This window comes from Phymastichus coffea, unplaced genomic scaffold, assembly GCF_024137745.1.
Source record: "Phymastichus coffea isolate CEN01 unplaced genomic scaffold, Cenicafe_Pcof_1.1 PCOF00016, whole genome shotgun sequence".
In the NCBI taxonomy this organism is placed as follows: domain Eukaryota; kingdom Metazoa; phylum Arthropoda; class Insecta; order Hymenoptera; family Eulophidae; genus Phymastichus; species Phymastichus coffea.
Window position 1 is genome coordinate 987,202 of NW_026706827.1, and position 72,089 is coordinate 1,059,290.

Genomic DNA, 72,089 nt, shown 5'->3' on the forward strand with positions numbered 1-72,089 from the left:
TTCACCGGTTGGAACCACGCCGGAGCCCTCACAAAAGAGGCCACCGACGATCGAACCGACCAAGGACTGGCAGACGGTAACACGAAAACGATCAGACAAGACAAAAAAGAAAACAGACGTAAAGAATCGTAAGAACGTAAAGAGGGGGACCGGCCCACCGGAAAAGGGTTCTAGCTGTCCTGATCAGGCCGGGCACGGACACGACGTACTCTGACATAGTACGGAAAATACGGACGACGATCTACCCGAAGGAGAGCCACGTGCAGGTGACAAGCCTGAGGAAGACGAAGAACGGCTTATGTCTTCTGAAGCTACAGGTAGACGCAGACAAGCCGGACGGACGTGAGATGTTTGGACGACAGATCCAAGACACGATCGGGGAAGCGGGCAGTGTCAGGGCCATGACCTCCAAGGTCCAATTGGAGATCATGGATCTGGACTGCGTTGCGACTCCGAAAGACGTGACGGACGCGCTTAGACGAGAGACGGGACGAGACACGGACTTTCGAGTCCATATTTTCGGTCCAAACCGCGCTGAGCAGTATATGGCGGTCTGCGAATTAGACTCGCGGGAAGCCGATGCATTGCTTCGGCATGGTCGGATCGGAATTGGCTGGGTGCAATATCGCGTTCGGAAACGACTGACGGTGACAAAATGTTACAGATGCCTGGGCTTCGGCCATGTAAAAGTTGATTGCACAGGCAAGGACAGGACGAAATGCTGCCGCAAGTGTGGCACATCCGGACACTACGCGACGGAATGCCAAAACAAGCCGGTCTACCCATTGTGCTCCGAGGCCGGGCACGGGGACGTCGCCCACCTCGCCGGAGGCGGCAGGTGTGCCGTGTTCCGGGCCGCGCTGGAGGAGTGCAGGGGGCGGATCAGAGGACGGACAAAATAATTCAGGGAAACCTGAATTGAAGTAGGACTGCAGACATGCTCCTATCTTAGATGGCCGACGAATATGACGCGGACATCCTGATTCTGAGTGAACCATACAGGAGAAGGACGACCCAGACATACATTACAAACGAGACAGAGACCACTGCTATCTGGGTACGGGGCGGCACCCAATCTAGAGTCTCCAATCGCGGTGTCGGGGACGACTACGTCTGGGTCACAGTTGGCGCTATCACTTATCTCAGCGTCTACCTGACACCCAACTGCACCGCGATGGAGTTCGAAAGAAAGGTGGCACTCCTAGAAGACGGGATCAGGGACCTGCCCGGGGATGTCATCGTTGCGGGGGATTTTAATGCGAGGGCGACGGAGTGGGGAATGAACGAAACGAATCGACCCGGACGACTACTGCTGGAAATGGCCGCAAGGCTCGATCTAGCAGTGGTAAATACGGGACATACGCCGACGTATAGACGGCCAGGTGTTGGTGACTCTATCCCCGACGTCGCGATGACATCGGACAGAATTCTGCCACTGCTGAGAGTATGGCGGGTGATCGAAGACTACACAACCAGCGATCACCAATACATCGTCTTTGAAGTAGTGGGTCGGACGGGAACGAGACAAACGAGAACCCATCAACCCCCGCGGTGGAACCTACGTAAACTCGACGGACGAAAATTTTCGAAGAGCTAATGGCTGCACCGGCTCCAGGGGAGAGAATTCCCCCAAAACTGACGGGTCGGTAAAGAGCGGAAGACTAACAGACGAGACAGCCAAATTAATAGACAGCTTGTGCAGAGGCACAATGCCGAAACGTCGACAGATACAACAAAGATAACCACAATATTGGTCGACGAACGAAATAGCCGAGTTACGCAGGATATGCCTGACTAATCGGCGACGAATGACAAGGGCAGGGGGCAGACCCGAAAGGAAAAACCTCCAAGCCATATACAAAACAGCACGGAAGACGCTGACGAAAGCAATACGGGACAGCAAGACGCGATGCTGGAGGAAGCTCTGCGAGGAAGTGAACGAGGATCCCTGGGGAACCGGCTACAAGATTGTGACGAGGAAACTAGGGCCCCGAGTCTCACCGGACTTAAAGATGCCGAAACAGCAGGACGGATTGTTGACGGATTGTTTTCGACGCACCCGATTAGGACAAACGTGATGGATGACGTGGACGCACAAATGCCCCCGCCTTTACCGCTGAGGAGCTCATCAGAGCAACGAATGCGATGAAGACGGGTAAGGCACCGGGACCGCACAGAGTACCATCCGAGATCCTCCGGCTTGTGGCTCGTCTACGGCCGGAGATACTCCTCGACCTGTACAACACGTGTTTGACGACAGGAACGTTCAGCAACCGGTGGAAGGTGGCAAGGCTCGTTCTTATCCCAAAAGGTAGGGGCGATCCTAGCACGCCTTCGGCTTACCGACCGTTGAGTTTACTTGACACGACTGGTAAGCTCTTTGAACAACTACTGAGACCGAGACTGATGGATGCGATATAGACCGGAGGAGGTTTATCAGATTTGCAGTTTGGTTTCAGGAAGGGTCGATCGACGATTAAGGAATGCTTTTAATTCGGCCAGGTGGAAGGATATCTTGGAGGCGCTGAAAAGCAACTTCGGGATCCAGCCATACCTGCTTCGGGTTGTGGAGCATTACCTAACAAACAGACGGATAACGTACGAGACGATCGAAGGACAAGTAACGAGACAGGTTACCGCTGGGGTGGTACAGGGGTCGATACTGGGACCTGACTTCTGGAATGGCTTATACGATAGCAAGCTTCGGCTTGGGATGCCGCTCGGAGTGACCCTCGTCGCCTACGCTGATGACGTAGTGGCGGTGGTTACGTAGGGGTCCCCCGAGCTGGCGCAGCTGGCGTTGAACCAGACCATGAGACGAGTCGGACGATGGATGACAGACCACGGACTACAACTCGCAACGGAAAAAACGGAACTGATGTTTCTCACGAGAAGACGCATACAGACGATACTGCACATGAGGGTGGGGACATACGAGATAGAGACCAAGAGGGAAGTCAAGTACCTTGGGGTGACCCTCGATACGAAGATGACCTTCTGGCCCCATGACAGATGACTGAGTAGACGAAGTGACGCAACGTAATAAGACACGGAGAAACGACACGAACGGACGAACACAGACAAAACCTCCAGTCAGAAGTAATATTAATATAATCCCTGGCTAGGGGAAGGACACCAAGGAGATGGCGGTTTAGTGGGTACGCCTATTTGGGGAGTCCTACATAACCCCTTAGTCAGAAAGACTAAGGGGAATCTGCAAAAAGGATTCCGCAACTCCTTGTAAAAAAAATATCGTCAAATACATACTTAGTAAACAATTAATGGAATTATATTTTATGTTTCAGTACTTTAAATTTGTAATACATGATTAGAAAAATATTATACTCTTGTAAAAATTACAAATTGATTTAGACATATTAAAAACGCCTGGAAGTTGAAGTCCCCTTTACAAATAAATTACTTTTGTTTATAGAAATGAATTTATTTCGTCGCGTAGTATTAAATTAAAAAAAAAAGGATGCATTTATCTTATATAGTTCCCAAGAAAAGTATTGTTTTAGTAGCGCCATTGATTTTGAACGGCCTAGAACATTTTTTCGGCAGCGTGCGGTCGGCCCCCGCGCGACTCGTCACTCTTCCGCCGCACACTCGATTCTAAAAACTCGAGCAATGCACTGATTTTTAGTAATTTTTTTTATCTACTTACCGTAGGTCTAGATTGATAATTGTAATAGGTATAATATAACTGCGTCCAGTGAATAATGTAGTATTTTTTTTATTGTTAACTACGTAATTTGTTGATCAATAGACTTAAAAATTTAATGGTCTACATCTGCGTTGTATGTGAACGAATCTTTAGTTTTTTGTTCAAATTGAAGCTCTCTTCATAAGCTTTTCAAATATATAATTATATTACATAATATCGGTCGGCTATGTTGTGTATTTTATTTTGCAATTAAGGCAAAAATGTAACAAAATTGCCATAAGTGTAAATTTGAAAAAAACAAAGAAAAATTTTTGTTTTCGTTTTATAATATTAAAATCTATTAAAAAAAATTCAGCGTCATGATAGAATGTGCACCGAAGATTATAAATTAACTATTAGTTAATTTGTTTATAAGGCTATAACTTCCGAAGTTTTTAACTTACAAATTCCAGATTTCGTGACAATGATCTAAGAATCAAAAGAAACAATATGAAGATCTTATTCTCAACTCGTAAGTATTTTAATTGTAATAAACAATAAGTTTTTTGTTAATAACTTTTGACCTAATAAATATTTTTCAGCATTTGAAATCTCATTTTGTATATATTAAAAAAACGAACAAAAGTATATTAAGTATTTTTTCCTAACAACGGCATATAAAACGATCTCCGTGAAAAAGGATAATTTCTGCCATTTGTCTACGTTTGACCGGCTATTAAACAATTTTCCGCCATTTTTGACGAGGGTAGAAACTGTTCCGTGGCAACATGAAGTTAGTAACTTAAATTCCGTTCGATCAATTGCGTATGCGAACGTGATGTATGGGTGTGCATGTGTGCATACGTGTGTGTGTAAAAAGGGAGCTAGAACCCGGAAACTAGCTTGGTGGCAACACTGCGTAGCGTTGCCGCCAAAATCGTTTTCTTCCTCCGGCTTGACCGGCAGTCGTCGACGACATCGGTTAGCGTGCGGAGCTCCCTCGCATCTTTCCTGTTCAACGAACAGCGTGCATCCTTGCACTTTATCTCTCATCTAAAAAGGCATAAGTCCTTACATCATAACGAATCATAACCAATCACTCGAATCAATCGTTTAAACAGGCATAAGTCCTGAATCTCTTTACCTAATCTAGTGTGCGTGAGTGAATGCGCGTGCGAGCGCGAGTGCGACCATTGTCCGCGACGTCAACGCGGAATTCATTCTCGCGTTTAATTTCTTGTTAACTAGTTAAAATAAAAAAGGGTTTTTTATGCCGGTCCTGGCTTTTTCCCTTTAAGTTGGCGTTATTATTAAACCCTCTCAATCCAATCCTTAACCAAAGTGTAATCTATCAGTGTAAAATCATATTAAGTGAAATTTCGGTTTTCTAGTTTATTTCATGTACTTAGCTAATTCTCAAGAACTGGACTTATTTGAATTCAAATAAGTCGCAAGTCTTTTCAGAAACCAATCATCCTAATTTTTACTCAATTTTTTATCTGCTACAAAAAATATGAGCTTGCCGGCTCTCCAAATCGCGCTAAAGACTTATTTTTAAGATATTTTTCCTGGACTAAATATATGAATACGGAAAGGTTTGTTTCAAGAAACACGAATCGAAGGCGATTACTGTAATTCATTTAGTCAAAAAGCCTTTATACACTGGCTGCATACGATATTTTGTACTACGAGAAGTCGAAAATAAACAACGAGTTGCGATTTTTAGGTTAGAGTGGCATAAACGTTTTTTACCAAAATGAGAAAATCTTTTGAAGTTTTCTAAAAAACGTTTTCAAAACGTTTTTGTGTTAATCGGAATACAAGTGCGGGAAAATAAATTTTCATTTCATGTGGTGTTTTTGTCTGAACGAAGCAAATTTTTTTATAATATTTATAACATAAATTAAATATTTCCAATAAATTTATATAGTTTAGAATATTCAAATACTCGTAGAAAATTTATAAATATAATTCTTTATACGTATCATTTTTAACCTATTAACCGAGCGGGACGTATAAATACGTCAAAAGTAAACAATATCGGGTACGGGTAGGACATATGAATACGTATTCGATATTTATATTGCGCCCTGGAACGGGCGGGACCATTGGTGGGCCGCGAAATGCTCCCGAGCTCTGTAGCTGCCTTCACTGCTTACGATTTTGAGCCGAGAGCATGTTAAGGTCCGTTTTCCAACGAAGCATTTTCAATGCGATTAATATTTTCTTTTTTATTGAAATTTAATACATTATAGGTGAATGATAGATTCATGGATCTAAAAGATATTGTGATAATTAATTAAATAAAATCTATTATCCATTTGCGTTTAATGCGGTAAAAGAAATTTTCTTTTATGTGTTACGCGCGAGTATTGGTAGTAGCAAACTAAAAATTTTTTTATTTCAAATAAATTTTCATATTCAACCTACTAAAGTTGAATAATAATAAATCATACAATTATAAAAATTATAGAAGAAAAAAAATGTGTAATTGCATTTTAATAGTAACAAACATTTAGAGATGATATTACTCTACGCTGCATCGTATTAGGGAGGTGCGTTAAAAATAATAGCAAATAAATTTGTTAAATAATTAAAAATTTCTTATTATTTGTTTGAATATCTTCTCTAAAATCTTGTAAAAAGTTTTGTCTGTTCATCTAAATACCAGTATCACATCCAGAGTATATCTAAAGGATATAATAAAATTCTAGGTCAAATAATTATTTATTGTATTTTATAATAGACAATTAATATTATGAACACATTTTAAAAAAATAAATTATATTATATTGATTGCCTTTTTTTTTCTCATTTTCGCACTCGACTATAAAGTCATCGCAAGCTTTGCAATTCTTTCCATTCATTCCATCGAAATAATTGACATAAATTTTTTTTTTTAATTTTCTATTCCCTTCTTTGCATTCAATTTCAATTTGTTCAACAGCCGGCAAACAAGTTGTGTGGCAAGATCGCTCGCAAAATCCGCATCCATATAATTGTTTGTGTTTCGTTCTAAAACAATACATGCAAATATCTTCCATATTTTTAGAAAACTTTAACAACATTTTTGAAGCGTATATCCTGTAATCAAATGGGTCGAAGTTAAGTTTAAATGGAATATTCCTTCCTATATAATCTAAATAATTCATTAGGTAAATTCCGCAGTTTACTGTATCACTAGGTTCTTGGTACGAGCGTTTGTCGGTGATGTAAACATTTTTCCAATCTACTAAATGTAAATTGTTTTCTTCGTTAACAAAATTTTTCACATATTGTAAATAAACCAAGAAATTTTTATGGCACATTTTCGATCTTTGTAGGTTACTATTTCCGTAAGGATCTATGTGGTAAGTTATACGCTTGTCAATATCAGCGACGAAAGCACACCAGTGACCGCTGCTCGCGTAAGTCGCTACAATCTTGCCACTAAACTGATGTCTCAAATGGTACATAAACTAATTAGGGTCTGGGGAATAGCCATCTACTAATAAAAGTGCCGCTTGTCCTGTAGGTAGATATACACAGTTTTTCCAAAATTTTTCGTTAACAAATCCAAAGGCATCGATACATTCTCCGTCAACCCATGCATTGTCACCAAGAGTCTTATATTCGCTATTAAAAAGACGACATTCATAATTTGGTGGCATAATCGAAGGTGATTTCTCGTTTCCTGTAGTACGGTGATCTCGGAAAATGGAATTGGGAATGCTGCTGAATCGACCCAAAGTTCTTGCATTCTCCGCTTTCATGTAATACAGACAATTATTCACTATTCCATTATTTTCTCTTAATTGAATAGGAAAATCACAGGTACTTGTTGTGACGTCTTTAATATTTTCTCTTATTTTTCTCCTTTTTCGATCAAAATTACTGTCAATACCATCAAAAATTTTGACAGGTTCACACTCTGCAATAAAATTTAATACTTCTTCGCCAACGCTTAATTTAACATTGTTATTTAATTCCTTTCTATTTCAACCTTTTATAGCAGTATAATAATTACCATAATCAAACTTTACTTTCAAGCTAGCAGTTTCTTGTTCTGGTTTACTATTTTTACTTTCAACTATACACAAATACTCCGCATTAGCTGTTGTTACTTCTTGCTGAAAATCGTTGTTTACAGGTACATTTTCAAATGCGTTGGTGGTATTTTTAGTACTATTAATCTCATAGAAAATTACAAATTGTAGATTTAGGTCTTCATCGCTGACGGTAATACTGTTATTTTCCGCAACAGCTGTTGTTGCTTCTTGATTCAAATTAACGCTAACACTTATACTTTCAGATGTATTGCCGATATTTTTATTACAAATAATTTGATCGAAAATCGCAAATTGTAGATTGACTTCCTCATCGTTAATAGAGACGCTATTATTTTTGTCGCAAATTATCAAACTACGCTCTTCATATGGCACTAATCGAAAGCTGATATTATTATCAGGCAAAGAACAATTATTGTCACTGATATCATTCACTGAATAACATATTTCATCTTTCGCAATCAATTCTAGATTTTGTTCAATAATAGGCAGCGTAGTTCCAAAATCTTTGAAACTAATAAATTTATCAGCAACATCTTCGTTCTCACTATCGGTATCACAGCTTTTCATAAAATTATCGATCTCTTCGTAATTAATCTCTTCAAGATCAGTAAAATTTTTTCGGAATAAAATATCCGACCTCCGACTCATTTCTATCAATTCTTTTGTCAGAGCAATATCACCAAAAGTAGCGTTGCTATCCTTAAATTCTAATTTCTTTGAGACCCGCGCTCTTGCATAGATTGCATAAAGCATTTCATCAATAAGCTCATCTGATGCTTCAAAGGCCACAATTCCTCCATTATCATTGATGTACTGCGAGGTCAGTAGCAATGCACGAACAGTATCAGTACATAAAGAGGCTCGGGCGGTAGATTTTGTGCGATTCATCTTGCTCCAGACTCGCTCGCACGGAGAATTTGTTTGCGGAATACATAATACTGTAAGCACAAGACTTGCGACGTTGTGAAAAACGAACTGACCACTATTGTAATGTATCTTAACAAATGAGTATCGACGTATGTGATCAACATCTTGAAGATGCGTCTAGTCTGTCTTTCGCTAACTTTCGTTTGAGTTTGACGTTTGTAACTTAATTGAATAAAACCATCTATTTTTGAGTTATAATTCTGGCATAATCATTGAGATACAACAATTGGCGACGAGGATGAACTGGTGATTTAATGGAAATGTAGAAGATTCTGATTCAGAGGACAATAATACCGTTTTTGTCAATGAGGCTGTGAGTGAGAAAAAGGTCGATGATACGATGGCTGTCCAAGCTTATATTGGCACGATTGCTGAGTATGATCTGGCGGAAGATTGGGAGTTGTGGCAAGAGCGATTGGAGCAGTTTTTCATGGCTAATGAAGTCAAAGATGAAAAGAAGGTTCCTTTACTAATTACATTTTTGGGTAACAAAGGTTATGCTTTATTAAGAGAATTATGTACGCCTGATAAGCCCGCAAGTAAAAATTATGCAGCGCTCACTGAAACTTTGAAAAATCATCTCAAGCCTGAACCTAGTGAAATAAGCGAGCGTTATGCATTCAAAAAATGCCGACAAAAAGAGGGCGAAGATATTAAAACGTTTGTTGCCAATTTGAAAAAATTGTCTATGAATTGTAATTTTGGTACAGAATTGAAAACTTATTTGCGAGACCAGTTTGTTTTTGGCGTTTCATGCAAATCAACAAAGAAGCAGCTACTCAAAGAAAAGGCGTTGACGTTTGATTCAGCGGTGCTACTGCCTCAATCCACGGAAACGGCGACACGCGATGCAGAGGGCATGCTGGGAGAATCAACGGCAGCGGCATATTCAACGACGGTCAACTATGTAACGGATAAGAAGAACAAGAATGCGTATCAAAGCGATAAAGCGAGCGCGAGCGATCAACAGAGTTATAGTAGTGGTAGTGGTAATAGATGTTATTGTTGTGAGAAAGCTAACCATAGAAAAGCAACTTGTAGGTATCGCGATTATAAATGTAATAATTGTCAAGAAGTAGGTCATTTGGCTATCGTTTGTAAAGTAGCAAAGTCACAGTCAGGTTTAAATAGTCGGAGTGCAAGTAATTTTCGGTTGAATAGTCAGGCTAATTATGATAATGGACGGACAAATAATCAGGGTTATAGTAATAATAGAAATGGAAATAGAGCTAATAATTTGAATAGAACGAATTTGAAACAGAATTATATTGATGAGGTAGATAGCGTTGAAGAAGAATTTGACAATCTGTATCACTTAGTTGAATTTGAAAACAAGATGAAAGTTAAACCGTTAGAGATTAATTTAGTTGTTGAAAATGTTACAAATACTTTTGAAATTGATACAGGATCACCAATTACGGCAATGTCAAGCTCTTATTTTTTTAGTAGACAAGAATTGAAAAGATTGGAAATGAATGAAACGAAGCGAATTTTTAAAAGTTACTCTGGTGATGTTATTGTACCGATTGGTTTGGTTAAAGTTAGGATATTGTTTTTTGAGAAAGATTATGATTTGCTATTGTATGTTTTGCCTGGTAATAGTAAGCCAATTTTAGGTAGGGATTGGTTGGAGGTACTAGGGATTATTAAGAACTTTGAATGTAAGATGAATGAAATCAAAACAATCAATGAATGTGAGAGTAGATTTGCGGAAATTGTTAAAGAATTTGGAAATGTATTTAACGATGAATTAAGAACGTATAATAAGCGTACATTTAAGTTGGAATTGAAACCGAATGCAGTACCGAAATTTTGTAAACCGCACCCTGTGCCGTATGCATTGCGAGAAAAAGTGGAAATGGAAATTGATAGGTTAATTAAGTCGGGAGTTGCAGAGAAAGTTGAGTCAAGTGAATGGGCAACACCAATAGTGCCCATATTGAAATCTAATGGTCAAGTAAGAATTTGCGGAAACTATAAAATTACTGTGAATCGATATTTAATTGTAAATAGACATCCTATTCCAAGAACACAAGACTTGTTAGCAATGCTGAAAGGAGGAACAATTTTAACAAAACTTGATTTGATGAATGCATATCAACAATTTTTACTCGATGAAGAATCGCAAAAACTAACAACAATCAATACTCACAAGGGACTTCTTAAATATAAAAGACTTGTTTTTGGCGTAGCTACAGCACCTGGTATTTTTCAAGGAGAAATTGAAGAAATGTTGAAAGGCATTCCTGGTGTATTAAAATTTTTTGACGATATTCTGATTATAGGAAAAAATGTTCAAGAGCATGATACTAGATTGAGAGAAGTTTTATTGCGATTCAGTGATGCAGGGTTGACAGTAAGAAAAAGTAAATGTATTTTTGCAAAACCAAAGGTTGATTTTTTAGGTCATACGATCGATGCCGAAGGTATTCATGTTTCGGACAAGAAAGTTCAAGCAATAAGAAAAGTTAAGCCACCAAATAATGTAAAAGAACTCCAAGTCTTTTTAGGAATGATGAATTATCATTCAAAATTCATTCAAAATTATTCATTCGTTGTTAGCCCGTTATATAGGTTACTCAGACAAGATGTTCGTTGGAAATGGACTGAAGAGTGTCATCAAACATTTGAACAAGCGAAGGCGAAATTGAGTTCTCACCAGGTTTTGGTACATTATGATACGCAGTTACCTGTCAAAGTTACCTGTGATGCATCACCTGTGGGAGTTGGAGCGGTATTATCACATATTTTTCATGATGGCAATACGAAACCAATTGCATTTGCGTCAAGATCACTTTCACCGTCCGAGCGGAATTATTCGCAGCTTGATAAGGAGGCTCTCGCTTTGGTATTTGGCGTAAGAACTTTTTATCAATATCTATATGGTAGGCATTTTATTCTCGAGACAGACCACAAGCCACTTATATATATTTTTGGAGATAAGAAAGGGTTACCGGCAATGGCCGTGAATAGAGTAGAACGGTGGAGTTTAATATTAGCTGGGTATGATTATGAAATTAGATACATTAAAGGAGTTGAAAATGAGAGCGATGGTTTTTTATCGAGATTTCCTATTCAAAATAATAGCAACTATAAGACTGAAGAATATTCGTATTTGAATTATTTTAACGAAGGAGTGAGAACGTTTTCATTAGATACTATTCGCAGTGAGACAGACAAAGATCTAATTTTGAGTTTAGTGAAGAAATATTTATTGCGTGGTTGGCCTAAAAACGTTCACGATAGATTGTTGCCTTACAAGCGAAAAGAACAAGAATTAACATTGGAAAATGGTTGTGTTATGTGGGGTTATCGTGTATGTGTGCCTTCATCTCTCAGAGAAGATATGATAAGTGAACTTCATAGTTCATACATGGGTGTTGTACGTATGAAAATGTTAGCTCGCTCATATATCTGGTGGCCAATGATGGACTTACAGATTGAGAATAAATGTAAACAATGTGAATTGTGTCTTGTTAGTGCTACTAATCCACCTAAAACTTCTTTACATGTTTGGAGTTGGCCAGAAAATGCAAATCAGCGTTTACACGCAGATTTCTGTGGTCCAATTGATGGAAAAATGTTTATTGTTATTCTAGATAGTCATTCAAAGTGGATTGATATACGAGAATTGAATAATATTATAACTGAAACAACTATAGATGTTTTTAGAGATTACTTTGCCACGTGGGGAATACCAAACACATTGGTTACAGACAATGACCCAACGTTCACTTCTAAGTTGTTTGAAGAATTTATGATTTCTAATGGAGTTTCACATAAAAAAACTGCACCTTACCATCCAGCTAGTAATGCAGCCGCTGAAAATGCAGTGAAAACTTTTAAGGCTAAGATTAAAATACTGAACAAAGAATGTTCATCAAGAAAAGAAGCCCTTGCTAAGTATTTGTTTCATTATCGATCGTCTCCACATTGTACAACAGGTGTAAGTCCAGCTAAGTTGCAAATTGGCAGGAAATTTCGTACAAGATGGGACTTGTTAAAAGAGAAAGTAAAAAATAACGTTTATCACAAACAACAAGAGCAAAGAAAAAATTTCAAGGGTAACAGGAATGTGACTTTTGATGAGAAAGAAGTAGTTATGGCGAGAGACTATGCGAATGGTAATTGGCGAAAAGTTAAAGTTGATAAGCAGGTCAATCCGGTTACCTATAATGTCACAACGGATGATCAACGAGTATGGAAGCGTCATGTAGATCAATTGCGAGCATGTAATTTGTCAATGAGCGATAGTCATAATTTAAGAACACCAGAAAAATGTAATAGTCCTATTGCTATTGTAACTTAGAATGATTTGAATGACAGAGAGAAGTTGATAGAGTGTGAGAGCAATTTAGAAAGAGCAGCGAGTAGAGATCAATCACAAATTATAGAAAATGCATGTAGTCCGAAATCGAATATTGCTATTCCAAGTAATCGCGTGTTAGAACCTCAAACCAATGTTACAGAGCCAACAATTTTACGACGTTCAACTAGAGTAGTTAAAGCTAGAAAAGTTCTTGATTTATAATGTTCTATGACGTTTATATGTCTATTCTAAAAGGTGGAGGAATGTAATGTATAATTCTTAACAAATGAGTATCGACGTATGTGATCAACATCTTGAAGATTGCGTCTAGTCTGTCTTTCGCTAACTTTCGTTTGAGTTTGACGTTTGTAACTTAATTGAATAAAACCATCTATTTTTGAGTTATAATTCTGGCATAATCATTGAGATACAACAACTATGATCTTGATAACTTTTTAAAAGAAACCAAAACTTATCTAATCTTTTAGTATTTTCTAAATTTTCTTTGAGTTCATCGGGAAAATTATAGTCACTTAAGTTTGACCATTCTTTATTAATAATATTATTATCAAATGCTACATGAAAAAATTCAGATATCGGCTGGTCTAGAGTAATATTTTTTTTTCGTGAAACTCTTTATTCAGAACATTATTTATATGAAAATAGAACTCATAGTTGTTAAAGTTACACTTTTCCTTGGTTTTTATGCACAACCTGATCAATACTTTTCTGCACGTAATGAGAAAATTTTCAAAATTTATTCTTACACCACAATTTGATAAGTGACGCTGAGTATTTTGTCCTATGTAAATTTGACTGAGATCTTTGTAATGCTGAGCATTATTGGGATTGATGTTATTAATGGGAGTGTTTTTTACATACTCATCCTCCATGAACATTTTCAAAATGTCAAGATAGGTATCAGCCATCGTACCGTTGTATTCTGGTACGATAGGCTCTTCCGATTGCAAAGTTAAGTTGACCTTTGTCAGTCGAGATAGTAATGCCTCTAAAAAGAGCATGAAAGCATACATCTCCTCATTTAGTAAATGTTGTAATATCCATGCAGGATCTTTAGCACTCTTATCTTTTTCTTTTTTTTCCTCATTATCTCCCTCTTTTTCTTTTTTTGCTCTTCCTCTTCACAATTGTCCATGTGAATCTTGTTCGAGGGTGTCTCTTCGCATTCCCTTTGAAAGAAAACGAGGATTGGCTCCCATCTTCGGAGTATACGAAGAATAACATTATAATTCGAACACTACCGCGTTTGACAATATTGTAATAATTTTAATGGTGCTAATTTCAATCTCGTTTGAAGAAAAGCCCAATTAAACGTTCTTGAAGAGCTTCGAGCTACATAGTTTGGCACGGCATGTATTACGTCGAAAAATTGTTTTGGTAAAACCTTTTCAACTTCTTTTGAGATCAAATTCTCAATGTGATAACCATATTTAATAATTTTTAAATGCGGAATGTAACTTTTTAACTGACTAGCGACTGACTTACCCTCTTTTCCAGTACCCATCATCAAGTTACAGGTATCGGCGCAAAAGGCGTCAATATTTTCTAGCGGAATTTCCGCATCTATAAATGTTTTTATAACAGCAGCTGCTATATTTTTGCCGTTAGCTTTCGCCGTTTTTTCATTGCCTTGGTGAACTGAAATTAAATCCCAGAGGGTATCACGAATTTCTTTTTTTTCTTCATCTTGGTATCGTACGATTATGCAAATTAAACCATTGTCGCTGACGTCTGTGCATTCATCAATAGAAAAAGAAAAGCGGTTCGATGTCAATATTTGCGTCATCCGTTTTTTATGAGCGGGAGCATAGATTTTTCTCGCAATTGCTGGAATTTTTTTTCTGTCTAAGGACATTGATAATAATGTCTCCGAGTCTGAAACTTTAAGTTTTAAAAATTTTATAAGTCTTTCACCAAATGTAAACGACTTATCCTCGCATATAATCATCCCTAAAAACTCAAGCTCCGCTTTACACTTTTTCCTGTCTTGCTCATTTTTTTGCCTTTCGCTTGTGCTCTTTTAATTCTTTTTTTATGTTTTTTTTTGTTGGGTTTGTTTTTGAAGAGCTTTTGATTGTTGGTATTACGTTGGTTTCATTCACGAAATTGTCCGGGAATTCGAAACTTTCATTCATCGAAGTATTTGTAGATTCGCCTGAAAAACTTTCATATTCATTCACTTCACTTGAAAATTCGTCTGGGAGTTTGGAGATTTCATTCATCGAATTTTTGTCTGATTGGGAAGGGCAACTTTTTGCCTGAAACCCAGTTTGTTTTTTAAGATTCTTAAATTTTTCTCTCATTTGAAGTAAATTTTTCAAATGATTAGTATCCAACCCGTGTTCTATTGCGGTATCCAGAGTTTCAACAATAGTGGTCATCGATTCATCGCATACTTTACAATAAAATTTTTCATTTTTTTCCTGTATCCACTCATTCATAAAAAGATCTTTCTTTGGATCTATTTTACCATAGTTTGAGTGAGCTTCTTTCGTGAGCAGTTTACTATCACAAGAAGAATCTATTACTGGTTTCGACGAATGAGTCGTTACATTCGTCGTCTTTTTCGGCGCTGGGGAGACGGGAGCATTCAAAGCAACGTGTACTAACCTTTTTTCTTGCGCAATTAAAAGATTTTTTATGTGAGCCGTACTCGTTCCATGCCTAGTTACGTTTCTTTTCGTTGCGCCTATTGGGTCTACTTTACAACAGTTACAGTGAAACGACCATACGTCCTCTTTTATTAACCATGGATATATAAAGGGATGTTTGACCCATGACTCCTGATAAAAGGCGTAATTTTCAATCCCATAGCCGTTGATTTTGGGAATATTACGATTTTTAGTTTTTGACCTTTCGTCGAGCTTACGACTGTCAAATTTTTGACGTTTTTCTGGCTTTTTCCTGGGGAAATGAATAGAAGAGCGCTTTTTCATTTTTATAATTATCTGTATGTGCCAGTAATAATTTTACCTACAAATATACAAAATTTTATGATATTCATTTTCTTTAAGCTTCATGACTAAAATTGATCGAATTTAAAGTTAGAGTGATTTTTTTGGAGTTATTTAATAATTTTCAAGAATACATATTGACAATAAGTGACATATTAAGCTTATAATTTTAATTAAATATTTGTAATTATTTTTTCTCTGGTTATTCACATGTCATTTCTAGGTCATTTAAACTCGCAAGTGTTAGTATAAGAAAATGTGGAAATCGTTATGCATATTTTACATACACTACATGGATATCACTTTTTTTTAAATAGTCTAGGAGCCAAGGGGGCTTTCGTAGCCCAGGGGAGGGTAACGGACTCCAACCAAGTGCTCTTTATGTATTTTGAGCTCCTGAATCCGAATTTTTTTGGTCAGCTTGTCATAAAATCAATAGACAATTAGTTATTAACAATTTAATTGTTTAAATCGCCATAATAAGTTTGATTTAGTATTAATCATTTCATCAAAATTTTGCATTTTTCAGGTGCAGCCTGCACATCCTTCATTATACATTTTGTCATTAATATTATCAACTCACTATTGCACTAACAATCAAATCGTGATTTTGAAAACAAAATTTATAAATACTCTGATACGGCAGCTGCAGCTACAGTGAACAGCTTGTGTTTACTATTGCCATTATTTCGTGTTGACGAGAATACGCTGGATAATAATGTACAGCATTATACTTACACATATTCAAGTACACCACTGCACTACATTGGAATAGCATATCACTATAAATAAGTAACTTATTACAATAAAATAAGTAAGTTATTTTCACTATCTAAAAACTTTGTCATTATTTACAGTTGGATAAAATTATCTAATTAGATTTTTGAAGATGCTTGCAATAATTTGATTCTGGACATGTTGATTTCTGCCGTATACAAAGGAGCAAATAATAATCCGTATCCGCGCATAAAAAAACTGATAATTTGCAGTGCCAGATTCTTCTGAATACGCTTTTTATTGCGAATGCATGTCGGAAAAAAGCGATGGTAAGAATTGTAATTACTTTAGGATTGAAAAGCAATGCTAGATTGCAGCTACTCCATATACTACTCCGAATAAGAAAGATAATAAATGCACGGATAAAAATAGCTACACCTTAAAGCTACTTTACTTTTTCAAGTTTTTGTACATAATAGGCTTGCTTATACTTTACACTGTGAATCTATATTTCTCCTACATAACATTTATTACTGGGTATGACGATCAGTATTGTATTTCTCCTCTATATTGTTGATGATGGATTTAGATTTTTTTACTAAAAATATTCATGTATAAAGCTCTGATTTTTATGTATCTTAATTATGCGTTTATAAAAACGGAGACCAAGTGCTGAAAATCTACCATTTGTAGGAACATATTTTTGAGCAGATGAATAGGTGTTAATAGAAACTTTTGTAAAAAGCAGCGCTCTAGCGAAATTATACTTAGCGGTTTACATTACATTGGGATTTGAGCACTTGCAAATATTAATAGCTACTGAAAAGCACAAAAAATGTAATCGTTGAATACATTGTCAGCCTGAAAGATACAGTCGCCTTACGAGTGAAAAGATTTGTTTGCTAATATTATTAAAGAATGACTTCGTTCCAATACGATTTTTTACCAGGTTTCAAATTTCAAAAGCGCCAATATCATGCACCCTAGCAAAAAATTGTACTAACGGCGGCAGAAAAAATATCAATATCACTTTTTTCAAGCTTGTACGTGTTATTATTAATTTATGTACATTTAATTGAATGCTCATTCTCGAGATCAGAACCTCACAAATGAACAAAAAATAACTTCGAATAAGTACGTTTATCACTCACGGAAAATGTCAATTGTTTTCCAAAAAATAATTTATCGATCAATTTCTAGTCGTGATTTTATGATTTAATGAAAAATGATTCAAAATACAAATAATTTTGAGTACTTACGTATGCAGGCAGGAATGCAGATGCAACTAAACGTTGCGATTACTAATATATCTTTGGCAAAACTATTGCTAACAGAATATATACAAAAACTAAAGGGTTATTCTAGAAATGATCAAATCTTCGTAGTTTTTCTTCTCTGCATGGAATGTGACTAGCCCGTGTTTTATATAAAATTTTCGATTGTAAGCGTACTGTATATCCGTAAAAACAATCACCGATCGGTAAGTCACGCTAGTGTGTCATCTGCAGATTCTATTGACTGGCGTTGTTGACGTATAGTCGCGGTATAGTAAAAAAGGGATTCAAGAGAATTTACAAAAACAAAAACTTTTCATAGGATCAGGAATCCAACAATGTCGTTAAAATAAGAGTCTCGAGATAGGCACTATCTACTTTGGATGTATAATAAATTATTTAATAATGTGCATAAAGCATGAAATATTAATCGATTATTTCCGGTAATTTAATATGTTCCGCGCAAACTCAAATTAAAAAAATATATCAAACAGACATTTACAATTTTTTTCATGAGGGTAATAATACGGAACTGTACGGAAATATTAACTTGTATGATTATTTATATTTTCAATTGAAGTTAAATATTTATTTTAATTTGAATAAGTGTTGGTTTTTCATCAAAAGACTGTGGGGTCGCAGACTTTTCCAAAATCTGCACCGCACATGTTCCTCAGCCCTTCTCTCAGTTTTTCCGATAAATCGTAAGTCAACTTCTCAGTTGATTTACGATTTATTATTTATAGTGTCCGACAAGCGATCAGCTCATGGAGCACGTAGTGCAAACAGCCGAACTTTTTCGGCTGGGGGGTTTTTTTTTATAGCAGGCCCGCGCGTGCATTTTTTGTTGGCCACCAGATTTCCGCTTTCTCTTTTCCCTCTCCGACGAATAAAAGCATTGAGTGTTCTCGGAGAGAGTGGGAAGCAAAAGCCTAGCTAGGTGATGCATCCGTGCAACCCCGGGAATGAGGAGAAGGACGCGACGCCTCGACGAGTGAGCATCGCCAACTCCTCGCCTCGCTGCACTCACTTGGTACGCGTGCGCTTGCCTCGCGTTGCTCTGTAAAGTTCGTCTGCGTATAGCACACTCATTTCTGTAACTCGACATTAAAGTAATATTTACACAGTACCACCCTCCTGAAAATTAGTTAGCAAGATCTTGGGCAAGAACTTGGGTAAGAAATTGTATAAGAAACCACATAAGAACTTATGCAAGTACTTGGTCAAGGACTTGCAAGTGTTTTTCGATTTATCCCATTACCATATACGATAAGTTCTTACGCAAGAACTCGGGTAAGAACTTGCGTAAGAACTGGCCGACTATTTTATTTTACTTAATGGGTGACAAGTTCTTACATAAGAACTTACGTAAGATCTTGTTGACTATTTTATAAAAAAAAATGAATATGCACTTTCATACTCTACCTCCGGGAATAATGATCATATGCGTTTGCATTGTACTTATTTCATAATAGTGACGAATGAATTGACAGTGATTTATTTCACCATGTATTGTATAGTTAAGATATTTTCATGCAAAAGTCTACAGGAATTATAAACTCAGGAGTTCATTGGCAACAATTCAAACTTTGTTTATTAGCTCAAATTCAAACTAGAAAAAATTATGTAACAAATAAATACATTTTCAATTATTATACGCAGTAACAGTTACCAGACTATTTTATGATAAGAAAAATCATAAACATTGATATTGCTACATTATTAAGACGCATAAAGATGGAAATGTACACGATGCGATCAAGAAAATAATAGATGAGAGCGTACAACACTCTGTATATATGCATACATTTCCATTCAAACATTTCCATTAAAAATCAGAAGATTCATTATAAGCAATCAAGGCTAACATTTTTAAACATTCAGAAAAGTGTTGACGCATATACATTGTATATTATCTTCAACTTGATCCGATGGAACTTACAAAAATAAAAATTTTAATGTAATTAGATATTTACTAACAGAACTATTGGACTTCAATTAATAAAATAACAAATTGGGTAATGGACAAATATAACTCGTATCGAAAGTTTCAATAAAAACACAAATAGTTTTCACATCATTTGTTTTGATCATGCAGAGTGTTTCGTCAACGTGAGTGATTTTACGTAGCACATCATAGTGTTGACTTGTATAATGGTGAGTGGTGTTTATCACGTTACAGTGAGTATGCTCCTCACTGCTATCAAAATCCACAATAAATTTATCCATCTTGATAAACCTTCCATCGTTTAATTGAGCAAAGGAATTATCTGAGCGGCGATTCACCTTCAAACACGACGAGTACAAACAACCGTTTTTTACCATTCGCTTATAAAATTTGCTTTTGCTTGAAAGCCCATAATTTTCACACATTTCTTTTGTTAGAGGGAAACCTTTTCCAAAGTACGTTATCTCATTAATTTTGACGCTCTTTTTAGCTCGCAATTTCAGAGTGCTTGTTAGATATGATTTTACTGCTTCCGATACATTAGGAAAAATTTTTTTTTCTAAAATCAATGTGCTACGATTGACATTGATATATCGTAGAATCTGTGTATTTACCCCTCGTGCACAGTGGATAGCTTGCAGCATGTCGTGGTTTCCCGATTCGAAAGCAAATGCTGAGTGAGACCAGAGAGGACCCCAATCGAGAACACTTTGTGAAAGATGTAGTAGTGCGTGAATATTTGAAGTCATAGCAGAAATGCCAAAATATTCCTGAGTTTTATAGACAAATTCGTGTAACATTTCGTCTGCTTTTTCAATGTCTGCAAGACTAATTTTGGTTCGTAGCAATATATGCAAAGCTGAAACGAACAGCGTCCAGTACTCCAATAAGGTAGGTGGTAATATCAATGCAAGTAAAGGTGTGCTGGTGTACAATATCCAATTTTCCCATTCTTTACACTTCCAAAATTTCGAATCATCTATTGGCCTTGACAACCGAGAAATTTGATAAGGAAATTTTACTTTTTTCAGAAGTGCCTCTATGATTGCTACGTCTTCATCCTTTAAAATAAGATTTGTTATCTGTTGACCTACTCCTGATAAACTATTATGCATATATTCTGCAACAAATCCAAATATTATATTGAAGAAATATAAATAGATCAACGGAGACGGATTTTTTATTCCATACTCAGGTTTGTATCCATCTTCTGTAGATTTCAACATGTACTCAATAGTACTTTTAGCGTCTCTAGCTGGAATATCATTTGGAACACCATCGGCGTACACAGGGTACTTCATACTACCAGCCCATTTACCTGGGTGCAAACACCAGTTACAACCGAATTTACCATTAAATTGTTTGATACCCTGCATAGGCGCTCTTGCGACTGTGTCTACGCAACCGACCAAAGTGTAACCTTTGATTGTACGCTCCTCCCCTTTTATTGTGCACTTAATTCCTTGGCTGATTTTGTTGTTCATCATGTCGACAAAAGGATCCAGAAATACCATCATATTTGGCTTTTTTCTATTGAACCACAATCCACAAGGAATTAGACTATTGAGTCGATCTTGAGGTGGAATCTCATTCACCATGAGATAAATCGGCCATACCGAAGAAGGCGCAGATTTAAAAGGAGAAGCTCCATCGGTATTGAAAGTCATCGATACATATCTATGTTTTTCCTCATCTGGTAAAGAATCAATGAATTCTCGATATTTTTTCCCATCGTAGATATCGTTAATGCAATCAACGGGAGATTGCCTTTCATTAACGACTGTGACGGTCCAGTCGCTCCCCCATTATTTATAAACATTATGATTATATAAACATTTTATGTAAATAATAAACAAATAAATAAAAAATATGTAAGAGAAAAATTAAATAAATATCAAAACAGTTGAGATGAATTTAGCGAAATAATGTAATTCCGAAAACTAAGTATCGATGGCGTGATCAAAACTTATATAGAATTAAGTATCATGTTGTAATAAGAGCACTACTGATAGCCACCGTCGTGACTTGAACCTTGAGCAAGAGGCATCAGATAGTGCTCGGAGGCGGTTATTAAATAAATTATTTATTTAATTTTAACCATGGTCTGAGAATTATTTCACGCACCGCTCGGTCTTGTCAAATCTTAAGGGTTCCAACTCGTTGAGTCTAACTATCTCAAGAGGAAAATGCGAACTTAAGAGCTTACCTTATTCCTTTCCTAGATTCATCTTAAGGGTTCCAACTCTTTGAGTCTAAACATCTCAAAGTGTCAAATGCGAACTTAAGAAACAATCTAGTTTACTATCCTCTATTCACCTTAAGGGTTCCAACTCATAGAGCCTAAACAACTCATGAGACAAAAGCGAACTTAAGTGAATAATTTACCATTCATTTTATTGAGTTTATTCGAGAGTTCATGCTATTATTATTTAGTTTTAGAATAAATTAGTTTGTTAAGACAATAATTTATAATTCACGATTTAAACTGCACTAAGTTCGAATTTATTTTCTTATAACATTGATCAAATAAATATTAATTGTTACAATGGCGCCCGAACAGGGACTTAGTCGTTAATATCGTGTTATAGATTTTGTCAATATTGTAGTTTATATATTATACTTGTAAATTTCTCGACAATTATTGAATATCATTTGAGAATGTCTAATAATCGACGCTCCATTTTTAGTTCTACTGAGAAAAGTTCAGAAACAATATTAAATGAAATGAACACCTTAGAAATGCAAGGAGATGAAAAAGATAAGAGATTCAGTAATTGGGAGGAAGCAGTCGTTAGGGAGTTACGCGAGTTAGATGAAGGTCAAGTAAGAATTAATACTGACTACAAAACAACCGCTACGTCAATGAATAACTTGTCAAATCGAGTAGATATTTTTATCAACAATATTAATAGTAGATTCGAGTCATTGCTTAGAGTCATAGAAAATAAGAATGATGAAATACGAAATTTAAATATAGTAGTCGAGAAACTATCGAAACGTTGCGACGAAAATTTCGATGATATAATTAAGACAAAAAATGTTCTACATGAAGAAGTAAAGGAGACATGCGAAAGAATAGATAAAATTAGTTCAAGTAATTGTTCGATCTTAAATGAGTCAGTGGTAGAATCGTTGAAAGCTCCGACGTTGTCGTGTCCAATTTTCGATGAAACGTATCGGTTTAGACCAATTAAATACTTAAAAGATTTTAAGCGCTATTTAGATGCGAGTCACGTTACACACGCGCAGTTGATGTGTTTGCTCTCTCAATCCATGGCATCAACGAACTCAGCATGGTTCGACTTAATCCAACGAGACATTTCCAACTTTGCTGATTTTGAAAAAACATTTCGAGATAAATTTTGGAACGCTGAAGTTCGGAGAAACATCATGCGCGAGATTGAGTTTGGCAAACATTTCAACAACGGAAAGCTAAGTCGTTACAACTATGCATTACGAAAAATTAATCTAGCGTATGACATTGACGAGAAATTGGACGAAACTGATTTACTAGAGAAGCTATCGCGACACTTTGATAAAGATGTTAGACTAATTTACCACGCGCGAAAAATTACGAAAATTGCAGAGTTCACTAAACTATTGACGTCGTTAGATAATGATGACTACCATGCAATGAAAGAAAAAAATAAACCAAAAGAAAATGAATCGAATGTCAATAGTATTCAATTCTCAAAACAAAATTACAGAAAAAATTACAAAAAATCAGAAACAGCGACGCTGGATCAGCCTTCCACTTCGGAAAACTGACCAGCGTTGCATCTCAAAAATCGGAGAAAAAAGAAAATAATAAAAGAAAGGATGCAACGTTAATTGTATGCAATTTATATGATGAAAATATTGTAAATAAATGTAAAAATCAGTTGAAAAAATGTCCGGAGATTAGAATTAATATAGAATTTATATTTGTAAATGCGTTATTAGACTCGGGTAGTGAAATTACTGCTATATCTGAGGAATTCTATAATGCGAACATTGATATTTTTAAGAATAAATCTACACTGCCAATCAGTGGCCATGTGATACGAGTAGCTACTGGACAAAAAACAACTAGAATAAACAAACAAATATTTTTAGAGACTAAGTTTGGAGAATTATCGACGTACATAAACTATGTCGTAGTACCCAAATTAGTCCGCGATTGTATAATTGGATATGATGCAATGAAATTAATGAATCTAATTCTTGATACAAAAAACGAGAGTATTACTTTTAAAATAAATAATATTCTAGGCAATCTCTCATATAATGAAGCAAATTTGAACACCTTAGAGTACTATAGTCTCGCTATCCAACATGATTTTGAAGAGGAAAATGATTTCGAAGCTGATTGGCTCTGTGATCTAACCCGACACCGAGACACTGCATCCAAGACAAGAGACGCAGTGGAGCTCAGTCGGGGGGATATCGTAGAGAAATTAAAATATTGCTCGAGTCTAACCGAAATTCAGAGATTGGAATTAATTGACTTAATATACGAGTTCAAAGATATTTTCGAAAAAAAATTAGGCCTTGTTAAGGTTTACACTCACAAGTTTAAGTTGAAAGATGAAGAACCATACTTTTCGTATCAATATCCAATACCGCTAAATGTTCGTCAAGCGGCGAGAGAAAATTTGAAAGAAATGTTGAATTTAAATATCATTCGAAGATCTAGTAGTAATTATATCAATCCAGTGGTTATGAGTATAAAGGCCGATGGCTCAGTTAGATTTTGTCTCGACGCAAGAAAACTAAATTCTAAATTAGAAAAAGATTATGACGCACCTGTAAATATGGAAGAAATTTTCCAACAGTGTTATGGCATAAATTTCATGTCGAGTCTCGATTTAACCAGTAGCTTCTGGCAAGTACCGCTAGATGAAGCCAGTAAAAAATATACTGCGTTCATTTTCGAGGGCAATACATATGAATATAATGTCGTTCCCTTCGGAACTAGCACAAGCACTGCGGCTTTAGTTAGAGCACTAAGTCTATCAATAGGTAGTTTAAGGCAATTTATAATACCATTCGTAGACGATGTTTTGTGTATTTCGGATACTTTTGAAAATCATGTTAGTCATTTGAGAACCTTATTCGAATGTTGTCGAAAAGACAATTTTACATTAAAATTTTCAAAATCGAAAATAGCGCAAAATGAAATATCTTTTTTAGGGCACATTATTACGCCAAAAGGTATCAAAGCGCAAGATGAAAAATTAAAAATTATACAAAATTTTAAAGCGCCGAAAAATTTGAAAAATTTACAAAGTTTTCTTGGATTTGTTAATTTTTATACGAAATTTGTAAAAAATTATTCTGAAGCTTGTCGTCCTCTTATGGAGTTATTGAAACAAAGTAAAGGATTTAAATGGCTACCAGAACATCAACAGGCATTTGAAAATATAAAAAAATTATTCATAGAAACAATTATGCTAAAATACCCAAATCCGGATAAAGCATATATCTTAACGACTGATGCTAGTGATCATACAATCGCTGGAGCTTTGTCACAATTAAATGACGACAATGAAGAAGAAGTCATTACATTTATTTCTCGTACTTTGAAAGGTGCTGAATTAAATTACTATACCACGGAAAAGGAATTATTAGCCATTGTATGGTCAATTTCCAAACTTGAAACATATTTAAGAAGATCGAAAGGTATAACAGTTCGGACAGATCACGAAGCATTAAAATTCTTATCTACTTGTAAATTTACAAACACAAGAATTATTCGATGGAACCTCTATCTTCAAGATTTTGACATTACATTCGAGCACATACAAGGGAAACAAAATTCTGCTGCCGATTATTTAACTAGATGTCAAACCGATGAAAACAAAGAAAAAAAAGAAGTATCGATATATGCCTTAATAAAAGAACCATCGGAAGAAATAAAAAAGATATTCAAGAACATGGAAAATTTGCAGACTAACGACATCTACTGTACAAAAATAAAAACTAAGGAAAATAAAAGTAAAGTTGAAAATGGCCTTATATACAAAAAACATGGAAACAAAGAGAAATTAATTATACCTGAAAAGGTAATCAATAGTCTTATCCTCGAACTACATGAAGTCTATGGACATGTGGGCCCCAGGAAAATTATTGAACTCTTTCAAGAAGATTTCTACCATCATAAAGTGAGAAAAAAAATAAAAGAACTATTAAAGTCATGTGATATTTGTCAACGAAATAAATATTATACACAGCCCATTTCGAGTTTGATGCAGCCGATAATTACAGATAAACCTAATCAATTATTGTCGATTGACTTCTACGGTCCACTACTTACTTCACGAGGCGGAGTAAAATACATCCTAACAACTATCGATGTTTTCAGTAAATTCGTAGTATTTTACGCAGTAAAGCGAGCAACTACTCATGCAGTTATAAAAAATATTTTTGAAAATTACTTTCCAAGATATGGAAAAGCAGAAAAAATTCTAACTGATCATGGAACACAATTCACTGCAAAGAAATGGATTGAAAAATTACGAGAAGCCAACATTCAGCATATCTTCTCAAGTATCAGACATCCTCAAAGCAATATAATCGAGAGAGTACATCGAGAATTGGGAAGATTCTTTCGAACCTATGTCTCTGACAAACATCAAGGATGGGCACACATTTTAACAAAAGTTCAAGACACCATGAACAGTGTATTCCATGAAACTATTGAGACCACTCCGATGCAAGCTCATCTGAATATTGATCCACCTCGATTTTGGCACCAAATAATTCAAGAAAAGGGAAAAAGAAAAATAAATCATGAAGAAAACATAAAGAAAATAGGAAATGTTATGAAAAAGAAATTAGAATTCAGAGCTAATAAAAAAAAATGAAAATTTAGAACACCAACAGTATGAAGTAAACAGTCAAGTGTTATTAAAATCAAATGTAAATTCAAATAAAATAGAAAACAAAGTCAAGAAATTCTTCTCACTATACGAAGGACCATACATTGTTTCAAAACTGAAAGGACCGGATACATACCTACTAAGATACAAAAATGGAAAGGAAAGAGGAATTTTTCATACCTCTCACCTAAAACCTTACCACCAAAAGGCCAACAGAGGGCTAGGAAAAATATAACAAGAAAAATCGTGCTGGGGGATGAAAATCCCTAACAATATAACAATACACAAATCCAAAATGAAAACCAAATCAATTGCTATTCAAACCAACCATCAAGACTTACGGGACTACATCCCATGGCCTAGAAAAAAGTTTATTAACTCACAAAATCTAATAATGTGGCAAGTCACTAAGAGCACTCAAACACCGAAAAAATGGATGAAAACAAAGGAAAATAAAGTAACATTGGGTCAAAATAAAATCAAAAAAGAAATAAGGAAAAAGAAACGTAAAGCAGCAAAAACAATAAAAAGAATAAAGGTCTTAACGGAAAAAATCAGAAAATTAGAAGAAGAGAGAATGATGGAGCGACCACCAACACCTGGATCTGGCTGGCTATCTTCAGCTTCAGGACTCGTCTCTTCATCTGGAAGAGGGGGATAATGTGACGGTCCAGTCGCTCCCCCATTATTTATAAACATTATGATTATATAAACATTTTATGTAAATAATAAACAAATAAATAAAAAATATGTAAGAGAAAAATTAAATAAATATCAAAACAGTTGAGATGAATTTAGCGAAATAATGTAATTCCGAAAACTAAGTATCGATGGCGTGATCAAAACTTATATAGAATTAAGTATCATGTTGTAATAAGAGCACTACTGATAGCCACCGTCGTGACTTGAACCTTGAGCAAGAGGCATCAGATAGTGCTCGGAGGCGGTTATTAAATAAATTATTTATTTAATTTTAACCATGGTCTGAGAATTATTTCACGCACCGCTCGGTCTTGTCAAATCTTAAGGGTTCCAACTCGTTGAGTCTAACTATCTCAAGAGGAAAATGCGAACTTAAGAGCTTACCTTATTCCTTTCCTAGATTCATCTTAAGGGTTCCAACTCTTTGAGTCTAAACATCTCAAAGTGTCAAATGCGAACTTAAGAAACAATCTAGTTTACTATCCTCTATTCACCTTAAGGGTTCCAACTCATAGAGCCTAAACAACTCATGAGACAAAAGCGAACTTAAGTGAATAATTTACCATTCATTTTATTGAGTTTATTCGAGAGTTCATGCTATTATTATTTAGTTTTAGAATAAATTAGTTTGTTAAGACAATAATTTATAATTCACGATTTAAACTGCACTAAGTTCGAATTTATTTTCTTATAACATTGATCAAATAAGTATTAATTGTTACACGACGTAATCATAATAATCTTGGTGAGCTTCCAATAATTCTGATATGGCAATCGACGGATCAATTATTAGGAATAGATTTTCACACGATGGACTTGATAAATCAACAGTTTTGTTGCATATTGTGCACATTACCTCTCTTTCAAGGTCTTTTGATTCACTTATATATCCAGTACAACTTGGGCACACTGCATGAAACTCAACATTAGTTTCTTCATTAAAAATTTGGTCCAATTTGTATTTTGATTGTGGTAATATTGGTTTTTCAAATATTGTATTGATTAATGCAAGAGCCTTCGACATCCCTGTCGTTGGTAAATGAAGACTTTTGCAAAATTTCAATACCATCAATAATAACTCACTAGGACTAACAGCAACAGGAGTAGATATTTTTTCAGAAAATCCCTTTGAATTGAGTAATTCTTTGAATGATTTGACTTTATTTATTTCAAGACTGTCGTCTTCGTCTTCAGAATCGAAAAAATCGTATATAGAGTCGTTCACTTCTGTCACATATTCTTGACCATCACTTTCATGCTGCAAATTGATTCGATAAAAATTATAAAGGGCAATTCAATTATCTATGCGAGTACAATATTTTTAATGAGTATCTGTGGATTCTCAAAAAAAAAACAAGTATTTTTACATATTAAATGCTTGCGAGCATCAAAAAAGTTGGCATTGACTTTTTTTTATTACTTTGTAAACAAAAAGTATAAGTTTTCTCATATAAATAGAGAATATGTTTATCTGGATATGTGTTAGGAGACTTCATACTCCTATTCAATTATCAGTATATATAAGTGGTGATAAAAAATTTACCACATATGATGTGCTGCGAAGGTCCTCAATCGTTTTATTACACAGTGACCTTTGATTGAAATACTCATCATTATTTTCCTCATGGTATGTAGGATCAAAATCATGAACATCATTGAAAAATACTTCTTGGGTCACTGGATTCACATGGTATAAGCTTATCGACTTAGAGTTTTGAGACTCCGTAGGCTAAATAAAAATAACAATAATGTAATATTTGATAGAAATATCATGTGAATTATCATATGAGACTGACGTCTGGTATATTTAATTTTATTATCTTTGTATATTTAATTTTCTTAAATGCTGCGAATCTTTATTTACCTTTGATTCAAGTTCACTGCTATCACATATTTTTGGTTTTTTCATTTGATGTTTGGCATAATTGGTCAAATCTCGAGAACTTCTGCTACCCAAGTATCTTTTATACTTATTTTTAAATACATCTGCCATTATAAATAATGAATAATAATACTTAAAAAATAATGTGACATACTCATGCAGAAAAATAAAATGAATTTGTGGTTAGTTAAGGTTATTCTTGTTTTTGTTATCTGTTGTCATAGGAATAAACACATTGAAACAATTTTCATTGGAAAATAACCTTTTTATTCAGACTGTAAAAAGTATCGTTGAGGAATATTACAATTATGGTCGTGGATAGATTAAGATATTAAAAAGTACATTTTCTTTGAAAAAAAAATTATGGTGCCAAGAATTTCCTCAGGCAGCAGTTCAGAAAGTGAAGCTGAAGTAGAAAGTGTTATGAGTATCATAAATAGAAAGCCTCAATATGCTACTGTGAGGTTCGATGGATATGATAACAAAATTTATTATGTACCTGTAAGTGACATTAGGGAAAAAATAGTCTCGGATGGGCATCCAAGAAGAATGACCTATGATCCACAAAATGATTCAGATTTTAATCGTACTCAATTTTACCATGTAAAATGGTCATGTCCACCAAATTGTTTGGAAGAGCACGAGGATCATTATGCATACTACAAGGCAAACATCATAAACCTAGGCAGTAGAGATTTTTTTTAAATAATTGATAATAGTTTAGTGATGTGGGCATTTGTTCGTAATAAGAATTATTTCTTCCAGGGAACGAAGCAAATTGTAGGGAAAAGACAAACAGTAGACGTTGCAGATTCATGAAGATGAAATCAGATGTATCTGGTACTACACAAAGCAGCCGTAGTCCTGTACAAGGTGATAATTTGACTGATACTGATGTGAGTTATCTATTAGTCACTTCTGAAACTGACTAAGAAAAATGTTAATGTTTCACATAATTTAACACTTTTATGTTAATATTTCACAAAATTATATTTTGGCACATAAATATGGACTGCAAACTAAAGAACAACAAAATTTCCAATAGTAATGAATCTTGAATGCTTCATCCAGCATGTAATATTTCTATGTAGTTTTCAGTAACCTTAAAAATGGTATATTCATTGGTTGTTGAGTTTACTGTCTTTTATCTGCTATTGAGTCATTATTGGCAACACCACATTTTAGCTGCAAACATCAACCTTGAACAGACATGGAAATTTCACAAAGCAAAGTAGTTTTGAAAATTTTTTGAGGCGAAAAATGCAGTCAACTTATCTGAGAATGCTCCATGTATTAGTTTCTTTTTATTCTTGACTTCACTTTTTATTCTTGACGATAACCTAACCATTGATATTTCTAAAAGCATTATTAAACTCTATTGACTTATGTACCGTCCCTTCTCAAAACAACTTGTATATGGATTGATATGGATACAATTGATGCAACAAATAACTTTATTAAAAGTTACAAGTGTTACAACGGATTAAAGCATGCAGAAAGCAAGCTAAGCAAACTATAAAAGCAAGAACGACAACATGAGTACCTATAATATGTTTCTGCTCCGTTTTCCGTAAAGATTATCGTTAGTTACAGTGTTGTATGACGTGAGACAAGGACTCTACTCTATACGCACAGCACTCACAGCAGTGATGCTCATCGAACGAAAAATAAATAAGTTTTCAAATTTCGCGTGTCGCGAATTAATGTCCGGCCAATGTATATGTTCTTGCGACTTTGAAGTTTCTGAATTTGAATTGATAAATCTAATGTAGATTATTAAACTTTCTAGTTAGTCAATGAATTACTATTTTTTATTATCGATCATTATATTTTACAGAATCCAAAAGAGATGCAGAAGAAAGCACAACAATCTGCGAGTTTAAAGATTCTCCAAAAAAAATGAGTCGTTGAATGATTTTTTGAAAAAAAGGAAACGACTTAGTGACACGATAGAATCAATAGAAAAGAGGAAGTGCATCGATTCTGAATTGGGTGGATCTAGTCACCAAAAATCATCAACAGCTTTTCCTGGGTCGCCTTTGGAAGAAAATCATTCAAGTACCTGAGTTTTTTTTTATTCGTCGGTTTATAGTATAAAATATTTATGTTGTGTTTTAGATGAGCCTCAACAATATATATATATATATATATATATATATATATATATATATATATATATATATATATATATATATATATAATATAGATATATATATATGATATATATATATATGATATATATATGATATATATATGATATATATATAATATGATATATATATATATATATATATATATATATATATATATCATCATGAGTTTACTATAATTTTAGCCAACTATCATGCTGCTTTCAATATTATGCGTAATCAGCAATGCACACCTGAAGCACCGCCTGCACCACGATTGCCAAGGGATGATGATGATGACTCAATGTTTAATGGTGAATTTGGAGCGAACGTTACGCGAAAATCTGTACCACGAGCAGTTTAGAAGAGTCATGAAAGACGTCCTAAAAAATCACAATATGCTCTTCCGCCAGGTACCGAGCTTTTTTTTTCATAGTTTGGTTTTCATGAGAAAAGAGTTGCATCGTTGAAATTTATAACCTTCTACTTTTCACTGTAGCACTGTATAGTATCATTTTACGTAAAAATAGCATAGTTTTCTTTAAAAGTAGTTCTACTTTTTGTGAAAGGTCTGTAGCGAAGTAATATTAATTGATTACAGTACAGTAACAATTGAAAAAAATCAAACTAACTCATTAATATGAAAGATAATTTATTGTGACAATACGCAAAATTTTGAATTCTTAGAGCATATTGATTCTATTCTACAGTTGTATTCAGTCAGTATATAATCTTATATGCATGTCTACTAATTTCAGAAAAAATTGACCTTACTCCAAATGGATCAATGTATGAAAAAGTGAATGATGATAACCAAGTATGTAAAAACTATGTCGTTTTATAAATTTATTTAATATTTGAATTTATAAACTTTTTTTTCTCAAAGGTTTACTTGGGATTAGACGTGTACGTTGATGAAGATGTGTGGTCGAAAGTTTCACGCAACAAAAAACGCCCTACAATATTTTTAAGAGATGTAGCTGAGATTATTTGGACTCCCGCAGAACTAGTTATGAGAACTTTCAATACGGCAGCATGCTCGGCTGTTACTCCAGGAATAGAAGGTCCGAGAAAAGTATTTGAAGAGGATAAATGGCAGCTAATGATCGGTAAGGAAATTTAGTTTGAGGCTTTGGAGTCACTTAAGATATAAGAGCACCATCCCCATTACATTTTAAGTTGAGAAAAATCCTTCCACTTTTGGTACGATTCCAAGAAAATCACTGAACAACTTTTAACGCGTGGAGCGGCATCTTCTTTTTTTTTTTAATTTTCTGTGCCGTCATTCTCCTATAATTTTGATTTGTATCCTTCATAACCTTTGAAAGGCCTCGTTAGAAAAAGACCCCATTTTTAATTTTGCAAAATTCATTTTGAAATAGGCTTGTTAGAATTATCTCAAGACAGAAATCAAAATTCAAAAACGACTACAGCGAAGAGAATCAAAAACGGAGAAAATGCCGTCTCGCGAGTTGAAATTCCATTTTTCTTGACCTGGAATCGTGTGAAAATTAAAAAAGTACACATGATACCACAACCTAATTACTTAATATAATAATGACTGTCGGTAAAAATTAATTAAAAAAAGATTTTTTTATGGGTGACTTGGAAACTATATGTAAATATTTGTCTCAATTTGAAATACTGATGAAAATTGAATATTCTAGCTCTTTACACCAATTATTTGAAATATTTGCGTAAAGAAAATTCCAAAGTGGATGTGGATGCGTTTCTGGCAAAAGCTGCGAGTATTATAACGCAGAAAATTCAAGATTTGAGGGCAAGATTAAGAAGAGAAGAAGAAGAAAGAAAGTACAATATCGTGCGCTCTAAAAAAAGACCGGGGAAGTCATGTAAATATATTGATCAACACGAACGCGATAATGAATAGTATATAGTTTAAGGACGGAGTACATTACATTAAATTACTATTGGAGTCCTTTTAATAGCAGTCTATACTGCCCTCTATACTCATACGTCGATTTTCTCTTTTACTTATTTGCTAATCTTTTCTTTTTAATTTTGTACATTTCCATTTTGACACTTTCAAAAAGCGTTCTGTACTTCTCCAATTGTATGTTTCAAATTGACTTTTGCTACCGTCAGACAAATTTCTGTTTCCTCGAATATAACATGTTTCTCTATACCTTTTAACTTTATTTTCATCAAATTTGGTTTCGTTAATTTGGCTTTGATAAATATACATGTATATATATATACAGAGTGTTGTACGCTCTCATCTATTATTTTCTTGATCGCATTTCTTATCATAAAATAGTCTGGTAACTGTTACTGCGTATAATAATTGAAAATGTATTTATTTGTTACATAATTTTTTCTAGTTTGAATTTGAGCTAATAAACAAAGTTTGAATTGTTGCCAATGAACTCCTGAGTTTGTAATTCCTGTAGACTTTTGCATGAAAATATCTTAACTATACAATACATGGTGAAATAAATCACTGTCAATTCATTCGTCACTATTATGAAATAAGTACAATGCAAACGCATATGATCATTATTCCCGGAGGTAGAGTATGAAAGTGCATATTCATTTTTTTTTATAAAATAGTCAACAAGATCTTACGTAAGTTCTTATGTAAGAACTTGTCGCCCATTAAGTAAAATAAAATAGTCGGCCAGTTCTTACGCAAGTTCTTACCCGAGTTCTTGCGTAAGAACTTATCGTATATGGTAATGGGATAAATCGAAAAACACTTGCAAGTCCTTGACCAAGTACTTGCATAAGTTCTTATGTGGTTTCTTATACAATTTCTTACCCAAGTTCTTGCCCAAGATCTTGCTAACTAATTTTCAGGAGGGCAGTGGGTAATAATAAGTCATTCCAACCTTCGCACCAGAACATCAATCCTCTCTCCTTACGCCAAACGCCGCTCCCCCCAAAAGACTTTCGTGTTTTGAGCACCCATTTTACGAATTCAAATTGAAAACTGATATTGATAAAAAAAATAAAATTATTGCTGCATAAGTAACCAAAATTAAATTGAACAATAATAAAAAGTAGTCTTAGAAGTGTTTTGCAAAAATATAAAAAAACATAGTTATTCTTAAAAAAATAATACAAAATACAAAAGAATACGCAAAAGAGCTGCCAATCCATTGGCAGTTAGCTTACTCTTCCAACTGTATGGATTCTACTTTTTTATGTTCTATTTCTATTATTTATAATTTTATTATAACAAATCAGCATATTAATATTTTTTAAAATAAATATATGATTCTATTCAATTGGATCGAACCTAAATAATCATTCGAAAAATATATCATTTGAAAGCTCCGCGTTATAAACGTTTTTCATTCCGTGGATTTTAATAAATTTATTACTATTAATTGATAATTTTTCATTAAAAATAAAAGTTCAATAATTTCTTGATGGTTTTTTCTTCTATAATTTCGACAATTGTAAAATTTATCATTATTCAACTTTAGTACGATAAATACGAACATTTATTTGAGATAAATAATATTTTAGTTTACTACTATTAAAACTCGCGCGTAACACATAAAAGGAAATTTTTTTTTACCGCATTAAACACAAATGGATAATAGAATTTAATTTAAATAGTTATCATAATATTTTCTAGAGCCACTACTCTACCATCTACATATAATGTATTAAATTTCAATAAAAAAGAAAATATTAATCGCATTAAAAATACTTCGTTGGAAACCGGACCTTAACATGCTCTCGGCTCGAAATCGTAAGCAGTGAAGGCAGCTACAGAGCTCCGGAGCATTTCGCAGCCCACCACTGGGCAGGACGCATATTTATTATACTACTATGGTAATACGTCATTCATACACGTCTTAGTGGAAAAGGACGCGCCCGTTATATGTTACGTAATTAGAAAGGGATTTCCCCGGTTAATAGGTTAATGTTCATATATAATATTAAAACAACAATTGTAAAATATTCATTTAATCTCAAGAACAACCTCAGAATAAAGCAACATATAACTATATATCCTTGGTTAAAAACATTATTTCTTAAATCTATACCAACATGTTCTAAAGTTTGATTGTACTTTATTGTGATTGCAAAGACTATATTTTAATACGAAATTATCAACGTTTAAAAACAAACAGATAATCTTTTCTGACGAATGCAATATTGTACGATTTATTAATTATAATACCATATTTCACCTAATAAAAGGTGAAATGGTAATTTATATAATTAATGGTGATAAAAAATCACCATTAATGTTAGATTTAAATAAATTATTATAAAAATTCAAAATCAATAATCTAATACTATTACATAAGCCTTTATTAATACTAAGATATCAGATAAGCACAACACGATTTCAATTAATTTCAATTCATCATAAGATGAAAGAGATTGAGGTGAAAGAGTTAATATAGTGAATAGTTAAATTTTTAATTATTAAAATCCTTTAGTAATAAAATACCTTTAAATTTTCATTTATTATCACAGTTTTTTGTATCTATCAATAATTTTCGTGTAAATGTTCGCAGTTGTTTCATCTAGTAAATATTATTAATAACTTTTTCATTTATTTCATTTACATTAATATTTTTGTTCAATCAATTTCAATAATGTTTCTTGCATTTATAAAATAGAATAATCGATTGACTTTCTATATTATTTCCTCTATAATATATTTCCAAATAAATATCATTCACATCTTCCACGTTATTAATTACTACAATACAATTTTTAGGAAAATGTTCAGAATTCAAATGATCGCGGAAATCATTCAATATTCGATCCATCACCAACATTTAACAAAAATTAAAAAATTTAATTTCTTGAGATAAAGCACGCATGTTAACGAAATTTTAATATCAGGCTATTGAGAGCAATAATTTATCGAAATCAACAGTTTCACTGTGCATATGTACTATTTACTTTTAGAAGTAACTGTGTAGTATCGCCTACTAAAACAATTCCCACCAAATAATTTATCGCTATTCATTATATTACGCAACGTTCTATCTATTGTTTCAATATATCTTGGAACCATAAGTGCTTCATAATCACACATTAAAATATCGGCTTCTTTTAAATAAGCAGCTTTTATGATTCTAATTTTACATTTGACAATTAATCCGAGAACGAATGGTACAGGTAATATAAATATTTTATACATTGTTTTACTTTGAGGTAGTTAATCCTGTGATACTATAGTACACACGTTTTTATTTATTTCCTTTTAAAAGATACCAAAGAGTTTCGCATAGAAAAATGTTTAATTACTAGATCGACCAAGACTATCTATAAAAAAAATAGTTACTATAACTAAGTTTCATTTTCATGTAAAACAACATTTAAATCTTCATCAGCTGTTTCCTTTTGGTTTTTATTTAATTATTGATGTCCTTCACGACCAATAGTTAAATAGAAATTTGAAATTCCATTATAAGGTAAAATTTCGTTTTGCTGCTTGCAATAAATCTTGATATTGTGTAAAATAGTTTAGATTTTTATCTTCAATTTGAATTAAAAATTCCATATCCATGAGAGCTTTAAAATAATATTTTCATTTTTATTATTTGACTTATAAAATCTTCAGACATTGCATCTTTAAAGTCTCCTCAAAGTTTATTTAGATTAACAAGATTGCAATGAATTAAAATTCATTTCAATAATCATCGTAATTGCTTAGGCATCGTAAGAACTATAGTTTCTCTCATTACATTTGTCCATTCTTGCTCACTATTAATAAAACCATAAGCTAATCAATTTAATTATAGCTCCTTTCATTCGAAATTGTAAAATTCTTAAATGAAATAACTAATTTAAATTGACTCTGATTACTGGGCATATGCACCCAACGCATTTGATACTGGTATTTTCTGTTAATCTACTTATTTACTTTATTCCCTTTGACTTCAATTTTTTGCAATATGTAATTTTTTAAAATAAGAATTTCATCATAGTAATAATATTGATGTACATACATTTAGATCTATATATTCAGATCAAAATAATCCATCAATAATAATATTAATTAATACATGCAAATCTATAGTATTATCTATTTCTGTTTGGTATAAATATTAATAGGATCTGTACAAATTGTTATATTTTGAAAAGGTAAGCGAATAATAAACATAACATTTATCTTGCAATGGTCGAGACAATATAGTGTCTAGACAAGATATTGGTTTTAGGTAACGTGTGATTCAAAATTTTCGAAGTATAATATATAAATGTGCCATATCCATAACATATACACCCGGATGAGCGAAGATTGAGGAGTGAGTGATGCAAATGTTCTACTCCTTCCCAATGAGATATCAAGGTTGCAATCTTTTCTATTCGATTCTACGAGAAACGTTATGGGAGGTGAAAAATTGTCAAAATTGCAAATTTCCCACTACTTCTATTTGTTATAAAAAATTTTATTGCAAAAAACAAGTTTTCTCGCCACATCTTGAAAAATATTAATTTTTTGGAAAAAAAGTTTATACAAAAGTTGTATATTTTTTAATTCCAAACAACTTATGTCTCTTATAATTTTTTCGATCAACCATTATTTTTTGAAATAATCGAGAAAATATGTTAGCACGCTTGGTATACCTATATGGTATGCATATATATAGCTATAGAATATACTTGAATGTTATCGCATTTATCTATTATCTCGGAAAATAATAGGTTTTTGATCAGGATTATGGGGGAAAAATATGGGTAAAACATATTTTTTCAAATATAGGAGAAGATACTAATGTTTTTTTATTGACAACTAAGATTTTTTATTGACAAACAATGTCTACGTACTCTGTATTTTGTACTGACTGTGATATATAATAGTTTTTATTCATTTGTCCATATATAACTTGGAATAGAAAATTGATTTTTCCGAAACGTGGGGAATTTTCAAATAAATTTGTTCACTGAAATTACTATAGCCTCTTACTTTTTAAACTTATTAATTAGTTGTACAGAATTAAATTTACTTTGACAGGATAAAGTAATTAAAAAAAGATAATGCAGTATTCCATGCTTTTTAAACACAATAACGTACATATAAGCGTGAACTGAACCGAAAAATTATTCTTTCGAACAATTGACATGGAATATCTTGATATAACATTCTAACATATATCGTGGAGATTTTGAAAATGTTGACAGCAATTAATTTTTCCCAACTTGTGCGTATATTTACATCGCATTATTAATTCTATTATGTAAGCATAGTTACGATCGAACTACTAGCATAACTATATATAGTGTATACATTTTGTTGATCTCAAGGACGAGACTTTAATATAATTATTTGAAAGTAAACTTGAGAAGTTTCTACGTTAACATGCTGTACTTGAGATGATGGTTACAAAAAGTTTCAATACATTTCCAATTCCCATGCTCTAGAATATCTTATATTGGAATACATATCATCTAACCAAGCACAGAAAGCAACTGCGGAACAAATAATACTCGCCGAATACTATATACCTGCGTCTTTAAGAACGGAACGTGCTTAATTTTTACCATATATATGATATAATACTAGAAACAGTTTTCTTTTTACCTGCTATCGAAATGTATAGAATCTCTGACTACATCCTGCTTTCTTTTACTTAACAAAAAAACAGGACATTGACAATGTTTTACATAATTTCCAGTTTGACATTGCTGAAAGAGATGTGATCATTTTTATAACCAAAACTAGCTGTCATTTAACAATCTCCTCATTAAACTTTTCCAAATATTCTTTTAAAGATCTCAAATAAGAATTAAATCATGTATCGGATATTATAATACTATTGTAAAAAATCACCTATCTGTATCCATATGGAAATTCAAAATTCTAGAATTTGAAACGTTATAATCTTTGTAAGTCAATGTTTTTTGCTTTGAGTATTACGACCGGCCCGGCGTTGCGAACTATATACATATGTATATACGTAACTTGTAGTTACTGTACGATCTTAAATATAGAAATCCGCCTCAGGAATCATAGCTAGGATACACATCTATTAGGATGTTGATCCTCAACGAACATTTATATTCATAAGAACGCTTAGACGGAAAAGCATAAAAATGGAGGGATTTAAAATATACGTATTCTATTAAAAGTACAATATTTTGTACAAAAGTTCATGTACCTCCAAGAATTTTTACATTTTATCTATTTGATTTAGGTTTACTTGATGTAGTTAATATGTCTATTTTGGAACGTCCTGGCTATAGTATAATCACGTATTTTGAAAGAAAACGGCGATCTTTTGTGGTTTGTTCGTACGCCGTTGTTATTCGCCAAATCTCATCACTATTCGCCAGCATTCAGCGTTGGCTGTGACGGCTCCAGAAGGTTTATTATGATGCCGGACATGCGCTGCGCAAAAATCTTATACTGCAACTGCGCATTGCGCAGTTGCTACTGCGCAGCACCACAATATAGCCCCCGGTCCCCTCATCCTTCCGCGCGCTTAGTTGTATGCGTGCGCATGACTATATTTGTGCAAATGTATATGCGTAAGCTGTAAGCCAAAGAAGCACATTTTCTTGGTAAGTCGGTAAGCTTCGCATTCTCAATCACCGCTTATCTATATAATCAGGTAAAATTTGGTTTTCTTTTATTTGTTTTATCAACATAGATCGTTTTCATAGAATGTATTATGTTAGTTATCATCAATTTGTATATAATAATGTATATATGTTAACTTTTTTTAGGAAAACAAGCAGTCATGGGCGTGGAAGTCGAGGTTCTATCTCCCGGAGACGGTAATTATTTTACATATGTTAATAGAACTTTACTGTGCTTTTTTGTGATAAAGTATCAAACTTGGAGTGTTTGTACTACATTTTCAATTCATCAGTTATAAATTTATTTTTATTGTACTTTTTTCATACGCATGTTCTAGTCTTGAAAAGGACGCCTTCCTTTTACATTTTACGTAGCACTTGACATCACGGAGCCTCGCTGAACTTTGCATACTCACTAGTCACTTTACTTTTCTCGTTTTCTTACGTCTACAGCTAGAATAGTTTTAATCTTCTTGAACTTTGTACATTTATAGTAAAGTATGTAATATGTATGTGTTTTAGATTCTCAAATTTTCTATTTACAATTCGTTCCAAAATATTTGATTTTCTTAATATGAAAAGCGAATTATCAAGTAAATCGTTAATCAATATACTTAAGAGCATGACTATACAGCAAATTACCACTTCAAGAAAAACCATTATACTCTAATAATTTGCGGTTTACCTCAGATATCAAAGTTGTCTCGGATTTATTTATTTGATAACCAAAGCGGGATGACCTTTATAACTGTTAAAAATTTGAATATTGAACAAGCATTACGAAATTTACGTATTTTTGAGCGAGTTTTATAAGCTATAATTTTATAACGTTTGATATTTATTCATTACCAAATTCTGATCAATTACTAAAGTTATTCAGACTGAATGATTATTGAAGGGATAAAAGGAAATTACAACATTCAATAAAGACTTGAAATTTATCAAGTGTAATGGTTTTTAGGAATTTATAGGTTATGTTGTGCATTAGCATCCTCCTACTAAACTATGTAGCATCAATTCATGTACTTTTATAATTTGAATTAAAAATTATAAATATACTAATTGAAAAAGTATCCATTATCTCTATGGTTCACTTTATCATCTATAAATATTAAAATATTCAAGTGAGCTTGATACAATATTTTGAACTGTGTTCCCTAAACTTATTTGTAAATATACCGTTGATATTTTAGAATATATTTTATTTTTAATTGGTTTGTATATTATTTTATCTGTGATATGTATTTTAAACAATTGCTTACTAAATGGTCAATCAATAAATATTATGTTTAATTTGGTTTTACAGGACAAACATACCCTAAAACTGGACAAATTGTTGTTGTTCATTACACAGGTAACATATTCTATGGCATTGTACAGTATGTTGAAAATAAATTTTTTCCATTTTAATAAAATTCTATGTATTGTTATTTAGGTACTCTTTCCAATGGGAAAAAATTTGATTCAAGCAGAGACCGTGGAGTGCCATTCAAATTTAAGATTGGAAAAGGAGAAGTGATCAAAGGATGGGACCAGGGAGTTGCACAAATGTGCGTTGGAGAGCGAGCTAGGCTAACTTGTTCACCAGAAGTTGCATATGGTGCAAGAGGACATCCTGGCATATATCCTTTAATACTAAATTTACATTATTTTTAACATCTCATTATTTTAAAAACAGTACTGCATACAATACATTTAAACAAAATATCTTAATTACTTTTCATAAATTCTACTAGAATTTTATAAGATAACATTAGTATGATTTTTATGTTGATATTTCTCCTTAACAACAATACACTATTCCACCAAATGCAACTTTGATCTTTGACGTTGAACTCCTAAAGGTGGAATAAAGCAACAGTTATTATGCACGGAACCAACCAAACTAATTTTATCTTAGCACCTGACATTTAACAACGCTTAGAATTTCATTGAGTGCTTTTACAACAAGCAGTCTTAAGACAGATGGCATATTATACAACTTATAGTTCATTCAGTTGCTTCTTACACCAAAAAAGATTAGAAAAAAATATGAAGTCAAGCTGTTGCAATAAGACATTAATTTTTTTTCGATGAAAGTGTCTAGAAATATTTGTACAGTCAGGCGTCTCATGGAAAATAGATTTTATAAAAGTAGAATATTGGAGTCTTCTCTATACATAAGTGATTGAATCAGAATGTACTAAAAGCATTTGGGAATTTTCAATATTTGTGTTCATTCCACTCACTTAGTATTTGAAAACTTAATACTATCATTACCTTAACGTTTTGTATGGATTTTACATATGCTATAAAATATTTGCATTATTCATATAATCTTCAATATTCATGTGACCAAATCAATAAATACTTTCTTCTGTGAAAAAGGTGTGCTCCATTTCATTAAAAATCATTTTTAAAATATACATCTTTATTATTCAATTTACAAACTTTATATTTTCTTTCATTGCAAACAAAAATATTTTAGAAAATACTGATAGATGTACTGCTGAACATTCAGTAAACAAGTGCGTTTAATTTACATACTAAACATCAAACAATTACAATTGTACATTGATACATATAATATGTATATATGTATATTATACATATATTTACAATTCAATTTTTAATAATAGGAATTCGATATGAATTCATAGATCTTTGTATCTGTCGTGAAAATTATATTGACTTTAATTGATAAAAAATAATAATTGAATGGTTTCACTCAATAATATTTAACAATTTTAAAACAAATTTTTAATGAACTAATGTGTAGAATCGTTCTTGTTCTTTCAATGGTGCTACATATTGTTGACAAAGCAATTATAACTTGAGAACATATAGAAATGATTTTTTTAATTAAATAGTAATTGCTTAAAACTTTATACTACTTATTTGTGAAATCGCGAAAATTTACCTACTTGAAACCTTTAACAACCTGATTTTAAAATTTTTTTATTTAAGCAGAATATCTTATTAAAACACACATTACCACAGCAAAGTATAGCAGTATATAATTTAATTAATTCATTTGAAATATGGTACATGTTAGTTATATATTCTGCTTGGTTGGAATATAAGAAATATATTTTACAATAACTAAACTTAGCATTATCTATAGTACATAATTTTATAAATTGCTGTACTAGCAATTTTTAACTTATTTATCTGGTTTTTTGGATTAAATATTGTAAACATTGATTTAGTAAACAAACAGCTCTGGGAAATGTATTTCATAAGCTGGAGTTTGACTTGGTTTAGTATCAGATGGTGTACCTCCAGGTATTGACTGGCTTCTCGGCTCAATCATCAAAGTATTGAATATTTCAGATAATTTGGTTTGTAATACATCATGCTGCAATCAACATAATAATAAAAAATATATGGAAACGGCAATAAAACAATATTATGAAATTACATACTTTTGGCTGTGTTTTTTTAACCAACTCTTGGAATGGAGCATTTCTAAATAGTTGCGAAAATTGTGCTCGTTTTTCTTCTTCTATTACTTGCAAATTATTAGTTTCAGTCAAAATTCTCTTCATGCTATCAAATGTCAATTCTTCTCCAGGTAACTTCTATATATAATAAGTAAAATATTAAAATTTCAGAATTTCATTGGTTTAGATGATAAAAACATTTACCCTTTGCACTCCAGGAGATGAGCCTGCACTGTCCAATTCATTGGTTCCACCATTAATATCACCCAATGAACTTCGACCAGCACTGTCAACCCAAGAATGTCTAACAAATATAAAGAATAATAGATCAACATTATAATAATATATCATTAGAAATATAATATAATGAACAACATTCAAACGTATATTATACCTATGTTGCAAGGAACTACTACTGTAACCAGATCCTTGTTGTAGTTTTCCAGTTTCCAAACCAACACCTTTGAGGCATTCAGTAACAATGGTTTGGTCAACTAAAAGAGAAGCTTGTATTCTTGAAGGTAGATGTGTCCCGTATTGCGAGCGTAAATTAGGTAATAAATGTGGAGCATCTTTACATCTAGCTTCAACAATCTAAGAAAAAAAGTTATCTTAATATTTTGAAAATTTTGAAACATTTCATCAAGAATGGATTACATACTTTATTTACATAATCAATGAGCGTAGATATGTTACAAACGTATGCAATGAGAACTAGTAAACTTATGACCATCGCATGTAAATTATATTTAATAAATATGTTAATTTGAGCACTTGTTAAAGCAAGATCTTGAAGGCTCATAACCAATCGCAATAGCTCCAATACTGTTTCTTCAGATGCTAGTTCAACAGTAAGTAAGGCTAATGTTGTATAAATAGATTCAACATTTTCAACTCTATTGCTAGTTAACTCAAGGGATTCATACAGAGCCATATAAATTTCAGGTCCATGTTTCTTAATAAATATAACATCTGGTCTAGATGCCTTTTCAATTGCAAGATCCAATTCAATGATATGAACCCTAAGTATCAAAATAATTAACAAATGCTACATAAGAACTAAAAGTAAAATTATTGATATGCTTACGTTGGTTTAGCTAATTTGGTAATATTTTTATGCCTATCTATTAGTGTATGAAAAATTTTTTGTACCAAAAGTCTCATTTCAGCATCTGTTGCCAAAGACATTCTCAAAAGTGGTTGAAGAAAACTTGGTGGGAATGTTGTGTTTAAATGAATGGTTTGGTACTTGGTTCCAACCTACAGAATAAATTATTTGTTTGTTATTTTTTTGCTCATATAATAATTATCAAGACAACTTTCCATGTTTTATATACCTTCAATAATGACTTTAATAATATACTTTGCAGTAGTACATCTCCTTTTCCAGCAGAAGTAATTGAATCTGGTTCTCCATATGGCACTTTACTCATAATAAACTTCATAATTTCGATTTTCTGGTAATCAGGAAGATGATTTGCAAATTCTCCAAGTGCATTTATAAGTGCCTCTTGATAAAGTTGTTCATCATTGGTTGACGATTGATTTCTAGATACACTGACTCGCAAATGAGTTAATAATGAACTAATAATTTCCAAAACAGATGGACCTACAAGAATTGTGATAAATGTATTTTGAAATATATTTGTACACATAAATATGGAATTCAAGCATTTAACTTACCAACGCTTTCACCAGCTGCAATAGAAATAATTTTTGACAATGTATCTGCTATGCTTGTACGAATTTTTGGAGATGATTGAGAATGTTCATCCAAATGTGTCATCAAAGCTTCAACAACAGTGTATGAATACTGTGACTGTTGAAAATAAAAACGATAAACCATTTGCAAGTGTTTTACATTATTTAGATATAAATTATAATTACCTGAATAGAAAACATTATTATTCTAAATGTATGAATAGCAAAATAATTTGGAACCCACAATTGATGATTATCTAAATGTTTCAAAACTGGCTTAATAACACAACGAATGTGGCCAAATGATGCTCGACCCACTAACTCCCTCATACAAGTTTCTGCAAATTTTGGTGGATCTGATCTTTCTTCAGTAGGACTTTCTAGAGTATTATTGTCTTTATTAGAATACCTGTCAGAGAATTGAATTCATATTTAAAAATATAACAAGCAAATAATATAGCTGTCAAAATTTTTTTACTGTAACCAACCTAGCATTTTGCATATTGTAGAGCAAAGAAGGTACAATTTTATCCATGTGAACTATATTCCAAATATTTTCCACTAAATCATCGGAGATGGTTTTTCTTACAACACCCTAATGTTTTATTTTTATTTCGTTGATTGTATTATTAAATTTTTGTTGATCATGTAGATAATTTTTTATATATATTATCATGAATATGCTTTAGAGTACAAGCATATAGAACTTTAAAATGAAATTACCTGCAATCCCTGAATTCCTGCAAGCCGAATCTGTTTTCGTACTGAGGAATCATCATGGTTGGAGTGGCACATTGAAGAATATTTTGATACAAAGAAATCGTAACGTGTGTGATAAGACGGCGTGTCCTCCTCGATGTTGGCAAATCTAACAAACTAGAAGACATCAGCATTTTGTTGAGCTGAATTAGTGTATGTATGACAAATTTTTATTCATAAGAGTAGCATTGTAGCAAAATTTTATAAGCTTGTTTGTACTTATGATATTAGTACAACACAAGGATGAAATTAAATTGTTAAATAGGATTATTGTATTTAGATTTGATATAGGTGTAACAATGATACTCACTGATTGAGTAGCTAAAATTTGTAATTGAGGGTCGGTTGATTCTAGTAACTTTTGAACCATTTTCAGAAAACTTTCTACAAATAAATTTAGAGTTTGAGCATGACAAGCGGCTAATAATTGATCCATTGCTTCCATAGCAATAATAACAAATCCATTTCTACGCCTATAAAAATGTAATCAAACAATTCAACAGAAATTGAACTATCTATTGATTTGATTAAACTTAAACTTGCCTAGAAATATCTCGCGATGCTCTTTGAAATAGATACTCTCCTATTCTATCAAGTTTTTCTGGACTGCTTAGTGAATAAAACATTAATTTTTCCATGTTATTTTTAATCAACCCATCCTAGAAATAAAATAATATAGTGTTATAATTATATAATTTCATAACAGAAATACTTTCATCAATATTGCCTAAAAATAAAACAAAAATCTGTTTGTTTTCAAATAGAGGGTTTTGTTGAATAGATATTTCTACAGATCATGAAAATCTCTGATAAGAATTGTGTAGAAAGAAAATTATCAAAATATTATTGCTATAATAATGAATGCCTTGATATGAAAATATTAATTAGTCATTGTTTTTAAGCACTTAATTAAATTTGATGCACTGTCACTGTACCTGTGGGTTGACTGGGAAAATATTGTCCACTAATCGTTTGTACCTTGGTCTTAGCGCAGAACAACACCAACAACAGCCTTTAAGAAACAGAAGTATTATTATTAAATTATGGTTAAAGCAGAAAATTTTAGCGTTAAGCTGATTGATATTACAAAACATGTTGGCCAATTTTGAACTTGATTACGCTAATCAATGGTACTGGATAGAGATTAAAAATTGTAGGTCGGTCGTTTCTAAGCTATTTTTTGCTCTGTCTAAATCCTACTTCAAACTCCCAACCCAAGTCTACGCTTGACACCCACTCACTACAATACGTAAATAACATGCACGTAAACGTGAAAAATCAGGCAGCCAGCCTTGCCCCAGTGCTAAAACAGCGTTGCCGCTGGAAAAAAAATTTTCAGGGTCCCTAGTAATTATCTAATTTAACATAATGCAATAATTTCTAGGGACCCTGAGAAAAATTTATTCAACGGCAACGCTGCGCGTGCATGATGTGTTAGCACTTGCATGGTAACTTGGCATGATTGCATAGTGTGCATGTGCATCTATGTGTGTCTTTCACTCTCCTCTCCGAACCACGAAGTAATTAAATCACTAATATTTGACAAAGCCAATATTAACCCTTAAAGGTCACCGTAGGTCAATTTGACCCCTTCCATTTTCAAATAAAATTGTAGTTATCGAAATACAATTTAAAAACGGCCGAGATAACGCCATCTAACTTTAATGAAAGATACTTGGTAATGGTTCGACTTCGATGCGGATAGTATATATAGTTCGACAAGTTCAACTGTTTGTCGTGAGCTTATTTTGGTCTGATTGGCGTCAATTAGAGGCGTCAGTCAGTCTGTTGTGTTCACACAAAATAGACGCCTCGTATCTTATACTTGAAAATAAACATCTTTTAACGTGGAACTTCTATACTAGCGTTACGAAATTTTCTTTTAAAAACGTACACCATCAGAATGTTTTGTTTCTTTAAAGTATAATATCTCAGGAATATGTGACTAGATTCTAGTTTAAAATATTTAAAATTAACAACTTTATGATTTTTCAGTAAGTTATTTTTTCAGTTTTTTTTGTAAACTTTTTTACTATAATTATTATGAAAAAGGCTTTTGGAAATCACTTAAACAAATGCTTCGATACTTGAAATTGATGTATGAATTTTTCCAGCAGCCTAAAATTAATTTTTTTTCGTTTAAGAGCCATTGAAAGTCGCTAAGGTCAATTTGTCCCAGTATTACCGTTTCAGGATTTTGCCGAAGTCTGACCTTTAAGGGTTAAAATAAGAAAAAGCGGTTTTGAGTGATTTGTCTGTAAAAGGCTCAAATTTTTTAAAATCTCTGAAATTAAATCTAATTTTTTTATTACATTTTCAAATGTCTTATATTTGTATTTGCATATTTATAAGATAAAACTTATAACAATAATACTAAATCTTAATTAAGAAAATACTTGTAAGGTTGAATGTTCAACGAATATTTTGAGAAAAAAATGTTTTAATCGAGCTAAAAACTAATAAAAAGCTCGACATTAAATAAATCTTTTTTAAGTTATTCAATAAAATGCCACACTATTAATTGTAAATTTAATAATAAAAGCGTTTATTTTGGAAAACTCTATTTTGTAGGGGCTTCATAGCGTACGTTTTCTTATATTATGTCAATGATGTTGTATTTAATCTGTTAGGAATTTTCCTTACATAGACATATTTATGTTAATGAGTTCCTAAAAGTGTGTTTATTACCTTGAATTGAAAAATTTATTATTGCCAATATTATTGATGAAAAAAAATTGCGGTTAGATCACCTCATAGACTTGATCGCTTAAGGGTGAGTGTGTACGTGTGTATCGGGAGGAGGGAGGACATTTACTATCAGAAACAGAAACTTATTTATTTTTATTAATTTCAAATTGTGAAAATTCTGCATTAACAAAATGTGTAAGAATTTATCATAAAAGATGTAAATGCATATTAAAATGAATAAATGTGAATAAGAAAAACTATAAATAAGTTTGAATGGAAATATCTTCTAATCGTCCCTGCAAGTTTAGACGCTTGACGTCAAAGCGTGTAATGAGAATTGACATAAGTGAAGCAGAAACGAATGAAAATAATGAAGGCAACAGTTGCCATGTGCAAAAAAAAAGGCGAGCTGGGAACGCAGTTATAAGCAAGCGAGTAGGAAGGAAGGAAAGAGTCGATGGGGGAGAGCGAGGAGGGAAAGGGCTGTATGCGTATATGTCGGTTAGAGTCATGATCTGCTGACTTACATCCTGGATCGGTGCACTTGCTTACGACGGACTCGAACAAGTCCGGCGCCTCGGCCTCAAAACAGCACCTGATCAAGGCCATCTCGCACTAGAGACTCGGATTGACTGGCTGCGTAGCTTCCAGCTGTGGCATGTTCGTAGTGGCCTCGAGTGCCGAATCGAGCAGCGGCCAGCGAGACGCGTACGACCGAGAGTCGCGGCTCTGCTCTACTGACCCTCGTCGACCTCGTGTCACTGGTGTGTAGCGCAGTGGCAGCGGCTGCGCTGTATCTACGTACTTCGGCCCCTACTCTCCTGCCGCTCGCCACTGCACGTGCGCGCCCTTAATCGCGCAACGCCAAACCTTATTTACATTCGATTCCCTCTCGCTTTCCTCCACACGGCTCAGAATATTTTACCTTATCGTGGACATAACGCAACTTCAGTAGGCTCCATAACGGGATTGCACTAATTGGATGTATGTCATTGTCTTATTCTGGACCGATCGATGCGCAACTTTTAATAATCTCACTTGGATTTTTTCATCATAACTTTTCCCTCTGTGGGCAGGCTTTCATTCGCACTTCCCCTGTTAAAAAAGGTTCATTAAAAAAATTAAGAAACAATAAAATGGTATTAAAAAATCGTATAGATGTGAATTTAGTAATACCGTTTAATGTGGTTTTGAATGCCATTCAATTGTTTTTAATAAACCTATTTTAGTAAGGTCTTTACACATAAAAAGATATATACCTATTAACGCCCCTTAGCCTTCTATTTCTTAGCAAATCGCAGTTTTGACTGTGTTTATTTGTAACGTACACGTTTCAAATTGATAAAGCCACTCCAAAGCCCTAAAGCTCAACTAGCTCGAGTATAAGCTTGGAACTGCTTATCGAGCTCCAGCTGAGCTTTTACAGAATACTTATATTATTTGAAAACATTATCTTATTAATTAATAATATATATTGTGTATTTGTCTTACGTGCCAATTCCTGCCAATTTATCAAACATAAATACAAATATTAAGTTTTCCTAACAACACAGCCCCTTTCAGCCGAAAACGCCACTCTCAGTCTTTGAGCGCTCATAACTAATGTTACAGACATCAAAACAAATTCCGATAGCCATATTCTGAAAGTTTAAGAGATACTCTTTCCGATGATGCCCACGAAACTTGTATAAAAAATTATTTGTCCGGGTAAAATGCAGTTTAAAAAACACGAATTTTTCACACCCTTTTTTTTAATTTGAGTTTTCAAAAAGTTTCCGTAATGTAATGATGTTGGAAAATCACTAACCGGAAGAATATATTGGAAAAAAGTATTGCTAATATATTGGAGATATATTGGAAATTGCTATTGGAAGTCTATTGGCAATTGTGCGCTCTAGGTCGATCAGTAATATATTACCATTAGTCACTAAATGCACCAATGATCTCATAAACTATGGGCAATATGTTAACAATTTGATTATTTTTTTACATTTTACCAATTCCGTAGCTACAAATTGCCAATATTAATTATCAAAAATTGTTATTTTTAGTATTGGCAAAGTATTAGCAACATTTTCCACGCCGCATATTAAGGATACCTTTTCCAATATATCAGTCATACAATCTCTCCCATATACATCGCACATTATTAATCTATTTCGCCAATACTTTGCCAATACTATAATTGCTTCTAAATATTTTTTAATAAAATATCGATATGTAAAAATAACTTTATATCAAGCATTACTTTAACACAATTTTTTTGAGTGTAGAATCATTTGAAGTGACAATTATTATGCGTGTATTAATTAAAGATTAGGGTGGCGCAGTGAGCCAATCATATAATTTATAGCTGTGGTGAACTCCGATGTTCTCAAACTTGGTGTGCATTTCTTATTTACATAATCTGTAATAGATAAAAGTTAATATTTTATCATTTTTGTCAATATTACAGGCGCATATTCGTTTTACTTACATTCAACATATCCAACAATATCTTCAAGAATACTCGTAGCCGTCTTGCGCTTAGAGTATCCTCTAGTGCACATGTTGATGAGGTTTTTATTACCTACCAGTATTCGTACCAGTCGTCGTGTCATTTCCTTTGGCTTGGTTTTCCATCGATATAGCAACGTCTTATCAATAAGGATTATTTAAATCATTACAAGTGTCTTATACTAGGATTCCAATTATTATGCCAGGAAAAAGTCACAGGCGCATCGATAGATCTACCCGAATAACACCAAAACGTTTTAAAAATGTTATAAAAACGTTTCGCTCAAAACCTAAAACGTTTAGCAATTTCGGTTCCAAAAACGTTTCGAAAACGTTTGAAAAACGTTAAATATGACCGTTAAATAACCCTATAGTCTTAGAAACGTTCCAAAAAGGTTCCGAAAACGTTTCGAAAAGATTTTAATAAGGTTCCGAAAAAGTTCTGAAAGCGTTTCGAAAACTTTCCGAAAAAGTACTGAAAGCGTTTTCAACGCAGTTTTTCCGGTATCAGCTAGAAACCCGAAATGTTTATATAACTAGCTTTTTAAAGTTTGGAAACACTTAAAAACTAATTTTTCAATATAATTCGCGTAGCGTTTGCAACATTTTTTTCAAATTTGTGTGCTAATTAACCATTCAACTTGTGTACTTAATTAATTATTAATTGATCACATTTTACTTCTTTCGCAATATTATTAAGTATATATGAGGAGAGCAACCGCTAATCCTTTGTGATTTACTATATTTAAAAAATTAATATTTTTTAATAGTAATATATTAATATTTATTAATAGTTAATATTTATATATATCAATAATATTAATATGAAAAAGATGACTAAAAATTAAAAGAAAGATAAATCATGTTAATTTCGAAGTAAACAAAATTTGGAAAATATACATAAACAATTTTTATTTTAACTAATTACCAATTCAATTAACCTAGATCAAATATTTTTAGCTATATTCAATTTCTTACCAAATTTCATTGAACTAGAAAATAAATACGTCCAATGAACAAAATTCTTTTATATAACTCAATTACAATATTTATAAAAAATACTCTCTTAAAAACTCAAATGTTTGTTATTTTATCTCAAATTTTTTTCACAACATTTCATGAGATAATTCTTTAAACTACAATTTATATAACATATATATGGTAAGTCTTGGCTATTTCGATATGGATTCAGAGACATCAAGTCACGGACATTTTCTAACTTTATATAATTGTTGTATGTATAGAAGTAAGGTTTTTCCTAAATTTTCAACTTGAAATATTAATTATAACAAGTTATTAACAATTAAAAAAATAATAAAAAATATTCAAATGATTATATTTCAAAAACTAATAAAAATATCGACGTTAAACTTTTTTTATAATACGTGTAAAACTATAAACTATTAAAATAATTCTGACAATGAATATTAATTATTTTTTTGAAAAAGTCAACAACTTTTTTTTTAAACAAAAAATTTGAGATAAAATAACAAACATTTAAATTTTTAAGAGAGTATTTTTTATAAATATTGTAATTGAATTATATAAAATAATTTTGTTCATTGGACATATTTATTTTTTAATTCAATGACATTTGGTAAAAATTGTATCTAGCCAAAAATATTTGATCTAGGTTAAATGGATTGGTAATTAGTTAAAATTAAAATAGTTAATATATATTTTCCAAATTTTGTCTACTTTGAAATTAACATGATTCATCTTTCTTTTATTTTTCAGTCATCTTATTCATATTAATATTATTGGATAGAACATTATAACAGTTGATTAAATTATCATATTGAAATTCAACCTTTAGACTGATTATTGAGTGACTCTGTTATTCTTTTCATATTTAAGCGAACCAAAAACTATAACGTATCCCGATTGATACCTTCACTATCATAAGAACCCGTGCATAAGAGGTGAGTTTCACGATTTATTTTCTTTTGGATTTCGACGGTAATACAGTTGCATGCAAAATTATCCCGCCAATCATAATTTTATAATTAACTGTGGTTGAAATAGTGTAAAATGATAATTTTCATATACCATTATAAAGTGCATTTATTGTGCTAAATTACTACATAGTTAAAGAATTAAATATGTATAACAATCAATAATTGTTATATTTAATTCAATCAAGTAATCAGCTTGTCTAAACAAAAATGTTGATACTTCATAAATATTCGGCCAAAATTTATAACAGTATTTACTAATCGGAAAATAGTGTTTCGCTCCATGTGATATGTAAACATTGAGTACGCTATTTATCCGATCAGTTATCATTCGCCAAGATGCCGAAACGGACGTCATTAGATAAACGTGAATTGGTTTTGAAAATTTTTTTTATTTTTGCAATTGGCCAATTTTTGAAAAATAAAAATTTAGTCAAAAGAATTCGAAAAAATTCTCGTGTATTCTTTAGATAATTGTAAGAATATTTTATTCTTAGCAATTTTTTCTACATATGCATTATTGCTTCTACAAAAATAATAATATTGCTATAACTGTATAGTTTAACAACAAATTTTGATAAAGGATAATACTTTAATATTTGTTATTTTTTTCCTTGTATAACATGTCATACTTATGTTTCTTTCGCAACTTATGTGTCCTTGATCTTTTAGATTACGACTATAAAAAATGTACTGTCATGAGTCCAATATAGTGATAAAATGTAATCTTAAAATTAAAAATATTAGAATAATAATATATGAAACAATTAATTAAACGTGATACTGGAAATTGCTAAAACTGTTGAGTTCGTATATATTATGTAATTATTTAACTAAAGTGTGAAATGAATAGTACATATATAGAATTTGTAGTTTTATAGTTTTCAGCAAAACATTTTCTAATTATATTGTTGTAATGTATTAGTCGAGGTAAATTAGTGTAAAGATTCTTGTTCTTAATTGTGAGTAGGCAACATAAGATATAATCACCAAATGTAAATAATGTTATTTCAAAGATTTTTAATAAAGTATTTTTGTATCACACTTATTATTTCGTTCTTTTTGATCATCGTACAATAGTTATCATAATTTTTATAATAATTTAATTAATAATTTATATTATTTAATTTTTACATTAATTTTATTGATTTTTATATTAATTTTTATATTAATTAAATTAAATTTAATTAAAATATTTATACTACCCCGGCGAATAACCAATGGATGAGTCTCGAAGCAAACCACTGTGCATGCAACTTACTCGTTTTCACATTCGAAACTTGCGCCTTCCGATACAGTCAATATTTTCGACTTTGACGTCCTTAACTAGTACATGCTGACACGCATTACCGCCGCGGTACGTTAGCGTCCCGTACCAAAAGTTATAGAATTCTACTCCAGCTAGGTCGTAATACTCGGTTACTCTCGTAACGTAAGGCCCACGCTAATGAAGCAGCGCAACATTATAACATTATTACAATTATTAGTGATGTTTATATGATGTTTCTATTGTTTTTTTTTTCAATTGAAAATCTATATATATATATCAATATGAAACAATATTTGATAGTACCTTTGTTTTCCTAAGGACTTTAATTTTCAAACCAAATGTAGAATTGATTGATTCGGTGAGTTCAATATTTTTATCATTCCTAACACTAACCTAACCTCACAACTAATTTTAACATACTTATGTTGCAATTTAAAATTGATGGCTCTTATTTGAAAAACTTGGCGTCTCGCTATGAAAATATATATCACGATTAATTTTACGTTTTTGCGATTGTATTGTTTTTACAATTTTTGAAGAATTAAAAGAAAAAACGTTATTTAAGAAAATAGACTAATTAGATATTATCTTAGGTATTACAGGCAATATAAACTAAGAAAATGGCGCCAGTACCGCTGGAAGGACATCAAACTCCTGTTACTAATATGCCACAAGAGGGAAATCGCGGAGGTTCCATTTCACTCGGATTGCTAATTGATTTCATAATTCAGAGAACTTATCACGAACTAACTGTTCTAGCTGAATTGTTACCTCGGAAGACTGATATGGAACGCAAGATTGAAATTTATAACTTTTCTGCTAGAACTCGCCAGTTGTTTGTAAGACTGCTAGCCTTAGTCAAGTGGGCGAGTAGTGCTACAAAAGTTGAAAAATCTGCACACATTATGAATTTTCTTGATAAACAATCATTGTTATTTGTTGATACAGCAAACATTTTAGCTAGAATGGCCCGAGAAACTCTAGTTCATGCCAGATTACCAAATTTTCATATTCCAGCTGCTGTTGAGGTTTTAACAACTGGTAGTTACAACCGTCTTCCAGCTTGTATAAGAGAAAAAATAGTTCCTGCAGATCCAATCACTCCAGCTGAAAAGAGAAGCACTTTACAGAGATTGAATCAAGTTATTCAACATAGGCTGGTGACAGGTAATTTGTTACCACAGATGAAAAATCTTAAAATTGATGCTGGTCGAGTGACATTTAGAGTAGAACAGGAATTTGCTGTTTCCCTAACTATTATGGGAGATGGACCCAACTTGCCATGGAAATTATTGGACCTCAAAATACTAGTCTCTGATCGCGAAACAGGAGATGGGAAATCATTAGTGCATCCTCTTCAAACGCAGTATGTACACCAAGTTATTCAGAGGCGTTTAGCAGAAAGTAATGACCCTCTTGCTGAAGTTTATCACATCCTTCATTACTTCTGCCAATCGTTACAGCTAGAAGTACTGTACTCCCAGACTCTACGGTTGATTAGAGATCGATTGGATGATCACATAAGAATAGATAAGTATATATGTGGTGAATGTTTAACCATTTCATACTGGAAGGAACTGACAAATAAAGATTCAGGGTCTGAGCTTGGTTACAAACTAAGTGTCATAGTTGGTCAGCACGATCCAGCAAAACCATTGACCATTGTGCATACTCCATCATTGGCAAATAAAGAATGTGAAATTTCAGACTCTGCCATAAGGTCAAATCAATTGTCCATGGAGTATCTATTAGTGCACACGATATATATAAGAACGAGAAATCGCTTAAATGATCTGAAGCAAGAAATACAGAGTATGTTTAAGGGTACCGAATGCACACTAGCTGGTTCTCCCGCGGTTTTAACGGTTCCAGTTCTGCAGCCATGCCTCAGAGCTGAATCGCTCCTAATAGCAGTAGACACCCACACTGGAATGTTGCAATGTCACATACCGCAGTACGATGCTCCTCTCGTTCCCGATCTTACAGCAGCACTAAACGAGGATCACTCCAAGTTGCCTGCGTTAATAACCGAGTTCAGATACTGGATAACAAAGAAGCGGTGCGAGAAAACACTGCAACATCTACCGGCTTCGTCCCACGAGAAACTGCCGCTTCTATATCCGGCTGACCATCCGATCAATTTGATCAGCAGGCATCGGATGTTCGTCCAGTTTCACCGACATCCGAGCGTCATCCTGATAGTGGCGTTCAAGGAGAACGAGTCGTCGTCGTGCGAAATTCAGTGCTCATTTTACCTGTGCGCAGTGAAGCCAAGCTCGACCGAAGGACAAGAATCCCACGACGACAATATCGACGCAAGAAGTCACAACATTTACCTGAAGCTCGACAGCTTGATTGAATTCGACACGTTCGTGGTAACGCACGGATCGTTCACGAGTATCGACTGTGAGAACAGCGAGCCGGAGCCCTGCGGCTCGACGGACGCAGGCGACAAGACCGCCAAGAAGCGCCGCAGTATTGGGCTGAGCACGAGGGCAGACACAGGCGCGACGGCCCAGAAGCGAGCCAAGTCCCCGGCTTACTTCATTCCTGAGCTGGCGCACGTGGTAGCGCTGTGCGACGAGCAGATCCCCTTCGTAATGTTGGCCCAGGAGCTGACGAAGCGCGAGATCGCTCACCAGGGCCTGCAGATCGAGGCGAACGCGACAGCGCTGGTGCTGAAGCTGGTGCAACTGCCGGCCCCCGCGAGCGGCGTTATAGGCAGCGCCGCCTGGAGCGCGTTGCTGAAGCGGCTACTCAGTGTGGCAATACGCGTACAGGCCAAGGGTACCACCAAATTCTGGCTGGTGGAGTACGTGTTTTACGGGAGTCCGCTGATGAGCAGCCAGCCGAAGGAACAAGGCCTGCGCCGGCCGATCTACTTCCAGTACGAGATGGGCAGCGTGGAGGGAGTGGGCCAGGTGGTCGACTCTCTGCTAGCCGATTGGGCGCAAATCGTTAACCTGTATGCGCTGACGCACGATCTCTCCGAGTACTACCGCATGGAGAAAAACAATCTGCGCAACATTGCTACCGTCAAGTCCTACAACTACAGCAAGCTGCTGATGGCTTACGGGCCGCAGCGCCGGGCCACAGTCATGGTCAAGTGGCTGGCCACCGACAAGTGCTTCAGGCTGTACTTCGGCCGCAGCCCGGCTACGGCCATCGAGAACGCGCATTCGCTGCTGAAGGAGCAACTCGAGGCTTGCCTCAACCGCGACCGTAACCTGGTGGAGGTGGTGCACATGCTGAACGAGAGTCTGGCGCCACTCACATCCGTTGCCAAGCTACCTATCATACCGCAGCTGGGCCTACACGACATTAAGCGCTTGCCCGTGCAGACCTTCGTGTTGATGCCACAGTGCATAAGCCTCGTGCGCATCGCCTACCAAAGCACCTACTGCTTGGAGCTGTGTGTCCGGGGCGATGGCCTGGTGTCACTGCGCGATGGCGCCTATAGTCGCTTTGACCATAGCAACGTCGTCGAAGGCTTCACACCCATCCAGTGCCTCAGCACCTTCCTCTCGCAGTATGCCGACAAGAACGCGCTTTACCGGCGCCGCAGTCAGTCAGAGGACGATAATCCGCCGTCGCCGGTGACGATTGAGGGTGGCGAGGCCCCCGGCGCCGCTCCCGGCCAGGGTCCTAGCAGTATGGGCTTCCTGGGACACCGAGGACCTCAGTCCCCCGCGGCCCAGCAGCAGCGCTTCCACCCGCCAGCTACGCCGCCCTCGGGCATCAGTAACCCCAACACGCCGGCGAGCCCGCACACGGCTAACCAGCAGCAGCCGCAACAGGCGGCTCAGCAGGGCTACGGCAATAGCCCGGGCATGTCGCTGAGCCTGGCTTCGCCGCCGGCGCTCACACCGAGTACGCCCAACGTGATGCCCCACCCGTCGCCGGGCTCGGGCCTGGTGGCTAGCCCGCTGAGCGGCCAGATGCACGCGCCTAGCCCCGCCGCGCTGCTGCCTACCTCCTCGCCTGGGCCCTGCGGCAGTGTCGGTCAACTCGGCCACTCGCCTGCCAGCTCGTTCATGCAGCAGGGCGGCCACGGACTAGACGGTAGCCCCTTTCCCCCGTCGCAGAGCATGGCCTCGCCGGCCGCCTCCAATTGGGTCAACTCGCCGAGTATCTCGAGACCGTCGCCAGTGCGTCCGGGCCAGAGTCCTGGAAGCGGCCACGTCCCACTGCACAGCCCTCAGCAGGCCATGCAGTCCGGCCAGGCGGGCCAGCTGGCCGAGTTGCGCATGCTGCAGCACGTTTCGCGGGTGCTGCCGCAGCGCTCGTGGGCCGGCGCTATCCCCACCCTGCTCACCTACGAGACGCTCGAGTTGCTATGCAGTCCGTCCAAGCACCCTGCCCAACTGCCGGGCCCCGACATGTCGCCCCTCGAGCGCTTTCTCGGCTGCGTTTTCATGATCCGCCAGCTCAAGCGCTTCATTCAGAGCAATGAGAACCTGACCATCATCGGAAGCTCCGAGCCAGGCGTCATGCACTTCAAGGTCGACAGCCTGCAGTGTCGTGTGGCCCTTAATCCGCAAAACATGCAGTCGCTCCACATCAAGATACAACCGGCGCCCGAGACCAACAAGCAGTGGACACACGATGAGCTGCAGCTCCTCGAGAAGTTCTTCGACAGTCGCGTAGTCGCGCCGCCCTACAAACCAACCGGCCTGCTGTCCTTCGTCAATATGCTCAACATGCCTTTCAATGTGCTGCGCGACTTCATTCAGATCGCTAAGCTCGAGCTCATCCCGGGCCTGCTGCAGCAGCAGCAGCAACAGCAGCAACAGCAGCAGCAGCAGCAGCAGCAGCAGCCGCCTCCGTTCAAGTGGTCGGTGCAGCTGTGCATGCGAGTACCACCCTCGGTTAGCCACGTTGTTGGCGGTTTAGGCTCTGCCGCCATGCTGCAGCATGTGCAGCACGGAAAGGTCAAGGTGCTGTTCTTTGTGCACATGACACGTTTGGGCATTCACTGCAGCGATGGCGAGGAGCCTCCTTCCATTGCGTTGCCCCTTATCTACGATATTAGGGCCAACAACGTAACAGTGACCGATGGCCGCGACTCGCTCAGCCCGGTCATGGCGGCCGTGTCCATGTTCCTTAAGAGGTTTGCCGAGTACGCAGCCAACGCTCAGGAGTGCAGTATCTTCCCGGCCATCAGAAACCTTATGGTCAACATGACTCTACCTTCGGAGAACATCGTGCCAGGCCAGCCCATGGCGCCTAACATGGCCGCGGGGCCTATGCCAGGACCAGCTCAGCAGATGCCCAATGCCGGTCCCATGCAGATGATGCCTCAAGGACCACAGGGTCCGCCGCAAGGACCTTACAGATCTCAAGGCATGCCGCCGATGAACATGATGCCCGGTCCCCAGTGATATTAAAAGTAATGAGTTTTATTTCATCCCTATTTTCTTTTATTCTTTTTTTCCTAAAGTATTTTATTAATTTTCTCTTATTTTTAGATAGATAACAGTGTCTTTTAATACCTCCCAAATGTATGTTCGATGAATTTGGTCCATTGAACGTTAACTGAAGGAAACTGGATAACCTGGATTTAGAATTGTTTCAATCGTACGAACAAGATATAAGACCAATTATCAAAATGGTTTCATTATTTCTGGTTGTGAGAATGTTCCAAGAAAGTGAAACCAGTAGAAGTGATTTCATTCATATCGATTTCGGTTCGATAAATCCGATTACGTTTATGTTTAATAGTGGCAGGCACAGAATATCTGTACGTTACGACTACATTTTGCTCACAAGAGTATTCAATTCATTTTTATTATCATGGTTATAAAAAGTATTGGTTTGTAAATAAGTCGACATTTTATTTTTTATAAGTTATAAGGTATTTATTAGCTCTTTGTATTTAAATAGCATGGAAATTACGTGCTTCCAGGAGAATTACTGGATGTAAATATATTGATGTCGATTAATCGTAAATAGTTGGTAAGCAGATTTTTAAATGAAACAAAAATTTAATTTTTTTGTTACAATATAAGTATTTTGAGAAAACTGTTCATTTGTTTTAAGAAAATAAATATATGACTATACAATCGATTGTTCAATATTACCTCAATTAGAAAATAATAATTATTAGTACATTTCATTATCTTTAATAGTGTATCACTAACAATAATAGTATACGCAAAAACGAAAATAACGATAAACCAGAAATCGTATATCTTCTGTAGCCAAATTATTGCTCATCGAATGAAATTTAGATGCAAATTGGACACGGTTTAGCTCCAAATAATTATGTGTTCTTTGAAGCTGAAGTAATATATCACAATAGCAATAGGAACAAAGAATAATTTTTGAAAGCGTACATACACGGGTATGCATGCATTTTTTTAAGACTTATAGATTCGTGTAATTAAAAGGACTAGTACAACGAAGCGGAGAATATTTTGGAAAGCTCGGAAGAAAGGCAAATGATCTGCGGCTGAGTGGCTTTAATGTTTTCCTTGCTTGAAAGAAGTATTAGGTAAGGAGTTGATTCTTGAAGAAGTTACAAAGCGATGACGATCCTGAGCTCCCCCCTCTCTAACTCACGATATCGAGTCGAGAGCTCGCGTCAGTGAAAGTTTCCCACTTGTCTTTCGACTCATCGCACGTTCTTATTTCTTACCGATGATGAAGCATCATTTGCGGATTATTTAAGAGAAGCATTTTTCTCGAGAGATCGAGCTTGCCAAAGTTTGAATTCGTTTGTTTATACCGGCAGTTAAAGTACGTTTCTCATTCACTAATGATCTTCGCCAGAGATGACAATCGGTATAACTAGCAATTCGACAGAATTACTGAATTTTCGGCTTTTTCAATAATGGCTGTATGTTAGAGATAAATTTGGTTGCAGGTATTGTATTGACTATAGGTACCGATCTGTTTGAAGCAACCAATTGATACTAATTAATTGTACGTATGTCGCCAATGAGTCAAAGAAAGCGCGCGAGTTACATGATGCGCATGTATACACGACCAGCACGAAGGCGGAAATATCGGTGAAAGTTGGGCGGCAGATCAGTAGAAGGGAAAGAAGACAGATTAACAGGATGTCGCGCACGATATGCTATATATAATATATGATATAATTAATTGGCTGCATTTAGCAAGGTAATGGCGGGGGCCCGTGCACTGACTTGAAATTGAAAGCAGCCGTTCTTCTAAGATGCACACGAGAATTGAAGGACGTGATCGAGCGTGCGCGTGCATTTGATGTCGATTGCACGCATGGTCTGCACATCATACGAGCCCTTATTATCGGCGGTCTTATCCTTCCGTTCGACATATGATTATATAAGTGGATCGCACACAATGTTGATCAGTGGCCCAGATTATGGTCCTACTAACTGTCTGCCCTGCTTCCATGTATACTCAATTGCCGATCCTTCCTATCGTCTGCAAGTAGGTATAACTCGAATAAAGACATACCCAGCTGGTCGTCTTTAGATTGAAGGTCATTCGCAAGTGTAGATTGTATACGTGCGCTCTAACGCAGCACCAAATTCGACAGGTACGAGAGCAGCCCAAGCTATAATATGCCGTTTTCCGGTCAAATCTACGTTGGTGCATATCGCCGATGTTCTTTATTTTCTGCATGCAGAGCAAAGGCCAGTTTTCTGCCGATCGAGTATGTAATCAATATTCATCTGCTTCTCTGGCCGTGCAGCTGTCGTAAGTTCGATATCCAGAATCCAGAACTGCCATAATGGCCTCGAGTCACGCCGTTTTTCTTGCGTTTAATGAACGTATTGACTAACGGGCAGTTCGCACAGGGAGCAGAATAACCGCACGTAGTACACAGTGCGTATGTAAGAAAATTGATCGTTCAGCAGCCGAAGCAGAGTCCGATCGCGAGTGGCAACACAGCCAGCCCATTAGAATGCAAGTAATGTCCCATTTGGATTCGTCCGACAAATCAGTGCGAGCGTTCGGCCGGAAGATAGTATTCAGTGGTCCTGGCGAAGGACACCTCATGCGAACGAGTCGATGGCAGTGCAAGAATATCACGAGCTGAATTGAACAATGGCATGCTGGATGTACATAGTCGAGAACGAGAAATCGGAGAAATTATATTATCGCTTGTTGGCTGGCTGGCTGGCAGTGACCGAGATGAACGCTTATCTCGCTCTATCTTTGTTGGTGGCAGCTAGTCGCCTGTTTCCTTTCTCGGAAGAAACACTGTAGCCATTTCGGATCCGCGGGATCAATGGTGCGCATCCGAGCAGTGAAAGAACTTTGACCTTCGACTTGAATTTGTCGGCACTGCCGAGCAGACGCGCGCTCCAACCTCGAGCGTACTTCCGGCCGTTTGGCTTGGCGTAATGCACTTGCTCGAAAGTTCGTACGGCGTGCGAACTTGGCGCGCCAACGAGCCATCGGGGAAAGGCAGCTCATCGCTGCCGGTCCTTGGCAACTAATAAGACAAGTCCAAGAACGGGCGCGGGGGCCTAAAGCAGTGCGGATATAGGCGAGAAGCGATCGAGCGAGCGAAAGTGAATTGTTGCGCGCAGGTGCGATGTTTACGAGCGAGCTCGCTGCACTTGAGTTTGCTTCGAGCGCGGCCGCACGACGGTCATTCGCAGCTGCCGTTATTAATCGATCGCTAATTGGATCGTATATATCGGCGAGGTGCCGTTGCCCAGCCGCGAGTGCCGCCCGGCTCGCTGATACAAGCTAGAAAAGAGCGCGCGTACGGGCTCGCGAAGCAGTACGAAGGCAGCAAGAGCCAAGTGCAGAGAAGGAAAGCGGCTCGTCGTTGCTGATCGAATGCATCGCTGTAAGCTTGGCCTGATCGCGGATGAGCCTCCCGTCGACTGGCCGTGAAGCCGCGATCGCGGCTTTGCGGATCATTTCAATCCACTTGATGCGCGATAAATAATCCGAGCTGTGTGCAGCGCGATCGAAGTCTTTTTCGCCGCGAGACTGACGAGAGTGTCGCGAGTGTCGCGTGCACATCGGCCATCGGTGCATGGGAACGTCTCGACGGCACTGGCGGCGCTGGCGGCGACAGGTTTATAAGCCAATAATTACGACTGGATCCGAGGAATTTATAGACGCAGATGCTTCAATTAGAGAGATTTGCGTGGACATTTTAATTAAGGCTCTCTATGCGCATCGGCTGGACGAATTAGTCGGCCGAGCGGCTCGACTCGATAGCTACGGGCGTAGTTATCTGGTCTAAGTTATGGCTCCGGCGAGTCTGTGGCGGCTGGCGAGCTGCCTACTAAAAGCGAACTGAAAAGAAAATCAAGGTTAATCTTTGTGGCTTTGTGCTCCTGAATTAATCAGTTGCCGGCGCGCGCGAATGAAAATGATTTGAAAGCGCAGGCAAGGGCAGAGAGTGCGCGGATTTAATGCGGCTGACGGACAGCTGCGCGGATAAATTGCTTCTGCTTACTACGAGCCTGCAAGGATCCTTCTGTCGCGCTGCAGCGCCGTGTCCTTTGCTCGGCGCTGCTGCCGCGAGAGCATCAGAACGATAACTGCCCTCACCTTGATTTTAACTACGTCATTTGCACTTGGGTTGTTGCACCCGAAAGAGTCGGCACGGAGCACGCAAGCCCCGTTCGCCAGCCACTCGGTGCAGCTCGGCTGTCTGGCTGCGGGAATAAGTAAATGGATAATCGAGCGAGCAGCCGCGAGAGAGCGGGCCGCATAGGGCCGCGGACAGCTGCCGGCCCTAAACCGAGTGGCCAAGTAACGGTGCTCCGCATTCCCGCCAGCGGCACCTACACGCCAGCTCTGTACGCGCGCAAATGTAGGCTATCCGCGTACACTCCGACTGCTCCCCGGGGATCGCGGGGATCGCGGGGATCGCGGGGATCGCGGGGATCCCTTTGCTCGCTGCGCTATCTCGCTCGGCCAATCCCGCTACAATTACTCTCGCCGCGGCCGCCACAAGAGCCCCTATCCGCCAATTAAGCCTGATCGTCTGCGCACGCACGCTTTTTCGGCTCTCTCCCGATGCCCCGCTAACTGTATCTCCTCGCTATCTGCCAACATTCATCCAGCTCCCAGCCGCCTACTCGCCGGCTAAATAACCGCGCGCTTGCTTACCTCCGCCGCAGCGCTTATCTCTCAGTTCCTCTCCTCCTCCGCGCATTCTCTCCGAAATCACCCTAATTTCCTGCTCCGATCTCCTCGCCGATGCCAGTCATTCACCTCCGGCGCCTTGCTCTCCTAGCTAAGTACCTGCACTTGGCCCGCATTCAGTTCCATTCGCTACCCACCACTTATGCCGCTACGCCTCTATTCTCTTTCGTCAATCGCAGCCTTGCTTCGCTTAGACCTGTACGTTTCTAGCATTCCAACTTTCTTCATCGATCTTACCAATTGCACAATCTTATTCGACTTTCTTTTCTAGCTAGCTACTCCTTCGCATAGCTCGTTCGTTTCGTATTAGTCCAACGATAAGTGAAAGCACGGATTTTTAGCAATTTATAAGCCGATTTGCCAAATTCGAGGTCAAGTCATTTTCCATTCTACTTTCGATATCTTATTCTCTCCAAATTTTTATAGTGCTACATAAAGTCATTTTTCAGATTGCTTATAACATTAAACACTCATCACGAGCCGTTTATTGTTCTTCGGTTAAGTCTAATGGCGATTGAAAGATAACATATATTATCACCACCAAAAGCGAGTAAATGTTTATTCAGGTTTTTTCTAATTTTTTAAGTTAGTTTGCGACACTGTTTATGCGAATTATTAATACATGTTAAAAATAACTATGCAATTATAATTCATTATGAATGCCATTGGCGAAATCTCGAACGTTTGTTCAAACACAAAGGAGACATATCGTCAGCGTGCAACCGATTGCTTATTCTATGTTTGATAGATATTTTTGTTGAGTAGATACTTTATTTGCTTATTTTATAAACAGTTCCTTGCTCTCGATTGTTCGAAAAAAAATAGATTCGCAAAACATGATAATTTTTTGTAATATCACTTTGTCAAATTTCACGACACGAATTAATCTATTTTCAAAATCACTCGTGCCAATAGAAATTTCATTCGTAGAATCTACACTGACCAATTAATTTGTTTCTTAAAAATTATTAATTAATCATTCAAAGAAGGAAAATTATAAATGAATCGGACATTTCATTTGTACAATCTGCATAAATGTGATATCAGAATTATTCTTTTCCAAATAAAATTTCAATGTTACTTAACAGACAAAATGTGACAATTCGCGGTAATTTATATTACGTTTTGATTACATTTAAATTGTGAAGTTATATCGTTGATGACTGGTATATGAATAACTACTTATTTCGATTCTATGTGACTGAGTAATTCCCGACGACTACAGATTAAATTAATTAGCATGCACTTTAATCGAGTAACGTTTTGGAAGATTAATTATTTTTCGTAGGAATTTTTTTGCTAAGCCATATTTCTCATATAAGTATCAAATAAAAGTACAAAGTATCGAATAAATCAAATGTTGCATTTGCAAAATGCCATCCATCTACCACCTGCTCAGCTTAATTTTGTTACCTCATGATAAACACATACATAACAATAAGACTGTATTACTCACCGCTTGTGACAATATACGAAGGCCTTTTTTCGAGCAATGATATGCGTGCACGTCTAATAAATTAATGTACTTTATCCATCACGGAAACGTTTACAGGATCATTAGGATTGTGTATAACCGAATGTCGCGTTCCAAAGAAATGTCGATACACATGATATCTATAATATGTATATTGAGCTAGGTATGAACACCTTTTTGGCAGTGAATTCATAACGAGTTTTCAACTTCAAGCGTGTCTAATTCTATTGGTAAGTTTGGCAGGGTTACTTTGGTTTAGTTAGAAGAGTGAATATTGTGAGAATTTGTTTATAAAAAAAAGTAATATTGCCAATCTGCCAGATATTAGAAATATGAGTGGAAATGATGTGGAATCGATGTTAAGATTTGCAATAAACAGTTAGTTCGGATGCAGATGAAGTGAACTATCCACGTAATAACGGCCTTGAATAGTCGATAAATGATAACGTGCGAGTTTGTAATAATGATTACAGCCACTGGCAGGAAATGGTTTGTAAAGTATCGCGCGCACTTCGATATGGTGGTTGGCCGTATGCAATACGAGTACGAGGGTTATACGTGCACAATAAGTCCACAAGGAACGAAGGTGTAAAGCATTTGAGAGCGACTGGTGATGTGCATAAATTCAAAGATGGACATGTCCATACAATAGATTCGAATGTTGCACGGTGAAAAGTAGGGGATACTGAATGCAAGTAGTCGATTACGAAGCGGACGAGAGATCGGAGCAGGCATAGACAAGGCCGTTGAGTATGAATGTACGAAAAGAAAGCAAGTCGGTGGACGTGAGAAGGTGGAAGGTAAAAAGGTGCTTAATTGCGCGGTATGGTCATTGAGCAAGGCAGAATAGGCAAGGCTGAGGGGGGCTTTTCGCCTGTGCGCACTGCCCGCAGCTTATAATTTCATTGAAGAGCCGAGTGTACATTAACACCTGCATCCGACGCGAGTCGCATTAAGAAGCCGCCCGGGGAACTTTTTTTCCACAGCCCCTGTCCGAGAGAGAGAGAGAGAGAGAGAGAGAGAGACTCGCATCGCCTTGGCTTGCCGCGCCTCGCCAGCGCTCGAAGAATGACTTCGCGGCCTATTAGCCTCCGCCTCCCGACCACCTGCATCGAAATCCAATCGAGAGACCTTGGCATAGCATGAAGCTGCAGCACCTCGTCAGCTGCAAATGCACTTCTTCTCGGCCAAGGTCTCTCTGTCCTCGCACTTTCTTTGTCAACTCCTTTAGCTGCTACAACTCTTTCGCCCTCGATCCCGCTTCCCTTTGATCAAAACTCGCGGATAATAAATTGATCCTTGCGCCAGGCCAGCAGTTATTTATTTGACCGTTTGCATCATACCTTCGACAAGCCAATAACCTTCATTCCAATTTCACACCCGCAATACTTAGCTCTTATTGCGAGCGCGAAAGCAATATTTGACTCGGATGAAAAAAATATTTGCTAAGCATGTGCACTCAAGATAATGATCGAAAAGAGTGCTGAAATAATGAATGTTTAACTATCATTCGTTATTATCCGATGAGTTCCATCAATCTTTTCCATCGCGACTTTTTCACGAATGCTCCTTGCACTCAGGCGATACCTAATTGTTTCGTGGGAATCGCATTTTATTTGTCCAAAATCGATAATAACTCATCGATGAAATGACGAGGAAAATACTTGTATGAAATAGAATGCCGATTGGGTCCGTCCGACACTTTGCACAGTAGAATTAAAATAAATCCGACTGATGCTTTGGTAAAGTGACTCAGGAGTTCTATACATAGCAATCAAACCGGATAGTCATTGAATAAACGTCCAAAGTGAGTCTAAAGGCATCGCTTTCTTTCGAATCGAGTTCCAGAAAAGTTGCAGTCTTTTAAAAACATCAAAGATTCTTAATTGGCTATTAAAATTGGAAATGTCGGGGAGGTACGTCAACAGAAATGAAAAAAGTCGGAACCCAAATTAGAGTACAGCTGATGATTGAGTAATTGCAAATGTCAGCTATAATAATGCCGTATTTTTCCGCCAACGAGTTAGCGCATTGTCTCGTTCAATCAAATATTGCAGCAGGCCTGTCATTCGAAAATTTGACTATTACCATATCACTAGGGATGATAGCGGCATGCGCGATTATTCATAATTAATGTATCGGTTCATTTGAGCCTGAAGATATAGATGCTCGATCGTGCGACAAAGCAGGCGATAAAGAATTGTAATGATTTGACAAGCATATGACGTTAAGCGAAGCATAGCTATATAAACCGAGTGAAAGTTCAGGTCATCAGCATTACTCGACTGACGCTCTATGCTCTCGCAGTAAGTGCAATGATCAGCATGAACACTCTGGGTCTGGTATTTTTAGTCGGGGCTGTTGCCAGCGGTAAGCATCCGTTCTGTTTGTTGTTCGTATACGAAAATTCGTATGTATACCAAGCGTTTATTCGAGTCTACATGAATATTTGAATTTGGACAGTAAACGGCCATGTGACTGAAAAAGAGAGAATAGTCGGTGGCAAGCTAGCCGAAGTAGGAGAGTTCCCGTACATGGTATCGCTCCGAATGCGGAACAACCACTTCTGCGGTGGTGCCCTGATCACCAAGAGGCACGTGCTCACCGCTGCCCACTGTATCTATCCGATGACGCAACGTCCGATGCTCAAGCCGTATCTGCATGTCGTTGTTGGCACCAACAGTGTGACCTGGGGAGGCAAGTCCTACAAGGTCAAAAACTTGTCCTACTACCCCGAATACTACGATCAAACTGAAGAGCCTGACTTCATGTACGACATTGGTATCGTCACCGTGAGTATCTCCGAATAACAATGGCTATCGGCGAGGCAAGAGCCGACTAAGCGCGGAACATTTGCTTTGTACCAGCTGGCCGAAGAAGTGAAAGAGAGCAAACTGGTCAAGACTATTGCTCTGCCGACCGTGAACCGGATCCAGGGTGGCGAAAAGGCCGTCATCTCTGGATGGGGCACCATGAAGTCGCCGGACACCCCGCCCTCCGAGATTCTCAGGAAGCTCGACGTAACCATTGTCAGCAACGCCCAGTGTCAGCGATTCTACTCGCGTGATCGGAAAATTGTGCCGAGCCACGTGTGCGGTTTGAAGTGGCGCGGTGCCGGCGTCTGTTCGGTGAGCCGTTGTTGCAGACGTCGCCCCAGGATCGAATACTAAGTTTGCTCGTCTGATTGCAGGGCGACTCTGGCGGCCCATTGGTCAGCGGTGGCGAACTGATCGGTGTGGTTTCCGGCGGCGTTGCCTGCGCCCTGGGCTTCCCCGACGTGTACACGCGGGTCTCGTCTTACCTCAAGTACATCCACAGCGTCATAGACACGAAATAGATCTGGACCACGGATTGCCTCTAGCCTTTAATTACTGTTACGTATTTATTGAAAGATTAAACGACAGTTTACACGTTTGTGCTGCCTTGTGATTTGCTGGCTTTGAGCGCGCTGCGCAAAGAGACGAGTGCTCGGTCAATAACGAAGCTCGCGACATTTGGAGTAATGGCGAGCGCGGCAGTGCGTCCGCGCGCATACAAGTTGAGACGCGCAGTGGCTCGTTCGAGCAAAGAGAAAGTCGCGAGAGCGGCATGCGGCTGCAGGGTGATGCGAGCGACGCGGTATTTGCAATTGAAATAGGCCGAGCCTCGGACGGCCCATCCGAGGCACTTGCCAAAGAGCCGGCGATCTCGCTTGGCGGACGGGGACGCTCGCTCTTGGATGCCCCCCCTGGCGAGGCTCGCCTCGGCGTCAACTGCGCGCCGCCCTCGCGCCCACACCGTCCGCGGCCAGATCGCACGGCCGCTCTGGCTGGCTGTCGCGGCCGCGGTGCGAACGAGCTTCGGATCGCGAGCCGTCCGACCCGGCAGCTGTGCGTCAACGCTCCTGAAAATTCTCGTTCGGATGATGGATCGCGCGGACGAGCAGCTCCTACAACAACACGCCGTCTCGATGCCCTAGCGATCCACTCCATTTTCCATCACGCTCACACGTACGAATTCAAGTATTTTCGCTCCAGCCAACACAGATTCGATTCGGTTACCTCCACGCGGGCCGAGCCACGCAATAGCCAATGATAACAATGCGCTGTTTGTTATTGGCAAATACGCATAAATTGACGTCATTGGCCCTCGTCAACACTGCGGGCCATAAATAATTGGCTTGTCAATCACCAAGATTAACGTTTCTTCGGCTTAATTTATTAACTTTTCGCGTTTGCGCAGCTCCCAATATATCACGCTTCTTTATCAATGCGATTGGTTTTCATTCCACTTGACACTCTCGTCTCTGTGCGTCAGTGTGCAGCAAAATTCAGCGTCGTCCGACCCAGCTGCTTCGGTTACAAGCAAAGTTCACCGATGGCCTGCGAACGAACGTCTGTGCTCGTTCGAATGTGTTCCACTCGGATTATCGAGTAATCAATGGTGACGTAACACCTTTTTATCGCGCGTGCCACGCGAAAACGCTGTCGAGGCCGAAAACTGGCAAATCGTTAGCGCGCGCACAAGGACAGAGCAAACGAGGAGGCCGAGCGACTACTCGGAAGCCCAACCGATTCGCACAGAAACGACTGTCTCGATAATTTCAGAGACGAATCGAAGCAGCATTTTTGCCGGACAGTCCAGTGTACGGCTTGGTTGCGAAAGAAAGAGGGGAGTGGAAAAGGAAAACGGATAGGCTGCGTACGCGCGGAGGAAGCGCAGTATGTCCTAGCTGGCTGTAGGGCATAACTGTATACACGAGGGATATCGTAGGAAGATTAGATGCACCGGTTCCGTACAGTTGCATCGCTGCAGAACAATGCCACTTAATAGCCGAGGATCATTCGTCAGTTGCAGATGCCGTGGGACGCGTGGCTTACTTCGCATCGGCCTGCTGTGGCAGGCTTGCGGCCACGAAAATGCACTTGGCGGCCTGACGATCCGCGTCTCGCTTGGAGAAAGTCCGGCAAAGCGTGGCCGCTTTTTTCCCAATAAGCTCGCGCCAGTCCGACGGCCTTATCGCTGGTTAGTCTGTCGCTTGTACGTATAAGCAGTCGGACGCACGCCGTCATTAACGTAAGCGAGAGCGGGTGGGGCAGAGAGGCGCGCGAGAAAGAGAAAGGCAAAAGCAAAATTATTCCAGTTTCAGCACTCTGACAGCGCTCGAGCTCTATCCCGCGCTCCCGCGCTCCCGCGCTCTTGCTCTTCTCTCTCGCTCTCTACGAGTGCAAATGTGCGCAAAGCCGGCATAAATATTGAAATAAAGCGACAAATTAATTCGTTCGCTTGCAAGCGGAAAAGCGAGTTGTGTCATATCGGTCGGTCGACCGACCGAGCAAATTAATAAGTCCCTTTTTGCATCGAGTATCGACCGTCTCTTGTCGCGACTTACGAAGACAAGAGCCAAGACGGTCGATCAAGTTCCTCTGCGGGCATCAGTGACGCGTTGCCATATCGGTGAGTCCGTGCCGCAGGCCTCGCAAGCTCCGGACAGCGATGCGGCTTAGACTCGGATTGGTCGGCCTGTGGGAGTTTGAGAACGGCATTCTAACGAGCGGCAATATCGGCCTTGAGCCGCGCGCACGCCGCCTCCTTTGTCGGTTCCACGGTGCCACGATTCCGCGATTCCGTGATTCCGATGTTCTCGAAAGCCGCAGCATCGGTCGGGCCCGGCTTTTGCTTCGCTCGACGTCGCGAACCACGAGCGACGCCAAGCTTTCCCTTCTTCGGTCCGTTAACGCACGCCAACGCCCCGTTCGATTCGATCTGCCAAACGGGTTTCGCCGATGCCAGACGCGGATCTGGCGTTATTGGCGCGACAGCTGATCAATGCAGCTCGCGACGACGCTTGCTTGGCTGGCCGGCCGGCCGGGCTCGCTGGTCGTGTTGTGCAGCTCGGCGAAACCCTTGGATCGACATCACTTTGGCTTACGTACGTACGGTTTTGTCGTCTCGCCATGCTTGCGTAAACACTTGTCGAGTCAGCTCCGAAAGAAGACTTATTAAGGTATCCTGCAAATTCGTACCTCGAATCCAGTTTCAGCAGCAGTATTTTACGAAGCCAGCGAGAGCTCGTTCGCATAATCGGATAAAGATCGGCGACGATGATGCTCGCTGCCTAACTTTAATCGCCTTTCCATCAGGATTATATTAGCCGGTCGCAGCTTTATTTCAACATATAACAGGTGTCAAAAGGAATAATATTTCGTGACTACTGCTACTCTTGATTTTTTGTGCTCTCGTGATCGGGACACGCTCGACCTGTCGTAAACAATGGGCGTCGAGCACGTTATTCCCATGAAA

The 72,089-nt window shown here is 36.6% G+C and overlaps 5 protein-coding genes across 7 annotated transcripts; 4 read left to right on the plus strand and 1 right to left on the minus strand.

Moving 5' to 3' along the window:
• The first annotated feature begins 8,962 nt into the window (after nt 1-8,962).
• Nucleotides 8,963-12,931, plus strand: LOC131675095 (uncharacterized protein K02A2.6-like). The gene has a single exon (XM_058953941.1). It carries the CDS (start codon nt 8,963-8,965, stop codon nt 12,929-12,931), a length of 3,969 nt encoding a protein of 1,322 aa, XP_058809924.1.
• A 26,919-nt stretch (nt 12,932-39,850) lies between these two features.
• LOC131675124 (peptidyl-prolyl cis-trans isomerase FKBP1B) lies at nt 39,851-42,304 on the plus strand. 2 transcript variants are annotated; one of them, XM_058953971.1, is made up of 5 exons: nt 39,851-39,970; nt 40,086-40,136; nt 41,245-41,292; nt 41,374-41,560; nt 41,737-42,304. In XM_058953971.1, the coding sequence occupies exons 2-5, from the start codon at nt 40,100-40,102 to the stop codon at nt 41,789-41,791; spliced, it is 327 nt and encodes a 108-aa protein (XP_058809954.1). In that variant the 5' UTR covers nt 39,851-39,970; nt 40,086-40,099; the 3' UTR covers nt 41,792-42,304. The 2 variants fall into 2 exon arrangements, with proteins under 2 accessions (XP_058809954.1, XP_058809955.1); XM_058953972.1 differs by having other exon boundaries at nt 39,879-39,920.
• Nucleotides 42,305-42,932: 628 nt separating this feature from the next.
• LOC131675123 (protein EFR3 homolog cmp44E) lies at nt 42,933-49,259 on the minus strand. Of its 2 annotated transcripts, none has more exons than XM_058953969.1 (15): nt 49,036-49,259; nt 46,756-46,832; nt 46,364-46,479; nt 46,131-46,293; nt 45,785-45,937; nt 45,550-45,656; nt 45,248-45,470; nt 45,044-45,179; nt 44,698-44,969; nt 44,448-44,620; nt 44,022-44,382; nt 43,755-43,954; nt 43,565-43,664; nt 43,343-43,498; nt 42,933-43,275 (listed from the first exon to the last, which is right to left on the minus strand). In XM_058953969.1, the coding sequence occupies exons 1-15, from the start codon at nt 49,115-49,117 to the stop codon at nt 43,123-43,125; spliced, it is 2,472 nt and encodes an 823-aa protein (XP_058809952.1). In that variant the 5' UTR covers nt 49,118-49,259; the 3' UTR covers nt 42,933-43,122. The 2 variants fall into 2 exon arrangements, with proteins under 2 accessions (XP_058809952.1, XP_058809953.1); XM_058953970.1 differs by lacking the exon at nt 49,036-49,259 and adding an exon at nt 46,908-47,086.
• Nucleotides 49,260-54,407: 5,148 nt separating this feature from the next.
• LOC131675073 (mediator of RNA polymerase II transcription subunit 14) lies at nt 54,408-60,276 on the plus strand. Its single transcript, XM_058953915.1, has 3 exons — nt 54,408-54,587; nt 54,823-59,618; nt 59,698-60,276. The coding sequence occupies exon 2, from the start codon at nt 54,850-54,852 to the stop codon at nt 59,608-59,610; it is 4,761 nt and encodes a 1,586-aa protein (XP_058809898.1). The 5' UTR covers nt 54,408-54,587; nt 54,823-54,849; the 3' UTR covers nt 59,611-59,618; nt 59,698-60,276.
• A 7,855-nt stretch (nt 60,277-68,131) lies between these two features.
• On the plus strand, nt 68,132-69,144 carry LOC131675096 (chymotrypsin-1-like). The gene is made up of 4 exons (XM_058953942.1): nt 68,132-68,177; nt 68,271-68,599; nt 68,675-68,935; nt 68,998-69,144. Exons 1-4 carry the CDS (start codon nt 68,132-68,134, stop codon nt 69,142-69,144), a joined length of 783 nt encoding a protein of 260 aa, XP_058809925.1.
• Nucleotides 69,145-72,089: the final 2,945 nt, after the last annotated feature.

Excerpts from the sequence above, each read along its gene's own strand:
- LOC131675095 (XM_058953941.1), top strand. The coding sequence starts at position 8,963 with ATGGCTGTCCAAGCTTATATTGGCACGATTGCTGAGTATGATCTGGCG.
- LOC131675124 (XM_058953971.1), top strand. The coding sequence starts at position 40,100 with ATGGGCGTGGAAGTCGAGGTTCTATCTCCCGGAGACG. Across the intron at positions 40,137-41,244 it reads GGTTCTATCTCCCGGAGACG|GACAAACATACCCTAAAACT; the intron begins GTAATTATTTTA and ends TTGGTTTTACAG. Across the intron at positions 41,561-41,736 it reads GCAAGAGGACATCCTGGCAT|TATTCCACCAAATGCAACTT; the intron begins ATATCCTTTAAT and ends ACAACAATACAC.
- LOC131675123 (XM_058953969.1), bottom strand. The coding sequence starts at position 49,117 with ATGGCCTTGATCAGGTGCTGTTTTGAGGCCGAGGCGCCGGACTTGTTC. Across the intron at positions 44,970-45,043 it reads TGCAGCTGGTGAAAGCGTTG|GTCCATCTGTTTTGGAAATT; the intron begins GTAAGTTAAATG and ends CAATTCTTGTAG. Across the intron at positions 43,665-43,754 it reads AGTAGTTCCTTGCAACATAG|ACATTCTTGGGTTGACAGTG; the intron begins GTATAATATACG and ends TATATTTGTTAG.
- LOC131675073 (XM_058953915.1), top strand. The coding sequence starts at position 54,850 with ATGGCGCCAGTACCGCTGGAAGGACATCAAACTCCTGTTACTAATATG.
- LOC131675096 (XM_058953942.1), top strand. The coding sequence starts at position 68,132 with ATGAACACTCTGGGTCTGGTATTTTTAGTCGGGGCTGTTGCCAGCG. Across the intron at positions 68,178-68,270 it reads AGTCGGGGCTGTTGCCAGCG|TAAACGGCCATGTGACTGAA; the intron begins GTAAGCATCCGT and ends GAATTTGGACAG. Across the intron at positions 68,600-68,674 it reads ACGACATTGGTATCGTCACC|CTGGCCGAAGAAGTGAAAGA; the intron begins GTGAGTATCTCC and ends GCTTTGTACCAG.